The 72,089-nt window shown below is 43.6% G+C and overlaps 1 protein-coding gene across 1 annotated transcript; it reads left to right on the top strand.

The window, feature by feature from the left end:
* Positions 1 to 15,065: 15,065 nt before the first annotated feature.
* On the top strand, positions 15,066 to 43,909 carry LOC121879184 (serine/threonine-protein kinase pim-3-like). Its single transcript, XM_042385781.1, has 5 exons — positions 15,066 to 15,356; positions 22,741 to 23,183; positions 31,439 to 31,645; positions 31,822 to 31,990; positions 38,630 to 43,909. The coding sequence occupies exons 1-5, from the start codon at positions 15,266 to 15,268 to the stop codon at positions 39,115 to 39,117; spliced, it is 1,398 nt and encodes a 465-aa protein (XP_042241715.1). The 5' UTR covers positions 15,066 to 15,265; the 3' UTR covers positions 39,118 to 43,909.
* Positions 43,910 to 72,089: the final 28,180 nt, after the last annotated feature.

Genomic DNA, 72,089 nt, shown 5'->3' with positions numbered 1-72,089 from the left:
GTATTTCTTGGGCAGTACAGTATATAATATCACTGTTCCCTCCACCCCATACAACTGTCTATTAAATGTTGCTGCAATCACTGTTACACTGACGCACGCCTCTTGTTAAACACAGATACACGTTACCTCCTGCAGCCACTGGTAGAGTTGACCCACCGTGACCACAATGAACACAACTGAGAGGCAACGACCTGTAACGACCATTAACCAGGAGAGACAACAGTTAGCGAGCGCCATCCTTCTTATTCCAGCGTTACGTAAATCAGAATCGGGAAGAATTTCAGTTTCAAGTTTGGCTAATTGACCCGTATGGTTAACACAGCTCCATGTAAAAGTGTGTTAAGTACAGGAGAATCAAGAAATCTATGGTGATTTTAATTACTAGCAATAACTCTGACAATTTCCTTCTCGTCACTGGAGTCTTTTGAACTGATCGGTTACACTCACATGCTTACGTCGTATGTCTTTCGGGAATCAGATCCTCAATAAAAAAAACCTGAAGCTGATATTAATCTTGGTTATTTATCGTGGGTTTCATATCCAAAGTTGTCATTTACGTTATTGTGAACCTTTCCAAGTATATACTCTCTTTATACGAGTTGTTTACTAGAATCGTTTGTAACACCCATTCAAACATTTATTAGCTATAAACTCTTTGACCAAAACATTTCACCCAACAGTAAGTAAGTGTTCACTCCATCATCTTGCTCATAACTTCGTCCGCTCCAATGAACTAAAACAGATCACCGAGACGTGCCAGACTGTCAACCACCACTAAAATCAAACACATTTCTATGATAATTTATTCCGATTCACCGGAGCGTCAGGAGAATGTGGAGGTCACAGAGACCGGAGGTCACTGGCCACGAGCCTTAACAGAGGGTCCGACTAATTACCCAAATGTACCCAAATGTACCCGCAATGAAGTCAAATGTAGCCGCAATGAAGTCAAATGTAGCCGCAATGAAGTCAAATAATGGTCCTACATGAATAAATCGGACTGCCAATCACATCTCGGCTGGTATTTGGTGTCACAAAGTCACAAAAAATTGGTAAACTTAATGTAATCTGAGTTAATAGATCAAGTGCATGTACCTTACCTTACCTAACCTAACCTAACACAACTCAGATTAAATTAAGTTTACCAATTTTTTGTGACTTTATGACACCAAATAATAATCGAGAAGTGATTCACAGCCCGATTTACGCTTGTACGACCATCATTTGACTTCATTGCGGCTACATTTGGCTACATTTGGGTAATTACTCGCTCCCTAGGTACATGCACGCGATCTTTTAACTCAGATTAAAGTAAGTTTTCCAATTTTTTGTGACATTGTGACACCAAATACTAGTCGAGAAGTGATTAGCAGTCCGATTTATTCATGTAGGACCATTATTTGACTTCATTGCGGCTACATTTGGCTACATTTGGGTAATTAGTCGGACCGTTAACAGAAAGACACTTATTCAGGTTTCCTACACTCAAGGACGCCACTTTCACTAATAACTATGAAACACAACAATACACCCGCACCAGACGAGTGACTTGGTCTTACCCGCGGGGGTCAACTTTTGTTAACGACTGTCAGTGTACCAGTCAAAATAATCACAGCTTCCGCTCACCTTCCATCGGAGTAAATTATTCCATAGTTGAACCAGTAGTCTTATCGTCTTCGCCATGTGATCGACGACACCAGAGTTTGTTGTAAGTTTCAGAGATAAAAGTCGAAATGGACGGCAGGGTAGTTCACGAGTCGGCGAACACGTCAGATACAAATGTTAGTTATGGAAATTCCTTCTCACAACACAGGTTCTCAGCCTTACTGCATACCGTCACACTAACGCACACGATCAATCCATATTGTATACCAGTCTTAAGTAAGTTATATCCCACAACACTTCACTTTAGTCTTTTAACTGCAAGTCTTCATCAAACGCTCAACACACAGGTTTGTCTAGCCTTCCAAGGTGACGTCTTCACTCAATCTGAAGGTTCTGAAACAAATATTAATGGCTCAACCAATAAAGGAAAGTTAAGGGAATAACTGTGAATGCTGTATACTAAATATGGTTGCCAGGTACTTATTTATAACCCTGCTAACACCGCCATCTACCGAGTGAATTAACAACTACAATTCAAACCTATCGAGGACACTGCTAGAAACCTCAGTAATATAGAAATTTAAATATACGACACTTCACAACATAGATGAGGCATAAGGGATAAGGGATGAGGTGGAAGGAGGAAGTCACGGGGATTTTTTTTGTATAGTTGTTGATAGACTTTCCGTGAACTGCCGCTCTGTCTCCCTCTGTAGGGGAAACCTCAGTATAAACACAAATATATTTTGGCATCGTTCTGGTGGGTGACACCTGCCGGATATCACAACATCAGGTGATCCTCATCTGCTATTGTTTACCGCTTTGCCTGACTTCAGTAAGAAATCAGCTGATCGCCACAGTAAATCAGCTGATCGCCACAGTAAATCAGCTGATCGCCACAGTAAATCAGCTGGACTGTACACGGCAACATTTATTATGTACACAAGTAGTGCATTTACACACAATCAACTGTTGGTACACACAGCCTTAACTGGTGTTTGTTTTATATTAGGAAACACCATCACAGGCCAGGTAACACGTAAACACCGTCTCTCCAAATAAACAATGAACGAGTTTATCCTTGTTTTCAATTTCTTTATTAATTTAGTATTTATTATTTTGTATAATTTTCTATGTTATTTTGGCAAATTTTTGGAGATTTACGTTTAGTGTACCTTTATTATCTTTTTATTCTCCTCCTCCTCCCATCATGATTCATTATCTTTCTCCCTCTTCTATCTTCCCAAGTTTACCCTCCCTCTTTCTTCCATTTCACCCATCTTCTTCCTCTATCCTTCCCTTACCTTCCCTCCTCTTCTTACCTCCTTCTCTCCTTCCACTTTCTCTTCCTACCCTTATCTCTCCTTCTAACATCTCCCTTCTTTATCCCCCCACCTCCTCGTTCTCCCCCACCTCCTCGTTCTCCCCCACCTCCTCCTTCTCCCCCTTCCCCCATCTCCTCCTTCCCCCACCCCTTCCTTGCCATACCATTCCTCCGCGGGAGAGAGATAAACACACTCACAGGGGTGCCATGTGATCCCGTTCTGGTGCCAAGTCTCATGACGAGCGCCATCCAACCAGTGCCAAGTGTGGTGGGCGGATGACACACCAAGGGCCGGGCGATTTTGGGAGGGGAGGGAGGGGTGGCAATGAGATAGAGAGGCCAGGAGAAGGTGGAAGAGGTAGAATTGAATAGAAGATGGGAGGCAAGGAAAAGAAAGAGTGAGGTGGAATAGGGAGTTGAAGAAGTGGAATGGAATAGTGGCGGAGAATGGAATGGGATGGTGGATGGGAGAGGTGAGTACAGTAGGATAGTAAATGGAAGGGGAAGGATAGGTAAAGAGCAATAAACCAGTGGGAGAGGTAGAATGGGATAGTAATTGAAAGGGAAAGACGAGCTGAAGAGGAATAAGGGATGGGGAAAGGGAGTAAGAGAGGGTATGGATAGGAAAATAAATGGAGGAACAGTCAAGATATGAAAAAAAATGGGAAAGCAAATATAATGAGAGAAAGAGAGAGAAGGGGAGAAAGGACTGATGAATAACCAACATATAGAAGAAACTAAAATGGGAAACAAGAAGAAGGAAGGAAGGGGAGAAGGAAGAAAGGAGAAAAAATAATAAAAAAGAATAAATTAAAGAATAAATATTGGTAATAATTATAAGATGAGGGATATAAAGGTCAATCCACACACACATATACACACACACACACACACACACACACACACACACACACACACACACACACACACACACACACTGCCGTATTCTGTAGCTCTTAATCATCAGTTTTGGTTGAGGATGAATCATGGAAATAACATTGGTTGTCTCTGAGCTCATCTTTGTCCACTGTTACTACTGAGTTAATCCCTGGTGGTGTGCCAGGGCTCACACACACACACACACACACACACACACACACACACACACACACACACACACACACACATACACACACACACACACACACATCATTCTTCACGTATATCCTTTATTATTTCATATCATTTATCTTCTCTTGGTCTTTATTATATAACACTTGATGCCTAATGTCTTTAACTCACCCTTTCTTCCTTCCCTCTTCCTCCCTCCCCCTCCCTTCTTCCTTTCCCCACCCCCCTCCACCAAACCTCCTCTCTTCCCCTCTCCCCTTACGCCGCTCCTCCCTCTTCCTTATAAGTAACCATCCCCAATTTTGAGATGAGAAAAAAACATCAACTGATTTCTTGTTACGTTGCTTAAGAAACAAGAAAAAAAGCAAAACAAGGCAGAGGAGACGGTAGCCGGAAACCCATACACTGATTTAAGCAAGACACAGGAAGTTCCCGGAATAATATATATACCGTATATCTGTATATAATAAGAAGGTGGTCTCACTGCCTACTACAGTGCCAAGACCTTCACAACTTTATAATATATATTGTAGAAAAACATGTGATAAATCTGACTGTTCTTACTCTCACTTTCTCACTTTTCTTTCCTTTCTCTTTTTTTTCTTTTCTTTATGTATGATTCCGTGTGTGTGAGAGAGAGAGAGAGAGAGAGAGAGAGAGAGAGAGAGAGAGAGAGAGAGAGAGAGAGAGAGAGAGAGAGAGAGAGAGAGAGAGAGGGGGAGCAGCATCTCAACAAAAAATTCATATCCGTAGAGCCTGATAGAGAATTCCGGCTCTAAAACAACATTTTATGGAGGTTAAAGAGCACCGGGAGAAGACCTCGCCGAATTGGGTCAGGGGAGGCCACTGGCACACGCTATTTCAGGCCGTCTGGGGCTTTTGACATTGAATTCTTGGCGGCCGATGCTTTTACGGCCGTCCCTCCCTACCCCTCTCTCTCTGACACACACACACACACATATATCTATCCCCTGCCCCCCCCTCTCTCTCTCTCCCCCTCCCACCTCTCTATCTCTCTCTCTAGCCCTCTCTTCATCCCAACCTATCCCCTGTCTCCCTCTTTCTCACCCTGTCTCTCTTTCCTTCTCCCTCCCTCCCTTCCTAGTCCCTATCTCTCTTCCTCTCTCCCTCCCTCCCTATCCCCTGTCGCTCTCCCTTCTTTCTCAAATCCATCCCTCACCATCTCTCTACCGCTCCTCTCCTTTCCACCACTGACTCTCCCTATCACACCATCTTCCCACCCATCACCTACCTCTCTCCCTCACTCTACCCTCTTCTTACCTCCCTTCCATCACTCAGCCTTCCCATCAGCCCATCTCCCCACCCAAAACTTACTCCTCTTCACCTCCCTCCCCATCACCCACTCATCCACCTCCCCCCTAACACCCACCCATCCACCAACCCAGAACATCCACTTTCCCGACAACATGTCACCCCTCAAGGCACTGTGCCAAAGAGTCAGATGATGGTGCTTGACCCTCTCTCTGGCACTCTCTGGCACTCACGCAGAAGACAGACCTCTAGCAGTAGACTAACAGAGGTCGAGTCTACATTGAGTCACTCTGACCTTCACAAAAATAAGAAAAAGATGATATGACCTCCCCCAAAAAATTACCACAAACAGGTAAATTGATCCACCTTATATATTCACCTCATAAACAGAATCTCTTGACCAGAATTAGACAATCGAACAAGAATGCCATAGATAATAATTGTTGTCAGCAAAGAGATCTATACGCCACCATCCTGTACATTATATACTGTATATCAGCTTGGTAAATATGCGACTCAAAATTAAAAACAAATTACACAATGATCAGATAAGAATATACAGATTTATTTATTATATATCCAAGACTGTTAACACTTTTTTTACTTAACTCCTAAATGGTGAAACAAGAGTGTGAATTGTTTACAAAGCTCTCGTACTGACAGGTAATGACAGGTGTTCGTCAATAATTAAACTGTATTTTTCATAATTATAATTTGTTTTTGTCCTTCCTTCGTGTGTATGTTTCTTTTTACACACACACACACACACACACACACACACACACACACACACACACACACACACACACACACACACACACACACACACACACACACCTGGATCTGTAACCTTGAACATGACCCAACGCCTAAGTTAACCTTTCCTTGGCCAGCACCTAACAACCTGCTCGTCTCACTATTTAATTTGGGTTTTCTAAATATTTTGTCAACAGTCACGGGAGTTGGAACTGAGATTAATCCTTGACCTTTGACATGTTTGATTTATCTTCACCGAGACTGTGTTGTGTTTGAGAGAGAGAGAGAGAGAGAGAGAGAGAGAGAGAGAGAGAGAGAGAGAGAGAGAGAGAGAGAGAGAGAGAGAGAGAGAGAGAGAGAGGTACACCATTTTACACAATAATCATAAAAAAAAACGTTAAAAAAGATAGACCAGTTTATATACAACAACAGGTAAGATAAGAGAAAAAATAAGAAAGAAATCATTTATTCTTTTAGTGAAGATGATCCAAACATAGGTCAAGGTCTCCCACCCCCCAGGGTACAGGTAAAGGTGAAACACGACATCAATTACCAATTAACCCAGGTGTTTATACTATAATTCCCACTTACCTTTCCACGTTGTATGTTAATTGTATCAAGGTAATACTATTTATTTACATTATTTTTTTCAATGACGTATATCTTGGAGTAAATAAGCCTACGTGATGTGGTTAAAGGTAACATTAATCACCACAGAGACCAGCAGCTTGTACCACTAATAACCCTAATTATAACTCGTAAAAAAAAAAACATGTCTGTGTTGCGTCTGGTATATTATTATATTTTACGACCAAGAGAATATAATTTGTTCACATTTTATTTACATTAAGTCTATTATTTACTCAATTATTACGTTGTGTAGGGTTTATTTTGTTTATATTACGTCACCTATACACAAGAGGATACAGTCGTCTATACTCGGTGCTTTGTTTACATACGCATCGTCAAGGCTAACTAGTGACCTTTGGCTTTTCTTGTCTCGCCGTCACGGGATTCGCTCAGCCTCTTTTTTTTTTTTCTCCCATCGTGTAATGACAAATCGGTCTGCTATTTCCGGACAAGTTAGTATGACTCAGTACACGTTACGATCCTGCCAAAAGGGAAGTGACAATAGGCGGAAGAGGAGGAACGGACAGAGGAATAAGAAAAAAAATATGATAAACGACAAGGGTGCAATAGGAACTGGGGAAGATGTGGGAGGGAGGGAGGTGGTGTGGTATGGTGTGGTGATGAAGTGAGGGAGGAAGTGATGGAAAAGGTGGTGTGGTGGTGTGGGGAGGGAATGAAGGAGAAGAGAATAAAGTACAGAGAACATACATGAGTGACAAGGATGTAAATAGAGCGAAAAAGAGAAGGAGATACGATGGTAAAAGAGGAAATAAAATGAGCATAGAAAGGAAGGAAGGAAAAGGTGAATAAAGTAATGGATAATGTGAGATATAAAGGAAGAGAAGGACTGCGGGAGAAATAAAGTGAATAAATAGATATAAACTTATGTATAATACCTCTTATTGAACCCTAAAATCCTATTAACGTAAATAAATAATAAAAACACTTTATCCAACCCCAATGGCTCCCTAAAATAGTAAATAATATGTAAGTAGTAGTAGTAGTAGTAGTGGTAGTGGTAGTGGTAGTGGAAGTAGTATTAATATTAGTTAGTAGTAGTAGTAGTAGTAGTAGTAGTAGTAGTAGTAGTAGTAGTAGTAGTAGTAGTAGAAGTAGTATCTGTAATATACAACTAAGCAACGGGTGTCGTTTACATAAGACGACAGAGCGTGGTGGAGAGGATAAGGCAGGTGACGGGAGCGATGACCAGGTAGAAGAAATATACAGGTAATGACAGTCGCTACGGACGTTCCTCAGTGACAGGCCGTTGGGGGGGGGGGGGGTGGAATGTGGGCGTTGAGGGCGTATGGAGGGCGTGAGGCACAGTGAGGGGTGGATTGAGGGGAAATTCACATAGAGGGCGTGGTAGGGCGTGCAGAGGGCGTGAAGAGGGCATCGGGAGGAAGTATATCGGACTGCCAGAGGACGTTCTTAAAGATCAAAACAGTGAAGGAAGGACTGATGTGTTTATCGGTCATCTGAGACAAAGACCTCAAGGTTCACGGACTGATCCAGGTGCAAGAGAAAGACAACACCTGCTACTGTATTGATATATATGTTTCAATATACACACACACACACACACACACACACACACACACACACACACACACACACTCACCCAATCTTCTAATTTCTCCTTATCATTTTGGAAAGTTGGCAGCCACTCTTGACACAACAACATTGATATTCACTTTGTAGCTTCCTCTCATCACCACGCATTACATAAGGCTGACACATGTTGACAGTGTTTTTGGCAAGTAGACTCAGTCATGACGAAACACTGAAGGAATATTAAAAAACGTGTTATATCAGGGAATGTCATAACCACTGGGTGATAGTGCAGTGGGGAGAGGGGAGGGGAGGGACGGGAGGGAGAGAGGAGACATAAACAACAGGGGGGGGGGTAGGAGTCTGGATTTTAGAGGGAGGGGTAATTGAAGATAGAGAGGATGAGCCATAAACAGAGAGTGCCTTTTAAGTCTTTAAGAGTGTAACAAGGTTAGTAATTACATAAGGCCTCCAACAAGTAGAAATTGTAAGAGATATAACTCCCTATGATGATGATGATGATGATGATGATGGATGATGGAGGAGGAGGTGGTGGTGATGATGATAGGAGTGAGGAGGAGGTGGTATGATGATGGAGGGAGTGAGGGAGGAGATGGTATGATGATGGAGGGAGTGAGGGAGGAGATGGTATGATGATGAGTAGATGATGATAGAGGAGGGAGGAGGTGGTATGATGATAGAGGGAGTGAGGGAGGAGTTGGTATGGTATGGCGACAGAAGGAGAGAGGGAGGGAGGGAGGGAGGGAGAGGGGCAGGTAGGCAGGGGAGTGAGGTGTTCGGCGCCCGGCCAAAGTGTTACATCAGAGGGCCGAAGCTCCGAATAGACCATTGCACAGTAAACAACACCATTTATAACTGGTTAAAAGTTGTGAGTATAAACGGGGGGGGGGATGTAGGGAAGGGGATGCTGGGTTAGGTGGTAGGCAGGAGAGGGAGGGGTAGATAGGTTGGTTAAGGGAAAGATGGAAGGGGAAGCAGCTGAGTTACGGGAAGGGGAAGGGATGGAGGGCATAAAAAGAGAAAGGGGAAAGAAAAAAAAACTTGCTATTAAAACTGTGGTTAAATCATGGAGTTAATAATAGAGTTTATTAATAAAAAACAGTTTGTTATTTATGGAGAGAAAGAGAGAGAGATTATATATATGTATGTATGTATGTATATATATATATATATATATATATATATATATATATATATATATATATATATATATATATATATATATATATATATATGTGTGTGTGTGTGTGTGTGTGTATGTGTGTGTGTGTGTGTGTGTGTGTAACAAATAGACAAAACAAGTACGATCGACAGAAAAAAGTTAAAGATAAAAATAAATAGACGGAGAGGAAAGGAGAGGAGAAGAGAGGAGAGGAGAGGACAGGAAAGGAGAGGAGAGGAGAGGAGAAGAGAGGAAAAGAGAGGGAGGCAGGCAGGTGGTGAGGTGCTGGAGGCTCTTTGCAAACACACTCACGACAGATGAGTCAACAAACACAAGGAATAAGTCCCTCTCCAGCGTGGCGGCCAAGTGGGTGGAGGATTGTCAAGGTGGTGGTGGTGGCGGCGGCGGCTCCACGTACACACATTAACAACTTGAACACCAATAAAGTCCTTTTTTTAAGTAATCTTCCGCTCTTGTGGGGAGAAAGGGATTAAAATATGAACGCACCTACAGGTTAAAGTAATGTATCCCTGTGGTCCTGTGATCTACTAATTAAAAGTACCAGGTAAGGGAATTCGTAAGTGTTCCATTGTGTTACCTGAAACATTATGTAACATCTATTCGGAAATTTTTTAATGAAAAGTTATAAGTAGCGGCGAGAGGTAAAAAAAAGAGTTCATGATAAGTGATGTTAGATAATTTGTGTGTGTGTGTGTGTGTGTGTGTGTGTGTGTGTGTGTGTGTGTGTGTGTGTAGCCAAAGTAAAAAAGATGGTTTAGAGTTAATGTGGTATTGACACGTTCATTGGTTATTTCCAAGTTAAAAATAAATCCTAAAATGAGAAAATACTAAGCAATCGGAAATTTAAACACGTGGGATTTTTTTTTTTTGTAGCACTTGGGGGAAAAACATAAGTTGTGGTGGTAGATGTAGAAGGCATTAAAATAAGAACTGAGTGAAGAAAATACAGATTCTCAGTGTTAAATGTACCTAGATTGAGAAAAAAAAGGCTGATGAAATGTAATACAGTAAATGATTACGTAGTACAATTGTTTGAGTCATAAAATAGAGAAACTCGCTACAGCAACGAGAGAAAAATACTGGAAAATTATAGAATATAGAAAATAAAATACTTTGGTCATGTGATTAGGAATGAGGAAGAGATATTACTGGTTACCTTAGTGGTGTGGTTAGGTTAGGTTAGGTTAGGTTAGATTAGGTTTGGTTAGGTTAAGTTAGCGCTAGGGAGGTTAATTAGGGGAAATCAGCTGAAGAGCGATTCTTCAGGTTATCCGCTTTGATCTCGTCACTTAAAAACGATTATATAATAGTACAACATCATTTGTCATTCCATAATTCCACATACAAGATGGCCGCCTTTTGTTTACAAACAGAGACGGCACAGCGCCTCGGTCGGCTGGGTCTGGAAAACCCACGTTTACGCCCGCGTGAAGTTTGTGGCTGCCAGGTGGCCACTGCGACACAGGAAATAACCCGGGCCTGGTGGCCGCTCGTGCGTCCCCCCCTCCTTGCAACACTCACACCAACCTGCAGGAGGACAAGCTTATTCAGCCTCACGCTAGACATAAATATTTGGTCTAATTCCTGCTTTTAACGTAAAAGATTCCTTCCTGGTGTGTTCTCCAGTCTTACGGCTCAAGCTATTGTCTGTTTAACTTGTTGTATTCATACTGTTTGTTTAGTTAATAATTAGTACATCCTGGTGTTAAATGTTTTATTACGACTCCTTTGTTGTTTACCGATTTCCGTATTTGACTCATGATAAGGTGTGTTGACAGCCCTCGCGTGACGCTATAGCTCAGGACACCTAAGATAGTCTGCTTGAGTGAAAATAAGAAAATCCTAAAAAAAAATTTTAATATATTTTTCACTTTCTTATGAATATCAAACTTTCTCTGTGAGATGAAGTTGATTTAAAAATCTGTACAGTATTGTCTTCGTAGAGAAGAAACACCATAAAACAGCTGAAAATTATACTTTAGGGTCCGATGACTTACTCACTAGTGGTAGAATATAACATCGCTGTGCTATAGAGGCCGGGGTCATGTTGCCATAAACTAGAAGGTACATTAACCTTAAGGGTGGAGGGAGGAAGGGGGAGAGAAGGGGCCATATTATGTCACAGTAGACGACAACACAAGAATAAGTAGGGAGAGGGAGAGTCGGTTACACCACCGTATACAGTGTGGAGAGGAGAGCATGATAAGAAAAGCTGGGAGGATGTATTTCATCATGGGTCCAGCTAGGGGGGGTGAGGGTTTGTCACCATGGTTATTTCCCAGCACGGGGCGGGGCGGGGCAGGACGGGGCGGGGTGGGGCGGAAAGAAGACGGGTCAGGACAGGGGGGGAAAGGCCCAGCCAACAACTAGAGGTTGTCTGCCTGCCGCCACCACGGCGACTGTTAGCTCACTGCCTCCCTTCTAGCACCCAGTGGTTCTGAAACACACACACACACACACACACACACACACACACACACAGACTGAACTGCATCATGATTGTGTTGACTCGTTGATAGCATCAGTTTATGAGTGTCAATATATTACTCAGGCAATAATAACACTCATCCTCCACTCACTGCGTCGGTATCCTATATTTGTTTGTACTACGAGGGACGTCTGTGAGTTTGTGTGTGTCGCGCTTCACACTAGATAACACAATTGAATTTTAACCCTTGAGTACGATATCTTGACCCGCTGAAGTACGATGTCTTAACCCAGTGAGTACGTCCGTCCTTAACGGGTTACGTAAATGATTCCTTCACTTTTGAGGTCGATAGTTACTAAAGATGACTAAGTTAATAAAAAATTATATTTAAAACATACCTATATGTGTAAAACAAAAGTATGGTGTAAATACGATGACAGTGGCTTATGTGCATTTATTTACATGACCACACACACACACACACACACACAGAATAAAACAGTCTCAGTGAAGGTGTGGAAATTGCTAGGAGAGGTCACGTGTGTTATAGTGTGAGCGTGTTCTGGAGGTACAACAGGGGTTTACCGCCACCTGCCTCCACACACACACACACACACACACACACACACATACACTATGAATGACACTTCCTTACGTGAGTACTAATACCACCAGTTCATTCCACTGAATACTCCATGACACTCTCTCCCTTCCGTTTTGTGTGTGTGTGTGTGTGTGTGTGAACTTTTGCAGGAGTATCTTCATGCGTGTGTAAATTAGCATAAACACACACACACACACACACAAACTTCCTGTGCCGCCACAAAGTGAAGGTTGCCATGTTGAAGGTTACCCCGTCGCCACTGATTTGCCATCCACGGTTCGAAGGTAACTATGATGGCGACTACTGCGTTGTCTTGCCATGTTTTGAAGGTTGCTGCGTTACTCACTCCCTCTCGCTTGCCGCCACGTGTTGAAAGCTGACGTGTGACATGATTGTAAGCCGCTAAGTTGCCACGCAGTGAACACTATTTACTGCGTACCCGCCTATTACAATACAAGTGTCTTGCCAAATAGTGTGAGTGAAACTATTATGTGTACTTCCTGTGTGTAGATGATATGTATAACCGCATGTTAGTCACGAGGAATGTGTGTGTGTGTGTGTGTGTGTGTCTGTGTGTGTGTGTGTGTATAAATACATTTCTACCCGTAAACTAGATTAATAATACACCATCTTTGCGATACAGTCATCACATCGGCATGACTGACTGACTGTACCTGTATTTTATTCATTAATTAGTATTTATATTTATTAATTAACTTGCTGACTCTGATGTCTATATACCTGCAATGCTGTTGTTGGTTAATGGCATAAAATATACAACGAACTATAATAAATTTATACTTTTTTAGACTCTGAGGAGTGTTGTACCATGATAGACACCCATATACTGTACCGTACCGATAGAGAAGACAGATGTCAGGGAAATGGTAAAAGCTGTTATTTCTGCATTACACGGCTGATCCATACATTCGTAACTCAAACAAACGACGTCATTAACTGTATTCAGGGTTCGTATTAGGTGATTGGTGGCGGACAAATGAGCATTTATTTATACACAATCCCACACATTGTAATACTAAAACTATACTCGGGCAAGTTGCCGGATCACACAGTGCGCTGCCTTGTCAAGGTTGTAACTTGATCTCTGGACTCCCACAAAACATAGCAGCTGTAAGAGTTGTCACGGCGAGTAAATATACCGAGTGTGAACAACATAGCTCTGTCTGCTCCCGAGTTATGCCGCCAACTTACATAGGTTGTTATGTAAACAGACGGCATTGACCGACTACTTCTTTAACCCCGCCTGTGTGAGAATTAATAATAATAATAACAATGAAAATAATAATAAGAAATAATAATAACATTAATAATAATAATAATATCGATACGTATCAAAAATATTACTCTTTTAATTTATCTTATCCTTTTGCTTGACACACGGAAAGTAGGTCAGGTAAGGACGCCATTAACGACCCCCCTCCCTGGGGTAATTGGTGTAGTCCTTTTTAATTAAATTATTAATGCCTCTGTAACTTATGCAATGAAATGTTAACATAAATCTGATCCTTAAAGAATGAATAAAGTAAAATATGTTTAATAATATTTGAACAATACTGGATAATTTAAGTAACATAATTTCTTATCTTAAATAATAACCGGTATATATATGAGAGTGTGGCCACGTGTCTGGTAAGAGACATTAATTAACATTAAAATAACCTGCTGACGCGCCACAGTGAAGCTGGGTAACAGCCGCTGCAGTTCAAAACAAAACATAACTCAGTGACGCAACCCGGCCACCAGACCAGGTGGGCGTCAGGTGGTGTAATAGTCTACGGCAAAACTCGACACCTTTGACAATTGCATTGATCGAGTATTGATGTTTTAGAAATACAACTTTTTCCTCACAACTATAGCTGATGTCTCTCAGCTTCCTGGCCAGTATTAATAAGTGTCTGTTGTATTTATCTACAGGATATAAGCAACGACCTATCTACAAACATTGTTGAACGTTTATTTGCTTATATTCTCACGAACGTTACGACCGTTTGTCGCTCAAACTTCGAGATAAATATGGATTGCCAGAGCTGTTAATGCTGACGTCGTGGCATCTCCATGGCGCATGCGCGGCCCAGTATAGATGCCAGATTCTCCTTTGCGTCAGTTTCTGAGTAGAAACAATATGGTCGCTGTTCACGACTTCTTCAAATTGAAAGGAAGAAACCGTATTTTGATTAACATATATATTATGTTTCAGTGTATTATATATCGCCAGTTTTAAAGAGTGATGCAACCTGTACAGACGAGAACAAGCCAAGTCAGGTGGCATTGGATTTCATGAGACCTTCTCTCACCGCGCGGGCCAAACCTGTGACGTCATATAGCCTCTCAACCGCAGGACCAGGGACGTAAACATTACGCCCACGTGAGGAAGTAGTTCCCATAATGTTTTTTTCGCGAGAATGTAGGAACTGGAGGGCATGAAGTGTTAAATTTTGGCTGTTTTATTATAATGTAAGATTCTAAACAATAATATCACAAATTTATCCACTAAAAAGCGAGAATAGAAGATAAAAACAAGCTGTTCTCATTCCGGCAGTTGATCCGCGGGCTTTTCCTGCTGGCGCAACGATACAGTGAAAGGTTGTAAGTCGACTCCAAAACATTCAGTAGTAATCTAGACTTGGTGCAGTGAGGACGGGTATTGCATATTCTCGTCGCACCTTGTCAATGTAAACATACCCATATGGAGTATCCATTTCGGATTTACTTTAATCGGAAGGGTAGTACAGTGATACCCATTACCTTGGTTGTCTAAGGAGTGAAGCATCGCTCGTGGATAACTCAACGTTTATCAAAATGTTTATGCAGAGAGTGTTCAATGTCTTCTCTCAAAATTCAAACCTCCCGCTCCCAGTTGACAGGTCCAAACCGAAGCCAGTGCCTAACGGTAAGTCCTCCATTGATGTTTCCTTATTCCATCCTGTGTGTGACAGTTGTTCCAGAGTTCTCCATAATGATGTAGTGTTGAGTCAAGCAACAACCAGGAGATTACAGAAACATCATACTGAAATCAGAGCAGCAATTTATTTACAACGGAAGTGAGTGCCATTTACACAGTCAAGTGGAACATGTATAATTAATGTGTGATGAGTGCTTTCTAGACGTATGTAGTCAGTAGTGCTGTTAATATTAAGCCACATTATAGGAAGATATTTTTAAGGTTCCTCTGTAAACATGGAATCACAACCCACGAGAAATCGCTTGTGTTTGCTCAAGGACGAAACATATTTGGGTTCAAATTAAATAGGTCGTTGCGACATTGATGACAATAATGGTTGCCAGTCACCGCCCCTGTTGGCACAAGACCTCAGGGCCTAGGTGGATGTGTTATTTGCCTGCGAAAGGCTAATGAGCAGTATACTCACCAAGCCCCAAAAAACAATAAAATCAAGCGTTTAGACTCTGGGTGTACCCACGCAGACGCCAGCCAGTGAGACATTGATTGTTATATTGTAGGTCAGGAGGTCACATGTTAAATTTTGTTCGTTTGGAGAAGCGATGCATTGCTACGCGCAATGCCTACCTGGCTTATAACGAGTTGAGGAGTGAAGCAATTTTATCTCACTTGTATGAGGATTATGTCACAGGTTGGAACTTTTCCTGTCAGAGGTAATTCCTGCAGAATACAGAGAACCACAACAAACCAGACGACTGCAGAGTGGTCGAAGGTTGGGACGCCTTGTGGTCGTGCCTCTCAGAACAACGCAGTTTACCCCCTTCGTGTGACACAGTTGCTCCCCTGACAAAATAGGGTCAGTTGTTGACCTATTTTATCACAATGGAGTCTGAGGGACCTTATGGGGTGTTGGGTGTGTGTTGAGGGTGATGTGGTCAGTGATGACACAAGACAACTCTTAACTGCTCTCTAGTACAAATCTATACAAGTATTGGTGACGTCCACAGTAAGAACGTACTCCTGGGTCCCCATCAACAACTAGTCACCTTTATGTATCTAACTTCTAATACTATGTATCTAAATACTATGTACACGTACATGATTTGGTATTCCACTAGTTTAAAGAAAGTGGGATAGCTGTTTTATTTCGAGAGTCAAACCCACATTAACAGTCATTTTAGTTCTTACGAAACATTTATCGCTTCAGCCTCTTAAAGACGAGAGTAAATGGCCATCTCCCCCAGTTCTATCAAGAAAAACAGCTGAGTGTTTGTCACTCCAGTTTTCTCGATACACAAAGCTTAAACCTGCAGGTAACGCCAGTCTCTTCCTCTCCAAAGGAATAGGGAAAGTATTGCAACACCTCCACTTTGAGGAAAATGTAAATATTGCAGTAACAGCAACGCACTACTCCACCCCCTTATCCCCCTCCACACCTCACCCCAGTACTGATGCTACCCTCCCGCCCCCCAAGGATCCAGGTGACGTTGTAAGTATTGTTTGTAAACAACGTAGTATCAACTATTCACCCAAAAGAAGTAACCAAGATTTGTCCTCATGATTTGACTGTTTATGCTATTTGTCTTGGTATGATCTCCAGCTCTCCACCAGATCAAATATAAATAAACATTAACGATGCACAGGGAATCAGACGTCTTATTGTATTATGAGTGTTGTTGTGTAAGGCTAAAAGCACCTGATATGTACTGTATATACCACCTGGATTTAAGTTGAATGTTCGGTGTATCTAAAAGTGTGTTTACCAACCGACCGCCTGAATGGTCTGTCAAGTCTTACGGAGCAAAACAACGAGTAGGAAAGTTTGTTTACAGTGTCACCAGAGGATGACTACACGTAAGCTGTGCCCAGAGGGTTGACTAAGGTGGGTCGAGATGGTTAACAGTACAAATCTGAATATCTCTGGACTTATTGGACGAAGATGATTTGATAGGGAAACACGATTATACAGGTGTATTTATTTATTAACTCTTCCATTCATGATTCACCTGAACCCATGTTAGAAAGGTTATAGGGATATTTTTTTTTGTCTATTAATGTCAGGAATAAGAGCTACGCATGCCCTGTGTGTATTACACAACTATAAACATTTGCCATTGAGTAACTTATTTTATTATGCCCTCTATCTCTTGTTCACACCCCACCTCCCTCCAACCCCCCACCACTCATCCCCCAGTCTTCCCACCCCTCATTCCTTACGTCCACCCTCAGCGCCCCCGCCTTCGCTCTCTCTCTCGTTCCTTCCCTTACTTCCTTCCTTCTTTATCACTCGTTCCCTCCTCTTATCTCCTTTTCTTTATTCCCCCTGCGTCCCCTCAGTCTCTCCCCCGCCTCCTCCTTGAGGTGAAAGACATTACTAAGTGGCGGCTGGTGGGTGGCGGCAGCTCTTGCGTCGTAGTAGTGGTGGCTTGGCTCAGGTAGGGACTGGGTGGGGACGTCTGGTATTTAAATGGTTGAGGAACACCCTGACGGAGGTGAGAGTGTGGTAAGTAGAGGAACAACTTGACTGACGGGTGTGAGAGGTGGAGATTTAAGGGAAAGACCAAAACGCAAAATGATAATGTTATTGAGACAAGGATAAGAAGATGGAAAGGATAATTAATGGGGGTAAAGATATGGAAAAGAGTGACTGTAGAATGGACAGGAAGGAAGGGGAGGCTCTTTCACCCCTCACAAGTAACTACGCCATAAGTGCACGTTACTCGCCTAACTTACCCAGCAATTACTACTTGGTAATGTTTTCTAGTCTCTTGTATCTAAGAGGTGTGAGTGTTGCACAATATCCAGGAAAATGAAAGGTGGAAATGTTGACTGACCAATGGTGTTTACAGTCGCTGAAAGGGAAATGTGAGCCTGCGTGTGTATGTGTGCGCGTGCGTGTGTTTGTGCGGCGTGCGTGTGTGTGTGTAAACGAGTAGGGGAAGTGCGCACCTGACCTCCTGACCAATAAAGCTGATGGGGGAGGTTACCTAAGAGCGGAAGGGGAGGGAAGCGTATGAGAGGACGGTGAGGGGAGACTGTATTGGGGAGGTGACGGGGGCAATGAAACACAGAAGGGAAGAGAAACATAAATAGGGGTAAGAGACGAAGAAAATTTGAAAAAGGGCCACAGTGGGAGGAGGAAGAAGCGATGAGAATGAAGAAAGGAGAGATATGATCAAGGATGGAGAAAGAATAGGTGAGGGTAGGTAGATAGATAGGAGTGGTAAGCCTATGGGGCAAGGACAGGCTGGTGATATGACGCACCAACGGTTAGGGTGAGATGGTGGGCAGAATGCATTAGGCAAAGGGAGTGAAGTGTATATTGAGAAGGTGGAATGCACAGAGTTAGAGGGTGAAGGGGTGGAAGTGAGGGAAGCGGAGGGTACAGTGCCCATGGAGCCAAGGAATGTAGATGAGGTAACGGAATATAGATAGAAAGTAGAATGCACTCGTAGCTATGAATAATGCATATCTAATGAAGTTCAGGTTAATTATATTGTTGTTAGTCTCTTGCGAATGGCTTGAATGAGATTTGTTCTTCCTTCGCTAATTATTAAGTTCTCAGCGAGATGTTAAATTAAACCTTTCTTTATCTCACAACCTACTGTCGTTCCTGCCCCCTCCCCCCCTTCATAGTGTCAGTATTTTCCCTCTTCCACACTTACTCCTCCCTTCCCCACCCCCCCTCTCTCTCTCTCTCTCTCATTCCTCCCTTCCCCACCCCCTCTGTCTCTCTCCTTCCTCTCTTCCCCTCCGTCTCTCTCACCTCCCTTCCCTCCTCATCCGCTACGCCACTAATCTTCCTTAAAATGCCACTACCATCATCCTCCAACTTTACTTTACCACTACACCACAGAACCCACCTCAACAGCCCCCCCCCCCCCACCACCTAAACTATCCCCTCTCCCGCCATCGACCCCCACCCGGAAAACAAGCTGACCTGAATAGTATGGCTGGCTGGATGATACGTTCCCCCGTGGGCTCAGACGAGGTTTATAGTAACTATGTTATTTCCTCAGGCCGTGAGAGAGAGAATAGCACAAGAGTAATTGACAAGGAGGCTCAATTTCCCCCATTTTTTTCTTCCTTTATCTATGGTGCGGATTGTTATTTTATTGTAATGACAAGACAGTTGGATAGCGTCAAGACACAAGGAGGATTGGGGAGTGGATTGGAGGTGGGGAAGAGGAGGGTGAGTGGGTTGGAGAAAGGGAAGAAGAAGGGAGGTTAGGGACGCGAAAGCTATCCCAATGTGGTCTAGTGTTGGACGACGGACGTTTACGAGTTTACACACGGTTGTTGTCATTGGGTGTGGTTGTGTGTGTGTGGTTGTGTGTGTGTGTGTGTGTGTGTGTGTGTGTGTGTGTGTGTGTGTGTGTGTGTGTCTCCTGTCTGGCCTCACCACACACAACTTCCAATCCCTGTTACCCTTTTCCATCCTCACCTGTCGTCTCCCTCCTCATGACCTTCCTTCCCTGTACGCTCTCCTCGTCCTGCTCTTTATAGGAATGAATTGTCCCGAAAATCCCAAGACGATTTTCGGAAACAGGACGTCTCCCTCTAGACTCTAGAAAGACAGAAGTCCATGATCTCAAAAGCTTAGTTCTCTGGTACATGGACAGTACAGGTACAGTATATAAACGATGGGGTGTACAACCAAGGCAAGATGATTCCTTAGAACTTTTACTCCTGATGGTGCAGGAGGTGATGGTTGAGGCGAGAAGGGCTTTCACCCCCCTCCCTACCGTCGCTTCCCCCTCCTTTACCTCCCAACTCTCCACTGCTTCCTCCACCCTCCTTCCGCGGCTCACCTTGCGTCTGTCTGGCTCAGTAGTCTGCCTCTGTCCGAGATATATTGGCCAATTGGTTGGGGTAGACGGGTGGGCAGGGGCAGGGTGCCCTTGTTGCTATGTGGGGGCCAACGAGGAAAAAGTGGAGGGGAGATGCTCAGGTATATAATGACAGTATTAGGCACAGGTAGGTAGGTAGGTAGGTGTCTCCGGCGTGTGAGTGTGGTGGGTCAGGTCAGTAGTGTGGTGGTGGTGGTGTTGCTCTGCGGTAATACGGATAAGAATATATTTGGCGGGATTAGTGCAGATAAATATAAACTAATATACTGATAAATGACTTACGTAACCAATAAACACTACCCGACTACATATGAGGTTGTAGTCAGTGGTTATAAACGAGTCTAGCCACCAACACCTGTGCGCTAGGGAGCCTGCAGTGCCTTGGGCGAGTCTCCATATAGCAGCATAGTAGTCTCGAGTATAATCAATATTACACACCACGCGAGAGCCGGCCCAGAGCTGCTCCTAAGATGAGTATGTCGTTCAGTAACTGCATCCCTCATAACCCAGACAGTCATCTTTAATACTTGACTATGAGGAGCTTGAAGACGCTTGTAGGAACTCCCTCTTCACTTCGCTACGATCAGTAATAGTCGTGTGTGTGTGTGTGTGTGGGAGCTAAAGAGGGAAATATGAGTGAAGCCGGTGGAGTAAGAAGAGGAGAGAGTAAAACTTGAGTGGAGGGAGGTGGGGGGAGGGTAGGTATGGAGAATGAATTAGATGGAGTAAGACTGGGTGGTAACGAGTAAAGCCAAATGTGGGTTGAGGACTCCACTTATAAACACTCCATATATGTACACAAACCCAGCAGCCAGCGTGTAACAGATATCCTTGATATTAAGAACATCTGCCTCACTCACTTATTAATTTGGTACATAAAAACTCACGGAGAAGTTGTGCACGGAAACTAACCATTTTAAAACTTGGGAACTTGAGGGAAAATCAGCAAATCGAATTAGGAAGTGAGGAAAATTTCTTTTGAGGTGGAAGTGACGTGTTAGGATAGCTTACACACACACACACACAAATATATACACGGCAGTACAAAGATACAAAAACAAATAAGGTCGAGTGAATAATTATGCCAGCAACTACGTGTTGTGACGCTCTGTGAGACACTCGCTTTCATTTACCTCATTCACCAGCGCAGGTAACGAGCAGGAGCCAGGTGGAGGTGGTGGAGTATGTGTGGATAGTGGACCTGTGTGGAAGGATTGATAAAGATTGATATAGATAAGGTTTAGGCAAGAGATTCAGGTGACGTGGATGTAGGTGACAGCTATTTGTGTGTGTGTGACGAACAGCCGCAGGAGGGAATGTTTACATTGGAGAAGAGAGGAGGAGGAAGAGGTGTGGTGGGTGTGAGGGCCACCAGCCTCGGGAAACTGGGTCAGCAGAATTCACCAGTGCAGAAGGTTCTTGTCGACTCTGGCTCAGTGGAGTGGGTCACCCTCGCTAAATGTCGCTCGCTAGTAAAGGGCTCCTTCTCACATTTGTGATTAAATGTTAAACATGAATTCCTCCCTCCCTGTAGTGACGACATGGTTGTGCTACACCAAGGTTATCGTCACCAGTGGCTCCCTGTTTTAACCTGTGATGATGAAGGACGTTTCCATCCACTGAAGTAAACAGTAATATACAAAAACGAATTAATTATCATTCTTTTAAAGGGATGCGACACGAAAACAATCTCCAAGTTTTTAACCAGCGTGAATAAAAAGCCCGTTTGAAATACAAGTACTGTACTATCATGGGTGTTTTTCACCACAATGAGTTACTACGAACTTCTCACGAAAATTAATACAACGAAGTAATCCGGAACCACGTTGGTTTAGTTAACGTGATAATTAGACAGATGGTGTGGTAGGGGGACCAGGTAGTGTGGTAGGGGGACCAGGTGGTGTGGTAGGGAAGGCAGGTGATGTGGTAGGGGGCCGGGTAGGCAGGTGAAGGGGGATGCCAGCCCAACCTAACTCGAAAGTAGGACACGCAAGCATCAGCTGATCGCGGCACCGCCAGCCTATTGCGTCGCGGAATGAATGCCGTACACTCTCGGCAACTCATTAAAAACCCAAACTCGTATTTCGAAATGGTGATTCTTATAGGCCTGTGAAAGGGAGGGAGATGACTGTCAAACCGAGAGTATCAGATGAGTGAGTGAGCCAGCAGGAGGAGGTCCCATCCCGCCTACAACGCTTCCCGTCACTCTGTATTGATCTATTACTACAGTCTCGATAGCCCCCCCCACTCTCTCTCTCTCTCTCTCTCCACAATCTCATTGTGTCGGGGTTATTACAAATGGTTACGTTTCTTGGTAAACCTGCTGACCACTTGACTCTTGTGGAAGTATGTAGCTACGAATCGCCTTTTGGTTATGAAAGTTTATGTTGTGTGGCAAATCTGTTAACTCCTCCTTACTTATCTCACGTGTGTTTAGGGCTTTAAATTCTTCTTTTACTTCACGTTGTAAATATATTTTTTTTTAAATGAGAATGATCTAATTATTGTGTTTTTCTCTTTCACAGTTGGTCGGGATCAACACAGCCCCAGCAGCCACAACACCACCAGTCACACCATCAGTACCACAACCGGTCACCACACCACCCATCACCACCACCTTATCACCACCACTCCTAACCACTCTCCCACCACCTCCACCACGACGCACCTGTGTCGCCACAACAGTCCCTTCTCCACCTCCAGGCCCCCCAGTCACTCCCCCTGCGGTGGAGGAGGCAATGGGCGAGGTTGTGGACCAGGTGGAGGAGGGGGAGGAAGAGGAGGTGGAGGTCCGGACAGAGAAATTCTTTACCGTCTAGATAAAACGGTGGACGAAAGGGGTAAAGTGGTCTCCAAGGTGTTGGGCAAGGGCGGCTTTGGCACCGTGTACGCCGGCACCAGGGTGAAGGACGGAGCGCCCGTAGCCATCAAGCTCATAGCCAAGAACCGAGTGCCCGCCTGGGGTGTGGTAAGTGTTGATGATCTTGTTGTTTATGTTGTTATAGACAGCTCTTACCTGTATTCACCACCACCTTTCTTAATTACCTCTCACTCATCTTTATGTTTAGGTATGACTTAGACCCAGACAATCAAAACTCTTTTAAACATTCCCTCAGCTTTTAGACTAATTTTCCTAAACCTCAGGCAAAGTCGAGTGTTCAAAAACTGAGGTGAAGAGCATACAACATAACACACAGTTTCCTACAACAACAACATTACAGTATCCAGAAACAAGTGTGTACTGTATACGTACTATCCACTACGACACTTAAATTAAAATATTCTCCCTGGCATACATAGAGGCAGCTACTGTTAATGTGGTGGTGTTGCGTCCTCTCAATGGAGACAGACGGAAACCTTATGACGAGAGAAGTAATTGGCACTGTTAGGTGGTGTCACTGACCCCGGTGGTCGGGCACAAGAGGGAGAGACGTAGGCAATAACAATAATCAGGCCACAACCCTGAGGAGAACAAAATGAAACGTGTAAAACAAAATTCTTCACATAAAATCTTGAAAACTGTAGCCATACGTTGTGTAAACTGGTTTAACTTGTTACTTTGAATTGCTTAAATTGCCCGAGGTACAAAGTCCTTACGAAGACCTAAAGGCTAAAAAGTTCAATACTATTCTGTGGGCAAAAAATAAAAGAAGGAAAAAACTCCTGAATCTTGTGGCAGCGTGTAACAAATTTACAACTGAAAGACATGTAGCCTACAACTAAGACAAACACTGTAACGTCTAACTGTATCGTATGAGTTATAGGATACATCCATAAGGTACTTAAACTGTAACTTGGAGAGAGATCCTCACAATCCTCTGGAAAGTAGGCCACAACCTTGGATGTGCTCTATAACGCGGGAAATATAAGCCTAGACTAGACCTAACACGCCACGCTCACCGAGGCGGAGGTCGTAGAAGGGGGAGTTGGGTAAAGAGGGGAAGGGGACAGGAGGAAGGGGCGCAGGGAATGGGATATTGAGGAAAGATAGAGTGTAGGAAGAAGAAGGAAGAAGTGAGATTAGACTTTAAGGAATTCTTACTCGACTCGGAAACATATATATCAAAGTATATGTTCAAAGTATGTTCGACTCTTCCATAGGTTCGGTGTTAGAAACCCTTTAATTTGATTAGCGACGTTGTAAAGCCTTTAATATGGGTTGTAATGCCGTGGAATCCTATTACGGCTGCCATACCATATAGCCGTGTCACCTGTTCACCTGAAACCCCTGAATTACGTAATAGTCAGTATTCGTATTCAGTCATTCTGCAAATCAAAATGAGAACAAAAGCCCGAGTGTGACTAAAATGCCTTGCAGACGTAAACAAACATCCAGTCCATGGCACCAGGTTGTTTTCCCTCGACGATGACTTTCGCTTTGAAAGAGAAAGTAATAAGAGTTTCTTGCCGGAGATCCAGTTCCGGCCTCCTCCCTCCTCCACCTTCTCTCTCTCCCCAACACTGTTAAGCTACGATTTTTTTTTACATCGACGTCCTGGAGGCCATTAGTTCCTCCCTGCCAGTGACCTCGACGCAGGTAAAGGCAGGTGAGTAGGGGGAGGCAGGTGTAGTGCTTGATGCACCTGCTCGGCATAGACGGCATGGGGCTGATCTTGCGTCATGCGGACATTGACAACGTGGCTCAGCTGACGCCTCGCTCCTCCTCCCTGTGTTTCACCGCCATAGATCCGTCAATCTCGGCTTATTATGTAACTCCGTGACTCTAGACGTACAAGGAATAGCTGTTCTGGTGATTATGTTACAACCACGACGATCATTGCGTATCAAAACGGGGGGAAAACGGTGATAGTGTGTATGTGTGTGTGTGTGTGTGTAGGTATCGTACATGTGGCAGCTGTGCTCGGCCGCCTTGAGCAAGGTATGCCGAGGCCAACCCCGCTATACCAACGCACCTTTAAGAAATCTAGGGCGGGAAATTCTAGCGGTATATCTCTATCACTCGATGGGATCACCTTGAGAACATTAGAACAGTTTAATGAAGAACAAAAAAAAAAGATGGAACCCCCAAGTGTTAAAGATGAGCGGAGGCGTAGCAGCGTAGAACAGTTTTTGTTATGGCGCTGTGGTGGACGGTGTAAGGCACTCGTTACTAGGTTATGTATGGGATTGTACCTTTAAGGTCATCTGCGCTCTCCTAACTTGGTGCGCCGCCTGTTGACCACTTGGGTGTGTTGTGAGTCTTTTAATCTGTCGTCGTGCGATATTAAACATGTTTCTCCTCTTTCCCCCCATCCTTCTCTTATTCTTTCATTCGTTTACTTCCTCACATTTCCTCCACTCTTTGCCTTTGTTTCTGTCTCCTGTGCATTTCCCCGTTCTTCGTCTTCACCTACCTCACTTTCTTTTATTATTGTAGTGCATTCTCTCTTTCTTTTCTTTGCCTTGTGTAATATCTAGGCAATGGATGGTGTGCAGGTGCTCCGCAGTACGGATGTGGCCATCCTGGGGCGAGGATTTCAACAGCTTTCTAGGTGTATTTGTGTGTGTGACTCGGCCCGAATACCAGAACACTCCTGAAGGCGTCTTACACGAAGGTTCCCTCACCACACTCCTTCGGAAGGCTGGGAATCTTCCGGGGTAGGTGCTTAGAGGCCGGAATAACAACCCCACACCTGTCCTCGTACACCTGCAGAAGGTGAAGAAAACGAGAGGGCGAATAACAGCGTGTTACCTGTGTGTGACGTCGTCTGGTTTGCGTTCAACATTCCACGTAACGGCAGGGGAGACGTGTGTGTGTGTGTGCAGGGGTTGTTACGCTGTCTTGGGGGGTCTAGACAACTTCATTTTCATGCTGTAGCTCGTGAATGTCCAGTCTCGACGAGTGTCTCCTACTAGTTTACCTTGACGCTGACAGGTGCAAACACGATGAGTGGTTGGTTGGTTACAGAGGTAAGTAACAAAGTCGAGGAACTGGTTGTGTTGCGTCGTGTAGGTTTACCAACGGGGCACCACTTTTTTTTTTTTTTACAATGAGCGTAGACAGTACACCTGAATTAGTGTTTGGTTATTTTTTATACAAGTGTTAGCCACAAAATTATCGCAACTCCTACAAGACCTTGAGTAAGTTTTTCACTCAGTTTGGCTTTTAAAGATTCTTCACATAAGCGACACGTGGAAGACCTACACTTAGCTCCGGGGACCTCCAGCTGCCTCGCTCCCATACCCTCAAGGATGCGCCAGTTGTATTCGACTCTTAACAGCATGAGTACAACGTATTGTATTCTCAAAGTGAATGAGAGGGAGGGAGTCACCTGTGCTCTTGTATCCAGGCTGACATTTACCAGAATTACCTCAGAAATAGAGTAATCACACGAGTACTCGGCTGGTTAGGACATAAAACCCTCAAGGAGGGTAACTCATCTTCCTCAAGAGGTTCACCGCCGATCTTAAGTGGCTAGATCATCACATTCGAGAGTTAGTGTTGTTGTACTTCAGGTGGTCGTACTCGAGGAATAATGTTAACTCACTCCTGGCTGTGGGTCGTTGTACTCAAGATTAATATCATCGTACTCGAGGCGTTAAGTCTCCCTGGAGGCGTCGGGTCGTCGCACTCGAGGGATTAGTCTGGCTGGCACCTGACGTAAACCAGATGGTGACGGCTGCGGCAGGTGGCGGAGACGACGGCAGCTCTACCAGCAGGTGATCGTCGTGCGGGTAGTGATGGGTGGCGTCGTGCTTCAGGGCCTGCTGCTGCTGTTGTAGCCTCCTCCTCCCTCCTGCCGCTGCTGCTGTTACTCCCACTCCTGCTGTCATTCCTTCCTTGCACCTGTTCTAAATATAAACGTCGTAACGCGTGGCTGGTTCTGGTGTGGACAGATGGCCAGAGGTGGACCTCATTTTGGAGAGAGAGAGAGAGAGAGAGAGAGAGAGAGAGAGAGAGAGAGAGAGAGAATAGTCATAGTAAGCTGGGTGGCGACATAGAGGAGACTACACAAGCCAATTAGTTTGTTAGAGTGTAAGGGAAAGTTGTTGTTGTGGTGACATCATTATGCTGATCCCGAGAAGTTGGTGTTGATGTTTTTTTTTCTCCACTGCCTCGCTCAGGGGACGACGCGACAGGGGCGTTTGTTTACAATCTGTTGGTGTCAGGGCGATTATGACGCTTCTCCTCGCCTAGCAACGACCTCCTTTTTTTATACCATATCCAGTCACCACCGCTTCCTCTTTCTCCACCACTAGCACTCTTAACTCCTCCTCCTTCTAGTTATTGTTCTTCTTCCTGTTTCTCCTCGGCTTCCTATTCCCTTTTTTTTTTCTCCCCCGTTGTCTTCTCTTCTACAGTATCACTCCTGTCTCTTCCCCTTACTACATTTCTCTCCTCCATCACCATTACCACCTTCCTCCTCGTCATCTTCCTCCATCGTTCACTGCCTCTAGTTACAACTGCTGCTTTTCTCCCCATTCCTCCACCATCATTACCATCCTCCTAACTCTCCTCTTCCTCTTCTTTCTCAGCCACTACCTCTCCTCCTCTTCCTCCGATACATCTGCCAGCGGTTAAGTCCGTCACGCACGTTTTACTCCCCGCTAAGTGCGCAGCCAACGAATCACCTGATGTGCGTTCACCCGGCACTCTCGTTCATCCGACACACGTTTATTCGGCACTCGTTCGTCCGGCACTCTCGTTCATCCGACACACGTTCCTTCGGCACTCGTTCGTCCGGCACAGGGGGGGGGGGGGTTAGGAGCTTAAGGTTAGTGACGTCTCTCATCTCGGCAGTGTCTTCTGATGAAATTATCTCCTTATACAAGTAGATTCACGCCATCACTGCTTATTAAACGCGTTCGCTCTATCTGTTCATCTGTACGGTCCGGTCATTCCACCTGTGTTCATTATTCGGTTAATTTCATTACTGGGAACAGGTAGATATATACATAGCAGTAGACAGGTAAAAGTAGCTACTTGTACTTCGGGTACACTCTACTCACGCTACAGGTATTTGGCAGGTGCAGGTTATTCGCTATATTTAGTCACCGTACCGTTGCGTGTACCCGTTATATCAGGTGCGTGAGTGACTACAGGGCGTACGTGTGTATAGTAGCTCGTGCGTGCATGGGCGTGGCGTGCGTCAGTTTGTGGTGGTTTCGTATATCTGTTACGCATGATTGTTGAAGCAGGAAAGGTGGAGGTAAGAAAATAGTAATGTTATTAATATTACGAAGTAGAAATGTTACTAACACACACACACTGTTGACCCCTGTTTAAAAAAAAATCGCTCTTAATTACAAAACTATAAAAGTTTGCTTAACAAACTTGACAACGTCGTCTTAACTTTATTTCCCACTTAATGACTTCAAGATTCCTAAAAATGAAAATCACAAACTTTCATGATTAATATTAATCTTTATCGTTAAAGACATATTTCTCGCTCTATTTTTTTTAACGATGCTTATTACCATTATGTAAGGGTGCGGAGGACGAGTTGATACAATACTCGCCTAATGCTTTAACTGTCGCTCGTTCGCACCCCCCAATTCTCGTAGCTGTTGATGGGTATGTAACTCCTCACTGCCCCTAAGAGGAATGGGTAAGAAGGAAGGGAAATGAAGATGATATTTACAGTTAGTGATGGTGACAGGTGGGTGCAGGTGTATTGGTGGTGGAGGACAGGTAAGCAGATAACCTGGGTGTTAAGAAGCCTACTCGCAGAATGTCACACGCTGGGGAATTTTAGATATGATAAGCCTAGAGGGAGTCACACATACGCGTTCTATAACTTGATCGTGACGCACTCGGGGGAGGAATGAGAGAGAGTGTGCATGCGTGTGTGTGTGTGTGTGTGTGTGTGTGTGTGTGTGTGTGTACGTACCACCGAGACCAGCTAAAGTCTTTGAGTCAATTAAAAAAAAAAAAACTTAGTACACAGTGGCTACCTTCCTTCTCGGGGTTACTAGTGTCGCCAACAACATGAGGTTTACGAGATGTTTCATTGGCTGCGTGGCATGGAGGGCATTAATTGGCTCTCTTCTCGCTGTGATGATGAAATTTCAGGTTAACACTTGTCTAGATACGGAAGTCTATTAGTGCCACTGAATGAGACGCCCACACTATTACGTAAGTCTCCTCTTTATGGACGCTGAACATCTGTTGAGGGATGTGATAGTTACGAGGCGACATATTACTTGTTTCATAATTTACGTTAAAACCAAATCGTTAATTTTTTTTATCTCCTTTAAAGCAAATACGAATTTAAGTCATACCAAAATAGCGTCTCCTTTCCTGTAATTTTCACTGTATAATTTGTCTTTGCGTTACAAATTACAGCATCAGGACAACAGCAACCAAATTCTCAAGTTAGTTCCTTTAAAGTACTATGAAAGCTTAGAGAAATAGACTACAACCTGATCTTATTATTCCTTACCAACAAAGCTCTTAACTGATACTAATACCACAACATATGGCTGGCTAATGAGTTATTCCACGGTGTTTTTATTATGGAAAATCTGTATTAAATATTCATATCAACTAGTTAAGACGTATTGTAACTATTACTTTAAATTACGTATCAAATTACCCAATGACCTAACCTCATATATGTGGTTGGGTTATGAGGTACACAGGTCAATCAGTACTTTAGTGTGACCTTAGAAATGTGTGTGTCTGTGGGGGTGTAGGTGTTCGGGAAAGGTCAGTTATGAGACCCCCTGAGCTAATGATAAAGTGACGTAACATCTACCTAATGGATAAAATTAAGTCGACCTTGAACCTGGGCTGAAAGTTAAGCTTATTTGTGTATTCCTTTAAGGTAGACAATTTTTTTTTTTTGAAATTTATTTTTATTCATTTTATTCTATTATTTTTTTATTGATTCTGTGATTTTATTTTCTATTTTTCTTTTGGATTTTTTTTGCGTCAGTTTATCTCGGGGGTTGATTTGGTATCTATGTATGTATGTATGTATGTATGTATGTATGTATGTATGTATGTGTAGTGAAGGAGTACTGCAGGTTCAACAGCCATCAGTGCATACGTACACACTTACCAAACTAATGAAATAGAAAACAATAATGAAGATGACAGATGAAAGAATCTTAAACTTTCACTGCGGCAAACCTTCGAACTCAAGATGCCAGAGAAGATAATATGTCACCTTCATTTAAAAGACTGATAGACGTGCCTTTTAACCGCAGTTATTTAAATTAGTGATCGATTGTTAGTGCATACATAAAAGAGACGAGGCAAGCCGAGAATGACGTCGTTGGCGAAGTATTAATGGGACCCTCAAGCCTTCAAGGATGTTTGTAAACGAATTGTCATCATAATCATCTTCTGAGTTTGTTTTCATAATGGATCATAGCGCAAAGAGGCAAGAGTTGACTGATCTACCGCACTCTATAGTCTGTCCTTCTACCAACTTATCTGTCTCTGTCTATATCCCTGTTTCTCTGTTTATATCCCCGTTTCTGTCAATAATTCTGTTTCTCTGTCTATATCCCTGTTTCTCCGTCAATAATTCTGTTTCTCTGTTAATATTCCACTGTCTATATCTCTATTTCTTCCAATCACTGAGCATTCGAAATACAACAAAACTTTTAAGCTGGCTGGAGCAACACAAGGAACACACGTTGATGACATTCACCTATCTGTCGTTTGGCTGTGAAGGTTCCCTAGTTGTTTACACCGCCACTTGATCGTTCTGTCATGTAATACGGGAAAAAGACGGCGTGCAACATGAAAAGTCGATTAAGCAAATTCACTGATGTTTACGTAAAGAAATTTGTGCAATTGACAGTCAAGAATGTAAATAGAAAGTTATTTGATGACACGTGAGAGGATAGAAATCATGATACATCACTATTTTTTATATATATACTAAATAAATTGAAGGATTCTGACTGCAGTGCTATAGGGTTTAATAATCTGGGCTATTTAACTGTAGGATATCTGTTGACATAATTAACTAGCCTTAGCTGTTGAGAACCTTGAAACGTTTGATGTTAGTTGACGTAATCGATTTGTTTTTGAAAATATAGATCGGTGAGGGTTTTTTTTTAACATATACACAACATTGTTTATATACTCAACCAGGTTTACAAATGTGGTAATGGACGTATCTTACACACAGTAATCAACTAAGTTTTCACACATACATACCAAGCCTGCCACTATTCACCTCATCAGCCAGGTTCACAAATATCTATATACATGAGACGATTTTGTTTACCTATTCATTAACCAAGTGTTCTCTCTCTTTCCGACAGGTAAACGGGGAGCGAGTGCCTATGGAGGTGGCACTGCTCCTGAGGGTGGCACATATCCCACAGGTGGTGCGCCTTCTCGACTGGTTAGAGAGGGACGACTCCTTCCTTCTGATCCTAGAACGGCCTGATCCTTGCAAGGACCTGTATGATTACGTCACCGAACGGGGTCCCCTACCTGAACAAGAAGCTCGGGACCTCATGATACAGGTGTGTTTAAGAAAAGATCATCAGTACAGTATATGAGCACCAGCAACTAATCATGAGTAAGCAATAACTTGACTCAAAAGGTGATCATGCATTAATCAAGGTCATGATGAACTAAACAACAGGTAACAAGGAACAAGTCACTAACAGCTGTATATTTTTTTCATTATTTTCCATAGGTGGTGACGATGGTCTTGTCTTGCCACATGGCCGGGGTGATCCATCGGGACATTAAAGACGAGAATCTCCTCGTCACCACAGATAAACACGGGAGAGTCGCCCTTAAGCTCATAGACTTTGGCTCCGGGGCGTTCTTCGTCAGGGATAAAGTCTACACGGATTTTGAGGGTGAGTGTTGACGTTTTTCTAAAGTTTTGTATTGTCTGAGAGTTACAAGATGTGTTGTATTGGAGTTCAGATGTCGTTCAGGTTAGTTTAGGATATCTTAACTACATATCTGATTCATGGTCGTTGGAGATCCTTCAAGGTAATGTTGGGTCTGTGAGGCCAATAGGTTTGGTTATAATTGTTGTTGTAATGTAACACTGCAACCATTTTTACAAGCAAGGGGAGAAATGACATCGGTGAGTTACCATTGGAATAGGTAGTGCGACCAATTGTTATTTTACATATTAACAATCACTGGAACAGACACAGTGTGACCAACACATTACAACCAATAATCCCAGCAGTATTGCCAACTCCCGGTGTTCATAACTCGGGTACGCTAGAAACACTTGGAAACGCTTCTGGCAAAATTGTGTTTAAGACTCCACCATTACTACATGCTTGTGAGTGTGTGTTTGCTCCCAGGCGTTACTTAGTGTGCTTGTCTTTATTCTTTTGCTTGAGACTGCTTGTTGCGGACGCCGGATCATTCTGGCGTCAAGCTTAGCGAAGTGTCAGTGTGTGTGTGTGTGTGTGTGTGTACACGTACGTGCTGCGCGTGTTTGACAATACAAAAAAGAGTTCATAGTTGTATTTAAAATGCCTTTTGTATTTTTTTTTTGTGTGGGGGGGGGGGGGGGCTCTTGATTTTTCACCTGCCATAGATCGGTCGAGTGCGTTGGGTATTTTTTTCCTTGGTGAGTCATTTAGCTACAACTTCCGCCCTCTGGTGTGTGTGTGTGTTATTGCTGTAGCTGTTGCTGTTGTCCCAGCTCCTCCGGAAGTTATTATTATCATTAACAACCGTCACCACCACCACTACAACCACTCATACTTCCATCACTAGCCTTGCCACCACCACCATCATCTTGTTACTATGCGACAACTGACTTGGGGGGGGGTTAAGTCGGGCAATGACGTCATACCTGTCGTAATCGAGTTCGGTACCAGAATTTTGTCTTCAGTAGTTGACATCAGCAACTTACATTTTTTCCTTCCAAATTTACTTGTCTCTCTTGGGTTTTCTTCAATGTTTTTCTTCATGTTATAACCTGTAAGACTCCGTTTATTGGCACGATTCTCTACGTGGCGGGTGTGGGATATATAAACATTTGATGATGTCTACTTGTATATGCTTGTGTGTTAAAGATGGGTCTTAGATACAGGTACAGCAAGGTAAGGGAGGGAGGGAAGAAGAGGGTGGTTTGCATGTGTATCTAGTGTGATAACTCACATCCATGTATACTGGTTTATCACACACACACACACATCGTTAGGTCACCGTGTTTGGGGAGAAAGTATGTGACTGGGGAAGTGGTCAGACTGGGGAACCGCCGGCCCTAACTGAACCACTTACTTCGGTCAGCAACAGATTCGACTGAATAACACCTGTCAGTTTACTCAGTCGTCGATAGAGATGAGAGAAAAGACGTAAAATAGTACAAACACTTATAAATAATTTGATGTTAGTACCAGAGATTATTGTATAGTCTTTGCAGTGTGTGTGTGTGTGTGTGTGTGTATATATAAGTTCCTCATTCCATTGTTCTTTCGGGCACTCGCATATGATAACAAGCTTATAAAATTCCCTGTGTTATAAAAATGTGAAGTTGAATAACCGAATAACCACAGTGCGTTTTTGTGTGTACATGTGATCAATATTGTTTTGGTGGTGTTGTGAACCTGTTACTAGATGTGTGTGTGTATGTTTGTGTGCTTGTGTATTGTACTTCTGTCTGCGAAGGAGAGAGCGATTGGGATAAACTCCTTTCTGGGGGTGATTTTGAGATTAAGCAATGGTGATCTTTGTCAGCCTCCTTGAAACACACACACACACACACACACACACACACACCCACACACACACACACACTAACACCCACACACACACACACATGTCTGCTAAGTTTGGCCTGGAGTCGCTCACACTATTATCATCACTTGGGCTCACTTCTCAAGGCGTTCATTAACATTTATATTAATAGTACTCACTGCCTTGACTTCCACTCTTGGTATATGACGCAGTAAGTTTGGTTGTGATATATTATGTTCACTGCGGGTGGTTATGGTTATATATAGTGAGACGGGGGACGAGGAGCTTCACCCGTCAGTGGTAAGGTGGTCTCTCTCTCTCTCTCTCTCTCTATCTCTCTCTTTCTCTCTCTCTCTCTCTCTCTCAAAATTGTAAGAGTTACATGGTGTGTTGGCTGGCGGAGCTGTGTGTGTGTGTGTGTGTGTAGTTGTATACTTCTCATCCTTCACACTTCCTCAAATTCCCTCTCTCTCACCCCCTACCCCCCCCCCGTAAGGGGGGGGGGGAGGTAATGCCTAAGGAAGCCGAACAGGCGAACTTACAGACAGCAAAGACAAGTAGAGCGTGAAGGGACTGGCGGTGGTTACTGGTTATTGATGGGTTCCCGCACACACACACACACACACACACACACACACACACACTGTTCTTATCTGCTTCTTCGTAATTTTTCTTGTAACTCTTTATGCTTATTTTCTTATTTCCTTTTCTTCTTGGTATTCTTCCTTCTCCCTCATATTCTCTTTTTTTTCTGTTTTATGTTGGTCATTTTCATTTTAGTCTCATTCTTCTTCCTCTTCCGCCTCCTCTTTTTTTCCTCTCTGTTTCTCTCTCCCTCTCCTCCTTTTTATTCCTCATCTTCTTTCTCCTCCATCTCTTGTTTCTTCCTCTTTTTCCTCTGGCCGTTCTTTCTCCTCCTCTTCCGCTTCTCTCCCTCCTCTTCCTCGTCAGATTTCTGTCTCCACATAATCGTGCTTCAGTAAGACGGGCGTAAATGCGTAAGAGTGTTGTGACTTATGGCGTAAGTCGCTTGAGATAGTGGAGAGGATTTCATCAGCTCTTCTTAAGTGGTAAAGAGGATCTCACTCAAGGCACCAGGTCCTCTTTAAAGTCGTAATGAGAAAGAAGAGGTATTAAAATAGAAGAAGACGAAGAAGGAAGAGGAGGAGGGGGAGGTAAAAGAAAGACTTAGATAACGGTAGAAAAGGAACTGGAGATGGAAGAGAGAGAGAGAGAGATGATTTTTAGGGGGTAGATAGGTAGAGAAAGGGGAAAGGGTTGGGAAGCCAAATTAGTCCAATTAAACCCCTTTTGCCATTTAAAATCTCAACCCGTAGAGTTAGTTTGTTTATCTTTTGCCTCTGGGATGATTTTGTGGAATTTGTGACGTAAGACTTCCCCATTTTCTATTATTTTTCCTATTTACTATTTAGCATTATTTTTCCTATTTTCTCTTAAGACTTCTTATTATTTTCCTATTTTCTCGTAAGACTTCCCATTTTTTCTGTTTTCTTCATAATGTTTATCTCTCTCTCTCTCTCTCTCTCTCTACCACACTCGAACTGTAGTTATGTAATGTGCGAGTAAGTGATAGTACTGAGCGGGATAGAAGAACAAGTAAAGAATAAAGAAACAAATCGAATTCCTACGCCCAGATAAACAAACACACACACACACACACACACACACACACACACTCAGTGAGTCAGAGAAAAACCTGTTTTAGTCTTTCATGATATGTTTGTTTACGGATGTTTGTTTGTTTCCTTGTTTGATCCTGTTTGTGTGTGTGTGTTTGGAAAATGTAACTGTCATTTGTTATGGGATAGTTGTAAATTTTCGTGGAGAGAGAGAGAGAGAGAGAGAGAGAGAGAGAGTGCTGTATATTTGGTTCATAATTATTAAAGGACAAATTGAATGTGTTTTTCTGAGTTTATAATAACGTTCTTAACCCAGCTGGTGATTATAACTTATAGAGAGGAAAGACCAGCAATGATTTTATGTTATTGAATGTGAACTCGTGTGTGTGTGTGTGTGTGTGTGTAATTGAGTGAGATGTGTAGCATTAGGTGATGATGGTTAGAAAAGTCCTCGATTATATACAGAATACACTCAGGCTTAAGATTACGTGCTGTGTATTAATGTGACCGATTTCATTTAGGGTTAGATGGTATTGAAAAGACATCTCATTTGGATGTGGAGTTGAATAGCCTTTGGGTAACTTTCAGTAGGTTTAGACTATATTAAATAGGCTTCTGTAGTATGTCTTGGTGTGATCAGATTATTTATGGGCTACGTTGTCTTTTGGGGGGTAGGAGGGGGGTTTATATCCCCCCCCCCCCTCCTCGGGCTACTTTAATCTTCCTTACGTCTAGGGGCCTCCACTAATTGCTAAGGTAGGCTCCACAACCGGAAGTAATCACAGAGAGTAGCTGTACTCTCTCTCCTTCGTACCCACCCCGCTTTCCACCTTTCCCCCAATTCTTTCCCTGTTTCATCTTCTCTATTTTATACACTTACATTTTCCTTCTAAATTTATTTTCCCTCTTCCCATCTACCATCCCTCCTCCCCATTTAATGTTCCACTGCCTCTTATTTTTCTCCCATCCCCTTTCTTTATTCAGATAGCGCATTTCTTTATCTACTTCTTTCCTTCCACATTCTCGTGTTCCATCTTCGAGTCTCGTGTGTATTGACATTTCCACACCTATAATGTTATACAATTACGTTTGGGAATTTATAAAGTACAAGAAAAAATCACATATTTCAAGAATCACCAAATTGTGGTGAAAAAACAAAACAAACAAAAGTAAACGATCGTAACTATAATCACAGCTGTTTAGTGTTAGTGCCACTGCCGCCGCTCAGATGCCATCGTCGACCTACTTGCCGCAGCGGCATTTCATGTGACGCACCACCTGGCGGCAAGGTGCGGCGGCGTTGGTTGTTGTGATGAGCTGGCGGGTTGTGGTGAGTTAGGGAGGGTGTGGTGTGTATGTGTGTATAGTGTTGGTGATGATGTTTATGGTTGGACTGAACTAACACACAAAATAAATCCCTTTGCTGTATAAAAAAGAAGAAGGTCTAAGGAGGGATTAGTATCTACATCTTGGCTGGCTGAGGCGGCAACAGCTGTGTTGCTGTGTCAGATGCCCACCACCACAGGCTCATGGCACTGCTCCTGCTGCCCTTCATAGTCCTCCGCGCCACGAATCCAGGGCAAGGTGAACGTGGTTGTGTGTGGCACCGTAGGACTTGGCGGTGAGGGAGGACGGAGGAGGTAGTGAGGGTGGTGGTGAGGGAGGACGGAGGAGGTAGTGAGGGTGGCGGTGAGGGAGGTCGGAGGAGGTAGTGAGGGAGGACGGAGGAGGAGGGAGGGTGGTGGTGAGGGAGGACGGTGGAGGAGTGAGGGTGGCGGTGAGGGAGGACGGAGGAGGTAGTGAGGGTGGTGGTGAGGGAGGACGGAGGAGGTAGTGAGGGTGGCGGTGAGGGAGGTGAGGAGGTAGTGAGGGTGGTGGTGGTGAGGGAGGACGGAGGAGAGGAGGGTGGTGGACGGAGGAGGTAGGAGAGGGAGGACGGAGGAGGTAGTGAGGGTGGTGAGGGTGGCGGTGAGGGAGGACGGAGGAGGTAGTGAGGGTGGCGGTGAGGGAGGACGGAGGAGGTAGTGAGGGTGGTGGTGAGGGAGGATGGAGGAGGTAGTGAGGATGGTGGTGAGGGAGGAGATAGTAGAGTTGATGGTGAAGCTTAAGTGACTGGGTGGTGGTGGTGGGGAAAGTGATGTTGGAGAAGGTAGGAAAAGAACATTTGGTTGTGATGGCACTAGCGGCGAGAAGTTTTCCTCTCACTGTCGATTCCAAGATTTATTTATATAGTTATGATTTGCCAGGTGTAATTAGTAGACAGGTGAGTGAGTGAGAGAGGGAGGAAAGAGTGCGAGTGTAATGCTCTTCCAATCTCGCCTCTGTCCCTCCCACCTCTCTTCCCCTCCTCTGATCTCTCCTTCCTCTCTCTTCGCTCTCCTTCCTCTCTCCCTCCCACCTCTCTTCCCCTCCTCCTCGCTCTCCTTCCTCTCTCCATCCACCATTATTTTTTGTCGATGGTTACAGGAATATCCATTTTTTTTCGCTCTAGGGCGGTGGTGGAGGGCGGTGGTGGAGGGTGGGTGGCGGAGGGTGGGTGGTAGAGGGTGGGTGGTGGAGGGTGGGTGGCGGTCTTCCTGTTGATAGTGTAAGATTGGGGGTACCTGGCAGGAGGAACTATGGCGACTGATAGAAACTTGTTGCAACATTTATCTCAAGGCAGTATCACATTTCCGTCTCCGTTCATATTGTTTGTGAAGTAACAAGGCAAAAATTATTCTTTCTTATCTTATAAACTTGCTCGGGTTTATAGCGTCGAGTCTGAATTTGAGAGAGAGAGAGAGAGAGAGAGACCCTTCAGTGATTCATACAAGGACACAGCTGCTGATTAAGAATTCGTGGTCTATAGTGGGGAATCCCCGAGGACCACCAAGAGGGGATCTCTCGTCATGAATAATTCTTGTCTAAAACTTGTTCTGACACGTCCATGGCTTGTAAATTTTGGGGTGTGGGAGATTTAATTTAATCTCTTCTTGTGGACAGGTTACTGAGGGATGGCTCTCAGTTTATTTATTTTTATTTGTTTTGTATGATGTTGTGAAGGATGAACATGTGTGTGTGTGTGTGTCATGCTTTTTTCTTACTTGGCTGTAAGCAAATAAGCGATTATGTGTGTGGAAAATTAACCATTTGTTTTCTCTTCTGCAGGAACAAAGGTGTACTCCCCTCCAGAGTGGATCATACACAACCAGTACCAGGGGGTCCCGGCCACTGTGTGGTCCTTAGGCATCCTGCTGTACGACTTGGTGTTCGGGGACATCCCCTTCGAGTACGAGGAACAGATCGTGTCGGCCAGGCTACAGTTCCGGCTGCCAGTCTCCGATGAGTGCCAGAGACTCATTCGGTGGTGCCTGCAGGTGCAGCCGGGTGACCGTCCCTCCTTGGAGCAAATTCTACAGCATCCGTGGTTCATGCTCCGGTCCAAGGACGCTCTTACACGGTCTATCTCCACCCGCAGCGCCCCCGCCGCCACGCCTTCCTCTCTGGCCGCCCACAGCGCCACCTCGCCCGTAGGCTCTCTGGGGTCAGTCGGGTCCTCGCACAGCTCTGGGTCTCTCCCGCCCACTCCTCGGCCGCAGGATAGACTCGAGTTTAGCTCCACGTCCTCCCAAGGCAGTCATGCAACGACGTTGTGACGCCAGCGACGGCTAACCGCTACTACCTAGTTCACGCCCGTGCCCTCATGAACCACGTCGCCACCGTTACCCGCGACCAACATCCCCGTCAAGAGATGAAAAATTTGGCGTGGGTGGCAATGGGTGCCCAGGAGAGGGCACCTGTGACCAAACCAGGGCGTGGAGGTGAGTGAGGGCACGGCTTAGTACCCAGCATCAGTGCCCAACTACCAAAGCCCTGTCGTCGTCATCGTAGTGAGTCATCTTGTATATAGCTTCATCACCCATCACCCTCTTCACCTGCATCATTGTCCTCCCGGGATTTGTTTATAAATCAGTTTCCCCATCGTGGCCTCTCAGTCGCCATAAGGACAACTACATTCTTATTTTTTAGTCATATTTATACTGTGTCCCTCTGTAGTGCATTTAGAGACGACTATGGTTTCTCCGTGAGGCACCGCCACACTCACTATTGTGATGACCAGTGAACACATCCTGGTGAAGATATCGCCTCAGCGACAGGTCAGGCGAGGTCATATTTCCTTAAAATTTGCAAAGGGAAAAAGTCTGACCTTAAGTTACTTGTCGATGACCTCTGACCCCTCAGCACTCTGGTAACTCTTTAGTGCTAGTTCCTCTGCTGCTCCTCACCCCTTTGTCTCCCCAGTGACACGGCCTTTCCTCTCTGTCTTACCTTACATCCTGAGTATTTCGAACCTCCCCTCCCCTACGTCATCCTGAACGTCGCACACGCTATTACTACCACATAGGCTACACCAGGAGCCTTCCTTGATGGTAGAGTCTTTGTGCACAACTGAGACTCTCCCAGAGGATCGGCGACCCATCCACTCAAGCCAACAGTCTTCTTCTTCCTCTTCTCTCACCTACTTACGTCCATGTCCTCCTACTTCTCCTCAGTTCCTTGTGTCCCCTTGTTCCACTTGCCTTCCTTCAGCCCTTACATTCCAGAGATGAACTTCTAGTACCCATAATTTGTTGGGTGTACATATTAATTTTAGTCGCATTGCCTGCTTTTTGTAGAATATGGAACTTTTATTTATTATATTTATTGATCGGCTAAGCCTCATTGGTGACCGGGAGATGTACTAGATATGGGAAGGACGAGAAATTATATTTTTGTTCACACATTCTTCTTTTTGCTTTTATTTTTGTAACTGATAATTCAACTTCCCAAATCTACTAAGCCGGCACGATAATCTTATCCATTGGTGCTATAAATAATCCGCTGAACATATTATTGATAATGTATTCGATATTTCGAAGTGATCTTTTCTTAGGCTCTGCGAGTCATGGAATTATCGTATAGAATACTATTTTTCCCCCTTTTTCTGTTTTATGTCGCCGTGAATGATATTTATCATTACACGTCTCTTTTCCCTCTATTGGTACATTTTTGTTTATAGAGGAAATGCTGACGTCAGCAATATGGTCTCTGTAAGTGTTTATCGTGCGCTGGGGGAAGGGGTCGCTCACGGCTCCTCAGATTAACATTTTGAACATTTGTGTATCGCCTTTCATCGGCGATATGTGTTCATCAAAATGAAAATTTGCTCTTCAAGGTTCGAGTAATATTAATCAAAATAATCCTAAAGCCTAGCAGAGATACACCAGTGTAATGCATATTGCAGTATTAAAGTACCAAGGAGAGAGAGTGACCATCACGCCGTGGACGCCTTGTGCCTCCCGCTCCACCTCCAAAAGGATATTTCCTTCGCATATAATACATTCTAAGTCAACCTTTAGCCTCGCTGTGCGCCCGCCAGGTGCATCAGTATATCGTATTTATGTTGTAATATAAAACAGTGCATAAAATTGGAACTTATTGTTGGGTATACACTAATGTATACGTCCAACTTGTCAAGTTCTTCAAGTAAACTTCTTATTTCCAGTATGGTTATCGCATTGAAGGTAATGCCTCGTTCCTCTTTCCTTAACGACCCTCTAAAACAATTCTCTTCTACACGAGTTCCTGTGCTGTATAAAGCTTCTTGTTTATTATTTTTACTAAGGCAGCTATGTATTGCGACGAGACCAAAGAAGTCTGCACCTATGTTAGTCTCTGACCTAGAGGTCATTTTACCATTGTGTCAACAATGTTACAAATACGTCTACGGCCACGGCACTAAACAAGGGTCACTCTGGGAATAATCTTGTCCAATGATTGTGTTGCTTCTCGAGTGTCATAAGAACACATGAACAATTTGTAGGTTGGTAACGAATTATGGTGATCCGCTTAAGTCATGGTGTAGGTAGTGAGCCGCGTGATCCTGTAGACTGTACCTGTAGCTCGTCCACGCTGTAGCACGGCAGCCAAAAAATTTTATTGTTAAATGTAATAAACTGTTTAATTAACATGACGAGGGGATGATTCTCTGGAAAGATCTGATGCTTTATTGAGTGCGTTTATTTTTTCGTGTTTTTCCAAGGATCTTAACCACCTGCCTCGTATATACGCCGACAGCACAGCCAGCTTTACAGGCACGTAGTGTGTCGTTTAGGGGAGGGTTAAGGGGAAGTGACCCTTAAAACCCCCTAATAGACCTTGCCTTTTCGAGATAGAATAAGTAAAAAAAAATAAACGAGTTCTGGGTGAGCTCTCTCAAGAGTGCCTCACGCCAGCCACGATGACTGCGGTGACTTTGTGATAGCACACAATTAACCGATAGACCCACACTAATAACACTAGTATGTTTCTCAAGGTTATAGAGTTCTGTGTTGCAGCTTTTTCCTTTATTATTTTTCCCTTAGTAATGCAGGCTGACTTCACTCGCTTCTCCTAGATGATACACAGTTATAAAGCAAGACAGACAACGTCAAGGCTTGCAAATTTATTTTATTTTATTTATTTTTTTTTTTTTATTAATTAAGACTGAAGGCATTCTGTTCCTTACTCCAAACCTATTTCAGAAATCTCTCACCTACATTACAACAATAATCCTCCCCTGCTTCTCATGTTAAAGGGAAAAATTCAGAAGCAACTGATGAAACAATGCAAGTCAAGTCTGTATAGGATCATTTTCTCTCTTGTATGTGGGGGACGACACACCTTTAAATACATGGTAGGTCTTACAAGCATTATCCAGGCTCTTACGCTTGGAATCATTAAGGAATTTTTCCACGCATGGCTTTCAGTGATCATTCGTTCTTAGGGGAATTACGACCACATAACCCGAGCCAGTTGTCGTACCATACGCGTCTGAGGCCCCTTGCTAGTTTATTGGTGTGTGTTATATAACAAACTTTTCAAAAAAAAATGTGATGGCTAATGAAGAAGGTAGTGTTTGTAATGGCGCGATGATCCGTGTATTTAAACAGTTGTCTAGTCTCCACATGTCGTGTTTGTCCCCAAGACCTGGCAGAGAAGTGTATCAAGCTTGTTCTTGAGTATTTATACAGGAAAAACAATGTAGTGTTATAAATGAGTATAATAGAGGTGTGCCGCTAACTTTATCCGACCTGTATATCACCTGTAATGTTATCAAATATAATCAGAGACCGGATGTGTAGCCACCTGTAATTTTCTTTGAACCTAAGTGTGTAATCATTGCCAAAAAAGTTGAATATGGAAGATATACTATACTAATATATATATATATATATATATATATATATATATATATATATATATATATATATATATATATATATATATATATATATATATATATATATACATATATATATATACAATATGATAATGATACCCGGTGTTAAATCTATCACGAGATGTTAAAAAAAATTTCTACTCATTTCTCGATGCAGATCTGATTTGCTTCTAAGATCAATGATATACATTTTGTAAAGGAATGTTTTGCGAACTGAAATAAAAATTAAACGATATCAAGCAATCATATCAAAGTTCCTTTTCCACAGTGGTTAAGTACAGGTCAGACTATGGGAGCAACAGCTAGGGGTCATATTGCCACAGGGTGTATGAAGAGTGTCCACCTAATGAGCATCTCTCTAATGTGATCTATCTTCCCAACACCACGTTCCACATACTTCACATCAACATTTTTATTTATGTGAGATTTTCCCGAATTATTGCTTTCATTTTATTGATTTTTTTATTGTCAATGAATTGCTTATATATTCAGTGACGAGAGAAAGAGAGAGAGAGCAATATACAGACCCCTGAGCCTTGTAGCATCCGTGTGTGATGAATATTTATGTATGATTAATAATATTATCCAAGAGTTCTGAGTAGTGTGAGTACCACAGTATTACAGTGACCAGCTTAGTGACTCTGACACGTATATTCACATAACGAGTAAAATCTCATTTTCTCTTATGTAAATTACATTATATTCTAGTGACATGTAAATGTTTTATTGTGTTCCTATTTAACATGTATATTTAAGATGTGTTTTTTTTTTATATATCTTAAACGTAAGTGGTTTTTTTTATGTCAAAACTCGTGAAATGAACTTCTGTTGAGGTAGTCTTAGCAGCGTCAGAGGCACTAACCCCGTCACACATACTCAGTGATATTATCAATGAGACTGGTGAGGTAGCGATCTGTACTGCCGACACGTCTATCTACTGTACTGTGTTATAGTATGTCGGGGACCACAACACCATGGCGGCAGTAGGAGAAAAAAACAATCTACAAGGTCTGATAATATGACTGACCGACTCTGATTTATCCATTGTTTAGAACTCTTGTATTTTATTTATTGATGGAGTATAAATAATATGCCTGAAAATAAAAACCGTGTTTGTAAGAAAAATATTTTTGTAAAAAATATTGAAAATTCATGTGTAATGATTAAATTTTTAAGTTTGAAGCTAATATTGTGTCTTTTTACCAACCCTTATTACTTTGAGATAGTTAGGTAAAGAAAACACGGCGTATGAAATAATGGCGATAAAACACCATGTATAAAACACATATTGATGATGTTATAGATGAAACAAGGTGACATACAAATAAATATTAAAGATAAGATGTATATAATAATGATAATACCTGAACAAAATTAACAACACACATACAGAAAAAATAATAATATATAAACTTAGAAAAAAAATTAATATGTTGATTATAAAATTAGCATACACAAAAAAAGATTAATAATGAGAAAATGAAATCAAACAAAGTCAAAGGACAAAGATAAATGAAAAAAACAGGAATAAAATAAGATATTACCCTTAACTAAACATAACAGAAGGAGTCATAATGAAGCAAATAAACAAATAATGTAAATAAATGTTAAAGAAAGATGATTATAAAATTAAGCAAAACAGATACTTATAATAAAAAATAAAACAATGCTAGTAAGAAGTTCAACAATGAAAATGTGGAATATAAACGAAACCTTATGGAAAAACAGTAATCTGAAACAACAACAATTATAATAAACAGATCAAAACTGATATTTTATTCCTCAAGCATTAATTTTGTTCAATTTAAAAATAACTAAAGCCCAACAAACAGATCAAAACTGAATATAAGAAACCAAAGAACTCATGACCAACGTGATGTAAACATGTAAATAAAAGCAAGTTTCCTAACATCAACTTAACCTCTAAGTCCACAGGTAAGGACCGTCTAAGAGAGGTAGGTTATTAGACTACTGGCGTCCCCATTGACAGGTAAAGCAACTATTAACGGCATTATGTAAGACTTAAAGGACCTGTTAACGGAGATTATAAAGGTACAATAAATTAAAGGAAATACTAGAAGCAGATTTGAAACCGACTGGAGATTCTTCCACTTCCCTTCCTTGCCTTCTCCACCAACCTCTCCTCCACTTCTTCTATATCCCCTCCCTTCACCTCCACTTCCCCGTTTCCTTCTCTTCCCACATAATATCTCTCCTCATCATTATCACCCCCTCTTCTACCTCTTCCATTCCCCAAACTTTTCGTCTCTCTCTCTCTCTCCACCAATCTCTTTCCCCTATACTTCTCAAAACTCTTCCTCTCCCTCATTCCAAACTCTTTCTCTCCCTCCTCCCCTCTTTCCTGACGCCTCCTCCCCCTTACTTCACCCCCACCCCCCACCAAGGAGTTAACAATAGCTAGGCTTAAAAAAAAAAAAAAACCCTCTTCAGTACTGCCACTACGGCCCATTGTATACTTGCTATCACCTCCCCCTCTCCTCTCCCTCCCCTACCTCTCCTCTCCCCTTCCTCTCCCACACTCTCTCTATATTCCCCACCATCTCTGCCTTCGCTATAACCCAAACTCGTGGGTCTGTGTCTCATAACTCAGCCCCTTGTATGCGTTATCTTTAAGGTAATTAGGCTCAAATTTCTCTCGGTGTAGAGTTGAATTTTTTTTTTTTAATTATTTCCCTCTCGCGTTCACCCTGTTTTTTATCACCTCCTCGTAATTCCCATCTGTGTTTATTATCTCTCTCTCTCTCTCTCTCTCTTATTTCCGTTATTAATTTGATTTTACCCCAGGCTTCGGATCTTTTGGTTAATTAATCTCTATTTTTATTCTTTCTTCTTTCAGTTTTCGTGATTCTCAGCTTTCGTTATTCTCAGCTTTCGTTATTCTCAGCTTTCGTTATTCTCAGCTTTCGTTATTCTCAGCTTTCGTTATTCTCAGTTTTCGTTATTCTCAGCTTTCGTTATTCTCAGCTTTCGTTATTCTCAGTTTTCGTTACTCTCAGCTTTCGTTATTCTCAGCTTTCGTTATTCTCAGCATAAGGTGATTCATCTCTCAGCTCTGTGTAGTCGACATATGGTAGACCTCAATAAAACAAATAATAACATTACCGTAAATAACTGAATGGTATCGTTAACTCGGATATATTATTGTAAGTTCACGCACCATATGTCTGCCGTGTCGTAAACTGATCCCACGTGTCTTAATCTCACCACATGTCACCATAGTAGCATTGGGTTCACTATCAAATCGTTATTATGATCGTGTTGTTGGTTCAGCCTACAGTAGGGTGTCTTAAGCTTACACGAGAGGAAGAAAAGTTTAGAAAATAGTTGTTAATCATTTGAGAATTAACACAGTCGATTTATTTCAAGGGAAGAGACAGACTATCTTTCCACTCACTCCTCTTTTCCCCTCCTTTCCCTCCCCCTATTCCATTAGCCTCCCCTCCCCTCCTCTGTCGTCCCCATTATTTCCCCTCCCATAGTCCTCCCTTCCTTACTGTCTCCCCATTCATTCCATATCCCTTTAATCTACCCGCTCCCTCTGCCTTGTAATCTCACATTCCTCACTTCTCTTTTATCCCTCATTTTCTATAACTCCTCCTCTTCACTATCTTCCATTCATCAACCCATAACCCTCCTCTCTCTCCTCACTGTAATGCTGTACACACCTGCATGATTGTATTTAATAAGTCTTGGCCGTGTTTGTATTCACTTTATATAAGTACACTACCCCTAATTTTCCCCTCTCTCCCCTCATCTAACCCCTTCTCTCCCCTCAACTGTCCCCTTCTCTCCCCTCATCTAACCCCTTCTCTCCCCTCATCTATCCCCTTCTCTCCCCTCATCTATCCCCTGAAGGTAGGGTAATCTCTCTCATTCTCTTCCCTCACTTACTGTAACACATTACCATGATAGATAAACAATTATAATAACTTCACCTATTGTATTCGTTGACGTTATGATGATGTTATTGCTGCGCCTCAACCACTAATGCCTTCAATAGCATAACAAGACTAGTTATCACACTAGTCCATAATAATGAGAGATCAAACTCCTATTTATAACTATTTATCCATATATGTGATTAATTGAATAAAGAATAAATAAAGTACATAAGTAATTAAATAGCCAAAACAAGTGGTGAAAATAGATAGATGAATATTTTACTTCAGGTTTTTTTTTTTCAGCATCAGCCCAGGGAAGTGGGTGAGGTGAGGTGGGGTGAGGTGGGAGGGGGGGGTTAGGTGGGTGGGTTAGGTGGGTGGGTGGGTGTGATAGGTGGGGTATATTTACAGTGTGCGGCCTCAGACAAACCCACAATCAGCTCCCCCGCCGCTGACTCGACCCGAAATGATCAAGTATCTGGCGTCGTAGCAAACAGGACCTGAATCCTCAATGACTTCCACACTATTTATTTATTTGTTTAAAGTAACTGGAGATGTGAAAACTTAGCTACCTGATTTTCTTCATTAATTGGTCTTAGGGTCTCTCAAACGCTTGCATATCTAATTACCTTGATCAAACCACGATACAAACACAATCGTCAAACTGGCGTCGAAATTGCTTTGAGATTCTACTATAAATTATGAACGTAATGGAGAAAAAATAATTGACTTGTGAGCCTCATTTAATCCAGCCGCAAATCTTTCTTTTACAGACTGGTCATCGACGTGGACAAGCGTGTTACTAATCACGTGTATTCTAACAAGTCACCCAGCTGTCTAACTTGAAGATTCCAGCTGCTGTCCACGAAGTCACCCAGCTGTCATATATAATCCCAGGTGTTGCTGATCACTAATGGAGGAGAGAGAGAGAGAGAGAGACAGACAGAGAGAGAGAGAGAGAGAGAGAGAGAGAGAGAGAGAGAGAGAGAGAGAGAGAGAGAGAGAGAGAGAGAGAGAGAGAGAGAGAGAGAGAGAGACGTATACGTGTGTGTGTGTGTGTAGTGAGTCTCGGTCTACTGAGGACGATGGACAGGAGAGTGAAGGGTGAGGGCAGGTGTGGAAAAAGTGTGGCACTCAAGGGTGGCACTGAAGAGTTGGTCGAGTGCCTTATCTTGTTTTCGCTATTCATGACTTTATTTTCCTCTCTGTTTCTTTACGTTTTTTTTCATTTATGGTGTATACATTCTAGTGTTCGTGTGTGTGTATTGTACCGTGTATGTACTTTAATTCTCGTTGTTCTGTGTACGTTACTGTAGTTGTATTGCCTGTGTGTATGTATAAAGGTGGTGCTCCCTGCACGCGCACACACACACACACACACACACACACACACACACACACACACACACACACACACACACACACACACACACACACACACACACGTAACACACACATTTATTGAACAGTCTCCAAACTGGGCCACCAACAACCACACGTCACCATCAACCATACCAAGACCATGGTTATGCGCATCAACCTCCTCCGACATTGTCCCACTTCCTTCCATTACTTCCTAGGTCCCAACACACTCCAGGTTGTAGATTCCACTAAGCTCCTCGGCGTCACCATAGACAACAAACTAAGTTGGAAACCACATGTCAGTGAAGTTGTCAAATCCTCCAGTTTCCGTCTCCACCTCCTCGGCCGACTCAAGTCCCTCGAAGTTCCTGCACCCGAGCTCCTCAGTGTTTACTCAACATTCATACTTCCCAAGCTCACCTATGCCTTCCCTACCTGGTCTTCCTCCCCAAATGCCACACAACGTAAACACCTAGAAAAAGTGCAAAAGAGAGCATGCAAGATTATTCTCTCCCCTTCCTACTCCACATATCAAGAAGCGCTGAACACACTGACCCTCTCGGCTCTCAATGACCATCACCACGACCTCATCTGCAAATTTGGTGAGAATCTTCTGCACCATCCTCGACACCGGCTCCTACTACCACCTGAGATCCCTCGCCCGAGAATTGCTGTTCGACACCACAACCGCATCCAGCCCATACGAGCACGAACTGATCGCTATAAGAACAGCCCAGTCACAACCATTGTAAAAATTATCAATAACTTGTAATCAACCAGTGTATTCACTCCCAGTCAATCTTACTTTTTGCACTGTCACTATGTTGATATGCCCTGTAGTTTGAGCTTCTCCCCACCTAGTTATTATATATCATATTTGTATCACTCATATTACCTTTATATTATTTGTAAATCAAGAGGCCCATTCCCCAATTATGTAACTGTATATTTTCAGCCCTCCGGCTGCCATGCTCTTTCAATAAACCGTTAATTATTATTATTATTATTATTATTATTATTATTATTATTACACACACACACACACACAGTTGCAGAGTTCAGTATAATCAACATAACTGGCCGTCAGAATTCGCTCTTAAATACCTGATATACAAATCCTTCACCAGGCAGAGAGTGTACCACGGACCTGGTGTGTAGTAGTGTGGTGGTGGGTGTACGAGTGTTGTTGTCGAGGTGGTGTTTACAGTGTGTGTTTACCGAGTGTTGTTCTGGACGAAGGCGCCTTGTCTGTTTATGTCCAGGTCTTCCTCTTTTTTTGAGGGGGTGAGGGTGAGGGGGAGGAGGAGGGGGAGAGGGATGGGAGGGGGTATTAGGGGGTATTATCCCTAGGTTGTTTAAGCAGGTGAGTCAGGAGAGAAGCTTCAACTTAGAGAATCTTATTAATGCCAGGGATATTTTCTCTCTCTCTCTCTCTCTCTCTCTCTCTCTCTCTCTCTCTCTCTACGTGTTGCCATTTTTATCACAGTTCCAGGGGCCATGAAACCCTGGCAGTGCTCACACTCTGACAGGGAGGCAGGGAGGGACTCAGTTGTCATTCAGCATTAACCTTGGTGATTACACAACGCTAAGACCATGGCGTCGCAGCAAGTGGAGAATCAGGGTGGATGGGTGTAAGTGTCCTCGTGGGTACCGGAGGTGGGTATGTGTAATGTGTGCTTCACTGCCTCGCCCGCCGTGTACAATAACCAGCTGGAGTTGTTTAGTGGAAGATCATTCACTACTGGTTCAGCCATAATGAGTCTGTGATATACGATTGTTACAAAATATAGCAATAGTGAATAATAACAACAACAACAACAGTGTAATAAAACAGTAATTGAATGTCTACGATGCGAAAAACAACAACAACAAACCTAGAAAGGAAATTTTTTGATGATTCAGAATATAAGGAAAAAACTCCCAGACTATACTAATAACAGATCCCACTGATGACTGATTAAATGATTGTGTAAGTGGCAAAGAAAGTCATCAAATGAAAGCCACGTGTGTGTTTGAGGCTGTTTCTTCACCCTCCCTCCAGCCCAGCCCACCCTAACCCACCCCACCCCACCAGATACACACGCCGTAGTTTGTGATGTTTTCAGTGCTCCTTGTATCATATCCGCTTTTCGGGGGTGTTTGTTTTGGTTGAAATTCTTGTGTGTTTGAAGAAGGACTCGTGTAGTGTACCTGACTCTGATTTCATATTAGTGTAGTCAAGGCAGTGTACAGTACATTTTAATGTTTGTGTTTAATGACAATATTCACTTACTGTGGCGTATTTACAGTAGCCTACGTATTTTTAAGAAAGCACTTATTGACGCTACCCTACACATATCACCGGTCTTTGAGCACCTGTATATATCAATGACGCAGTTATGTTGATCTTCATACAAGTTAGAAGTGAATATCTATCATCTGCACCAACATAACATAACCTAACCTAACCTAACCTAACCTAACCTAACCTAACCTAACAACGTACACGTGCCAATCACCTAAGTCTCACACCTCATAATACGTGGACACCTGACCTGGCTTCACCTGAGCATAATGACGTAATGATGCTGATGTGCAAACCTGTTCGGGAATCACCTCATACACTGTAGGTAATTACCGACAATTACCCGCCTTGATATTAAACATTGGATTTATTTTTCCTTTTAAGCATCGAGTCTAGAAATGTTAACAGCAACCTTGTCTCTTACTGATACTTGTTTTCATGTTAAATGTTACGATATTACAAGAATTGGCATAAAATCTATCTATCTATCTATCTATCTATCTATCTATCTATCTATCAATCCAATTACCCACCCACCCACCCACCCAAAAACATTAGTATTACATAATAGACATTTTCATTTCACAACACACAATGAATCACTTCCCACCTCATTATAAATCAAAAAATCTCTCTGCTCAATCACACCAAAACCATCACTCCAAGTATAAGTATTCTTTGGAACCCACTAGAATCCTACGCCTCAATCAGCTCTTATTGACTAAACTCTGGGTACACGTGCACTCAACAGCTGAGACAAGTGTAAACAGAAGCGCGGAGTGTGGCCAGAGTGTGTGGAATACACCATAGTTGCTTTGAAAGTTTTGCAAGATGTGTGTGAGTGGGAGGATGTGTGTGTGTGTGTGTGTGTGTGTGTGTGTGTGTGTGTGTGTGTGTGTGTGTGTGTGTGTGTGTGTGTGTGTGTGTGTGTGGTGAAAGGTGTGTATTTGTGGTAGAATGTATGTAGTTGTGGTAGAATATATGTAGTTGTGGTAGAATGTATGTAGTAGTGGTAGAATGTATACAGTTGTGGTAGAATGTATACAGTTGCGGTAGAATGTATATAGTTGCGGTGGAATGTATGTGTTGTGGTAGAATGTATGTAGTTGTAGTGATAGAATGTATGTAGTTGTGGTAGAATGTATGTAGTTGTGGTAGAATGTATGTAGTTGCGGTAGAATGTATGTAGTTGTGGTAGAATGTATGTAGTTGTGGTAGAATGTATGTAGTTGTGGTAGAATGTATGTAGTTGTGGTAGAATGTATGTAGTTGTGGTAGAATGTATGTAGTTGTGGTAGAATGTATACAGTTGTGGTAGAATGTATGTAGTTGTGGTAGAATGTATGTAGTTGTGGTAGAATGTATACAGTTGCGGTAGAATGTATACAGTTGTGGAAGAATGTATACAGTTGTGGTAGAATGTATGTAGTTGTGGTAGAATGTATACAGTTGCGGTAGAATGTATGTAGTTGTGGAAGAATGTATACAGTTGCGGTAGAATGTATGTAGTTGTGGTAGAATGTATACAGTTGTGGAAGAATGTATGTAGTTGTGGTAGAATGTAATGTAGTTGTGGTAGAATGTATGTAGTTGTGGTAGAATGTATGTAGTTGTGGTAGAATGTATGTAGTTGTGGTAGAATGTATACAGTTGTGGTAGAATGTATACAGTTGTGGTAGAATGTATACAGTTGTGGTAGAATGTATGTAGTTGTGGTAGAATGTATACAGTTGTGGTAGAATATATGTAGTTGTGGTAGAATGTATACAGTTGTGGTAGAATGTATACAGTTGTGGTAGAATGTACTATACCAAGGACTATCACCATGGGGTATGTTTTGAATTTTTTGGGCTAAAGGTTTGAGTATGCTATGGATTTTGTTCTATGATGATGATTGACTCGTTCCGGCAACTCGTTTACTCGTCGAGTGAGTGAGTGAGTGAGTAAGACGCCCTCGACTCACGTGTTGCTGAGAAAGAGTGAAACTTATCGTTGCTAACCTGTTGACTGTGATGACGTTCTCAACAGTTCCATCGAGGCTTCTTCATATTCTCTCAATGTATGTATGTATGAACCTCTTATTCTCTCTATCTACCTCCATGTGCTCCTGCACGTGTTGGTGAGGTCGCCTCGCCTGGCCCCCCGCGCTGAGTGTGCTGTAAAACGTGCTTAAACGCGTCACAATCTTGTTGACGTCAAGGCTACCACCACCTTTGTTGTGTTGCTCTTGCATTATTATTTTTTTCTATGTTCGCGAAATAGTTTTTTTTTTTTTGCTCTTTATCAGCGTTTCTTTTTTTTAATTTCGTGGGTATTTTAATATATATATTGAGCACACACACACACACACACACACACACACACACACACACACACACGTTTACATACTGACATGAATGCAAACAACAATGAGATTACATACATACATACATACATACTGTACATACATACCAAGAGTACATGAAACAGAGCATGTGTCAGATGCTACCGCCCGTTGGTCACGTAGTGCATTGGGCAGCCAAGCGTTCATCTGCTAATTATACTGTTGGGACGTGAGGCTTCGATCTTCTTAATTTCTATTTCTCTCTCTCCCTTCTATCCCTCTTTTATTATTTTATCCCCTTTATTTTCTCTCTTTATCTCCCTTCTCTTTATGATCCCATCTCCTTGCTCTCTTTCTTTCTATCACTCTATCGCCATTTCTCTCTCACTTATTTCTCCACGTGATATCGCTGGACACGCAGGACATTGCATCTGAGTTGAACGTCCGCCCCCTCCAACCTGCTCACGACCCCAAGCCCGGTAACAACCAATGGACTGATAGCGAAGGTCATGCGTACAATGGACAGGTTCTGCTGTGGGGTACCAAAATATCTTCTTGAGCCTAATCTTGTCATGTCACTTTATCTATGTCGCAAAGGTTACAGTCTATTTTATCAGGTGTAAAGTATCTCAATTTGACTACCTTGGTATATCACTTGGAAATTTTAACTAATACTACAACTATGATTTAATTAATTTACATCTGGTATTTCTTTAATCTTTTTCATGGCTGTCAGGTGCATTTTTAACCTGCCTTTTCGTTCGTAAAAATTTATGTCAATATTTAGGTGTAGAGTTTATGCCCTCGTCATTATTTTCACCAAGAATTGTTTACATCATGAGTAGTGTTGTTTGTATCGGCTGTATACTGGAGTGTTGTTTATGGCTGCTGTGTACTATACCCATGAGCCAACCACCGATTCACATCATTAGGTATGAACACACACACACACACACACACACACACACACACACACACACACACACACACACACACACACACACACACACACACACACACACACACACACACGATGAAGTATTCCAAATAATAAAAAACTCAACAATTAATGACGTCAATTAGTATTTAAAACGTCAGCGTTAATTAACTATCGAACCATAACATACTGTACACCTCAACGACCAGAACCAAATACGTAATAAACTACTATATCACGTGACGTCATCTTTACCATAACCTGACACGTAATCTAAAATGGTGAAGCAAACACAAAAATACACATTAAAATTATCAATTATTTTCGAAAACGATACATTCCCACAAATTATCAAAACAAATTATCAAAACAAATTATCAAAAGTATTTACGTAATTATTGTACAGGGCTTATGAACTTACTCTCAAGGAACAATTGATTAAAACATTATGAATTTTTTGAAGGAGCAGCAATTATCTGACCCTGACTCGTGGTGATGACAAAGGAGACTAAACTCAGTCACAGTAGTGGTGGTGTTGATGGTCCAGCTCACACTACCATATATTGAGGTAGATATGTCTTTAATATCCTAATTAGTCTCCCCATAAGCCTTAGTCTCCCATAAGGCTTAGTCTCCCCATAATCCTTGGTCTCCCCATAAGCCTTAGTCTCCCCATAAGCCTTAGTCTCCCCATAATCCTTCGTCTCCCCATAATCCTTAGTCTCCCCATAATCCTTAGTCTCCCCATAAGCCTTAGTCTCCCCATAATGCCGTGGCTTTGAGGACTTACATTATCTATTTGTCTTGATGTTTTTGTCACTCACCTGTCCACTGAGTCTAATGAACACCTGAGTGTGATAATTTAACGCTGAATACGATGAGTCTAATAGTCTTGACACCCTGGCAACAGAAGGTCTAACACAGGAGCCTACACAACCCGGGGAAGATTTATGAGTATGATAGTGTGAGTCTACCTCTGTGTATATCTATAAGTAATTGAGCATACCTGTGAGTACACCTTTTATTATACCTGAGAGTCTGATACAACACAGTAACATACTCCAGTCGTCCGCCTGCCCCGTCACTCAGGGCCCACACAGACCATCACTAATGAACTTGTCGACTCTAATGACGTAATTAATCCTCCTAATTAGTGTAAAGAATCAACATCAAGATCGGTTTACGATTCGGTAGGTGGACTAAAATTTCCTTTTCTATTACAGATGATAATTTAATCTATTTATATACTTCACTGCCCTTCTGTGGGGTGGATGTAGAAGGAGAGGGGAGATGAAGAAGGGGAGGGGAGGGGGTGATGTGGGGAGCGCTGCAAGACAGGTGTGGAAATAGACAGGGGAGGAAATGAATGAATTAATAATTTAGAGTATCTTAATATATGCAGATGAACTGGAGGAGGAGGAGGGCAGGAGGGAGGGAAGGTTGTGTCAGCTGGGGACATAAGCGAGATGCAGGAAGCGAGGAAGGTGTTGGCTGAAGGAAGAGAGGGAAGAGGAGGAAGGGGAGGGAATCTAGAAAGAAGAGAAGAAGGAGGATGGAGCCATCTACATTCTACAGGAAGGACGAAGAGGGTAGTCGGAGAGAGAGAGGGAGGGAGGAGGGAGGGAGGGAGGGAGGGAGGGAGGGAGGGAGGGAGGGGGAGGGAGGGAGGGAGGGAGGGAGGAGGGATGGAGGGAGGGAGGGAGGGAGGGAGGGAGGAAGGGAGGGAGGGATGGATGGAGGGAGGAGGGAGGGAGGGAGGAGGAGGAGGAGGAGGGATGGAGGGAGGGAGGAGGAGGGAGGAGGAAGAGGTAATGGATAACTATTGATGACGGAGGATTAGTGATAGAACGGGGAGGAAAGGAGATGGGAGATGTCACTTGAGAGGGAGGTAAGGTGGGAGGAAGAGGAAGGGATCGCCTGGATGGGAGGGGAGGAGGTTCACCTGAGACTTACGAAAAGGGGATAGGTCACCTGGGAAGGAGGGTGATAGAAGGAGAGTTCACCGGGGAGGAAGGAGGGAGGAAGAGAGGAGGAAGGAGGGATAAGGAGGCGGTGCAGGGCATGAGTCACGCTCCTACAGCGTCACCAGAACCTGTCGTAACCACATTTTTCCCATAGAGGAGACTCTGATGAGCTGCGGGCGAGGGGGTGGGGTGAGAGGGACAGAGGAGGGAGGGGAGAAATGAAGGGAAAAAGGGGTTGAGGAAGAGGGAATGAGGAAGGGGTAGGAACGGGAGAGAGGAGGCAGAGGGAGTTGTTGGTAGTAAGAGGATCACCAGAAGGGAGCAAGAGTGGTAGCAGGAGGGTCAGCAGGGGGGAGAAGGGGTAGTAGCAGGAGGGTCAGCAGGGGGACAGAAGGGGTAGTAGCAGGAGGGTCAGCAGGGGACAGAAGGGTAGTAGCAGGAGGTCAGCAGGAGGAACAGAGGGTAGTAGCAGGAGGGTCAGCAGGGGGGACAGAAGGGGTAGTAGCAGGAGGGTCAGCAGGGGGACAGAAGGGTAGTAGCAAAAGGGTCAGCAGGGGGACAGAAGGGTAGAGCAGAAGGGTCAGTAGGGGACAGAAGGGGTAGTAGCAGGAGGGTCAGCAGGGGAGAACAGAAGGGGTAGTAGCAGGAGGGTCAGCAGGGGACAGAAGGGGTAGTAGCAGGAGGGTCAGCAGGGGACAGAAGGTAGTAGCAGGAGGGTCAGCAGGGGACAGAAGGGTAGTAGCAGGAGGGTCAGCAGGGGGGAACAGAAGGGAGTAGCAGGAGGGTCAGCAGGGGAACAGAAGGGGTAGTAGCAGGAGGGTCAGCAGGGGGGAACAGAAGGGGTAGTAGCAGGAGGGTCAGCAGGGGAACAGAAGGGGTAGTAGCAGGAGGGTCAGCAGGGGACAGAAGGTAGTAGCAGGAGGGTCAGCAGGGGGAAGGTAGTAGCAGAAGGGTCAGTAGGGGGACAGAAGGGGTAGTAGCAGGAGGGTCAGCAGGGGGGTAACAGAAGGGGTAGTAGCAGGAGGGTCAGCAGGGGGACAGAAGGGGTAGTAGCAGGAGGGTCAGCAGGGGAACAGAAGGGTAGTAGCAGGAGGGTCAGCAGGGGGGACAGAAGGGTAGTAGCAGGGGTCAGTAGGGGACAGAAGGGAGTAGCAGGAGGGTCAGCAGGGGAGAACAGAAGGGGAGTAGCAGGAGGGTCAGCAGGGGACAGAAGGGAGTAGCAGGAGGGTCAGCAGGGGAACAGAAGGGTAGTAGCAGGAGGGTCAGCAGGGGAAACAGAAGTAGGGTAGCAGGAGGGTCAGCAGGGGACAGAAGGGTAGTAGCAGGAGGGTCAGCAGGGGGACAGAAGGGTAGTAGCAGAAGGGTCAGTAGGGGACAGAAGGGTAGTAGCAGGAGGGTCAGCAGGGGGTAACAGAAGGGGTAGTAGCAGGAGGGGTCAGCAGGGGGACAGAAGGGTCGTAGCAGGAGGGTCAGCAGGGGAAACAGAAGGGGTAGTAGCAGGAGGGTCAGCAGGGGGGAACAGAAGGGGGTAGTAGCAGGAGGGTCAACAGGGGAACAGAAGGGTAGTAGCAAGGAGGGTCAGCAGGGTGGACAGTAGTAGTAGCAGGAGGGTCAGCAGGGGGTACAGAAGGTAGCAGAAGGGTCAGCAGGGGGGAACAGAAGGGGTAGTAGCAGGAGGGTCAGCAGGGGACAGAAGGGTAGTAGCAGGAGGGTCAGCAGCAGGGGGACAGAAGGGGTAGTAGTAGCAGGAGGGTCAGTAGGGGAAAGAAGGGGTAGTAGCAGGAGGGTCAGCAGGGGGACAGAAGGGGTAGTAGCAGGAGGGTCAGTAGGGGAACAGAAGGTAGCAGGAGAGGGTCAGCAGGGGACAGAAGGGGTAGTAGCAGGAGGGTCATAGGGGGACAGAAGGGTGAAGTAGCAGAGGGTCAGCAGGGGACAGAAGGGGTAGTAGCAGGAGGGCAGGGGGGAACAGAAGGGGTAGTAGCAGGAGGGTCAGCAGGGGGACAGAAGGGAGTAGCAAGAGGGTCAGCAGGGGGACAGAAGGGGTAGTAGCAGGAGGGTCAGCAGGGGGACAGAAGGGAGTAGGAGGGTCAGCAGGGGGGGACAGAAGGGTAGTAGCAGGAGGGTCAGCAGGGGGGACAGAAGGGTAGTAGCAGGAGGGTCAACAGGGGGACAGAAGGGGTAGTAGCAGGATCAGCAGGGGGACAGAAGGGGTAGTAGCAGGAGGGGTCAGAGGGGGGGACAGAAGGTAGTAGCAGGAGGGTCAGCAGGGGGACAGAAGGGTAGTAGCAGGAGGGTCAAAGGGGGAACAGAAGGTAGTAGCAGGAGGGTCAGCGGGGACAGAAGGTGTAGTAGCAGGAGGGTCAGCAGGGGGACAGAAGGTAGTAGCAGGAGGGTCAGCAGGGGACACAGAAGGGAGTAGCAAAAAGGGTCAGCAGGGGGACAGAAGGGTAGTAGCAGGAGGACAGAAGGTAGTAGCAGGAGGGTCAGCAGGGGACAGAAGGGGTAGTAGCAGAGGTCAGCAGGGGGGACAGAAGGGAGTAGCATGAGGACAGAAGGTAGCAGGAGGGTCAGCAGGGGGACAGAAGGGGTAGTAGCAGGAGGGTCAGCAGGGGACAGAAGGCAGAAGCAGGAGGGTCAGCAGGGGACAGAAGGGGTAGTAGCAAGAGGGTCAGCAGGGGGACAAGAAGGGTAGTAGCAGGAGGGTCAGCAGGGGAACAGAAGGGAGTAGCAGGAGGGTCAGCAGGGGGAAACATAAGGTTCAGCAGTAGCTCGAGGGTCACCTCCTGATGCTCGCTAAGAAGTCTATGAAAACTCTACTGCATTGCACAAGATGGGATTTCTAAATATATTGCTGACTAACAGGTGTGTGTGTGTGTGTGTGTGTGTGTGTGTGTGTGTGTGTGTGTGTGTGTGTGTGTGTGTGTGTGTGTGTGTGTGTGTGTGTGTGTGTGTGTGTAAATTGACCTATCCTTCACTAGCCACTCTCACCATACGCAACACTTACAGGTGGTAAACTACGGGAAGATGGTTTTACATTACCAGGTATGGGCAGGTGGCTGGCTAATCAGTGATCTACTGAATACAACACCTGACAGCCATTTTGCTGAACACAAGTAAACTACAGGATGTAAAAATTCCACATAAAAGACGTCATCCGGCGGGTGAAAAAAATCTCTATATATATATATAAATATATAAAGAAATCAGAAGGTCAGTCACTTAATCTGTCAGTCACGTCTTTTAGTCAAATAGCTGACTGTCTCATAAAAACCTTTTACGTAAACATGGAGATATATTTTATCACGTGATTTTACTTTCGTCGTCATTATCTATTTGATGACGGTCAGTGTTACCCTCATGTGACAGCAGACTGTACTAACAATCACAGTTTAAGTAAATAGTTCAGTAAGATCTATTGTTTCTCTCCTCTTGTCCCGTGACACATATAAAAAGGTTCCAATGCTCCACCAAACCTGCCAGTGTCCGTAAGTAATTAAACTGACAAATCCTGTATAACACCTTCAGTGCTTAATTTGTGTTCCTGTATCATTTGTGCTAAACTTTTATTATAAATCTTATTGTCGAGATCAAAGAGAATATTGTGATGCGTTATAATACATTTCCAGCCAGCGTCAACAAACACGTGCGCCAATGCAGGTGATTCTAACTGAACACTTTACTGAGATTCTTCGTCAGAGTGGACACGCCCTTTACTGTACTGTACCTCCACCCTCGCTCAGGAGTGGGGGTGAGGCAACCACTGACAATTGTATTATGATTTTCAAAAGCAACACTTAAGTTAAAAAGACAGCAAATCATCCAATTAATATACACCACTAAAATTTGTTGTTTGGGAACTCTAACGTTGCTTCTTTACACAATATATCAACCAAAGAGAGAAAATAAACAAAGTAACATCACGACGAATGTAATATATTTATGCCACAACTTCTGCAGGAGATAAACATCGGTGATCTTCAGAACCTTTGATGTTATATCTCTCTAGATCAATAAATATATTCAGCGAGAACCATTAAGCAGCTCATTGCATTTAGTAAAATTTCTCCTGAGTGTCGCTGAAAACACCATTTGTTAAGAGAGTTTATTCACAAAACCTCTATTTTAAACATAATTCCAGGAATGCGCCAGTTTTCTCCTCTACTATGCATGGCTGAAAATAACTGTCGTCTTTAGTACTCACGGGAACAGACTGTAGGCAGAATAAAGCCCATTATCTTATGGAGGAAGTCACGAGTGATTAATAGGTTTTCCTGAAAGAAGAGATTGATGCTTATCGTCTAAATCCAGGAATTAATCTGTGTCGCGCCACCTGACCCAGACGACAGGTGATGCGGATGAATAATTTATACTTTGCTAAATATATCATACAGGCGGGAGAGATCAGACGTCAACGTGTTTCCTGCGTAGTCACACATAGCTAGAGGAGTATACGTGCCGGGTCGCAGGTATGTTCAAGGTGCTTACAGGTGAGTGAGCGGTCGTCCGTTTGCTCGTCGAACCTATTATACTTACAACCTTCTTCCCTTCATGTACACCTCCACCCTCCCTCCACCAACACAACACACCTCCAACCTCCCTCCACCAACACAACACACCTCCAACCTCCCTCCACCAACACAACACACCTTCACCCTCCCTCCACCAACACAACACACCTCCACCCTCCCTCCACCAACACAACACACCTTCACCCTCCCTCCACCAACACAACACACCTCCACCCTCCCTCCACCAACACAACACACCTCCAACCTCCCTCCACCAACACTACACATCCCCACTATCTTTCCTACAACATTCTAAGGGACATTATATAACATCTCCTCGAGTGTCAGAGGCATCCATCGTGTCTGTCTTAACGCTGGAACCTTTCAACATCTTTTCCACCCTTTCTCCTAACATAAAAACAATACCAAATCCTAACACTGCACCCCCCTCCCCTCCTCCATCCCCTTAATAATGCAGACCTATTCTTTATCTCACTTTAAAAGAAATATTAACCTTACCTCTCTCCCTGCTGGGCTAAGTCATCACTGTCACAAACCTATTCACTCGTCTCATCTTGTTTTGAAAGCCACCATCTTCACCTCCACCACATTATTACCTGCTCATAGCGGACCAGTCGTGTGTGTCGTGTTTTTCCTCCCTGTCTGTTTTCGAAGGTTGCAATAACGCGGAGGATATGGTAGGGAGGGAGTGGGAAGGGCTGAGTGAAGGTGAGGAATAGGAGGAGGGTGAGAGATGATTGACGAGCTGTGGGGATGAGATGACTGACTGACTTGGGATAGAGGAGAGGTGCCAGTAGAAGAGAAGAAGGAATAGGAAAAATCAGTTGAGAGAAATAAAGAGTGAGAGGGAATTAGGCGATACTGAAAGAATGATAATAATGATATTTGGATCACATGAAAATCAGCTACAAGCTTATTTACATCTTAAAATTGATCACAACCTAACCTAACCCAGCGTAGGGCGTTTAACTATCAGGTGAAACAAGAATATATATACATATATATATATATATATATATATATATATATATATGCCGCCATGTAAGATAAACTAGAAGAGAGAGAGAAGAGAGGGATAGCCACAAAAGAAAACTAGACGAGAGAGAGAGAGAGAGAGAGAGAGAGAGAGAGAGAGAGAGAGAGAGAGAGAGAGAGAGAGAGAGAGAGAGAGAGAGAGAGAGAGAGAGAGAGAGAGAGAGAGAGAGAGAGAGAGAGAGAGAGAGAGAGAGAGAGAGAGGCATAGTGTTGACAACGTGTTTGCTGACGTGTTTAATATGAAACAGATGGGCCTCGCCTCGGCAGCAATTGGGCTGAGATTGCTCTCACAGTAGTCTACCGATTCTTGCAGGAGAAACAACACGCTGGTCGAACCCTAGATCCTAGAACGTGAGTGTGATCGTGAACTAGTAAAGCCTCTAAATAAAAACTCTAAATAACTTTAATAAGTATATTTATGTACTGTAATTTGATCATATTATACAAATTGTCTCCTGATGTATCAACAGATGTAACATGTGAGTTATATTTAAGATGTTAACAGGCTAGGTACTGTATATTGATTGTATTATTCATACTATGTGTCCTGAGATAACAGTATTTGTTACATGAATTGTTCTTTAACAGGTTTTGACCGAATTATATGGTAAGAGTCAACGTTGAGAGTTTATTTCTCCAGCAACAAACCAATAGCGCTCCTATGAGCGTTAATATATACTGTATATATATATATATATATATATATATATATATATATATATATATATATATATATATATATATATATATATATATATATCAAAAGTGTGCAATCCTTTAAATTCCAAAAGTTTAAGCTGTAGTTAAGGTAGTCGGGGTCGTTAGTACAGGAAGTCACAGAAGACAGTAAGGTATAATCCAACAGATAATTGAGCTGATTGACCAAGTAAACCCCGACATTAATACCAAATACATAACTATATTTAACACAGTGCTTTACTTAATGAACCAATTAAAAAAAGTCGACCATGTGTGGCACGTAGCAACTAATGGTGGTGACAAACTGGTATTGGTGGTGATAGTGAGTACTGGTGATGGTATTGGTAAATTTGATCTTGAATGTTGCCTCAGGAAACAGCTAATTTATTGTGCACGCTATACTCAACCTGTAAGCGGTAGCGCAAAAACACGAACAAAAAACAGTCTAGGTCACAAAGGGTGTATAACAAACCCCAGTGGTCAGAATATTATGGTATTAAACGTTACAGAGTATTTCCAATACATTGTGTGTTTAGGTCTGTACGTAGGAGTTAACTTGTTCACACCTGGATGAGGAACATTCTGCCAGTGTGTGGCCATATGTTCGCATATTCACACTCTGCGCTTGTCTGCTTGCGTCAAATTCATTAACAAGTTCATTCATGATTGCAGTTTTAAAGGTTCTTTTGACATCTCTGGATTGTATTAAAAAGTGGCTTTGTTAGACGCGAGTTTGGCGAGGACTTCAACCCTGTCATGTTCTTTGAGGCCTATATGAGAGGGGATTCACAACAGTTTGATCTTGACACCCCGGTCAACAAGGTACGCATATTTGTGTGTGGCTTCAGAGACAAGTGCGTGACAACTTGAGTTGCAGGTGTCAAGTGCAATTAGTGAGGATAGAGAATGCGTGACGATGAGACTGTCAATAACAGTGTTTTCAATAAATTTAATGACTGTGAGTATGGCAACTAATTCAGTTTGTAGAGTGGATGCCCAGCTGTTAACGCTAACTCCTTTCTCAATTGTGTTGGATAAGGATTTTGCGCAATTAATCGTTTCGGCGGGTAGGTCGGTATTGTGATATCACAGAGGTTCTTTAACAGATAATTTTGAGCTGCAAGTTGAGCTCTGATTTGTTTTATTTCAGTTGTCATATTAATCTCTTCATTTTGTGCGCGTTTACGGGGTGTGTTGGCAGCGACCTGTTGTGTCACTACGTCTGTGTTGCCCCATGCTGATCTAGTGTTGACTACTGGTGGTGATCTTAGAGCCTTGGTGGGGGTGAGGGTGGTGGTGATGGTAGTGGACCATGGAGGTGATGGTGGCGGTGATAGTGATGGTGAGGGCGGTGGTTGTGGTGGTAGGTAGTTGTGGTGGCGGGTGGTTGTGGTGGTGGGTGGTTGAGGTGGTGGGTAGTTGTGGGCAGTGGTGGTGGTGGGTGGTGGTGGTGTCGATGCAGCAGCAGATACCAGACCACAGGCACGCGAGTCCTGGCTACCTGACCCCGGCCCTGGCAAGGTGAACTTTGTAGTGTCGCCAAGGGGAACATCATCATAGCGTTGCCAGGGTGAAGTCCACAGCAGTAGCCGGATTCACCAGCAATAATCTCCAGGGAAAACTTCACAGCGGTCGCGTCACCCGGGTCTGACTTACCGCAGGACAACACAGTGTACTGATGCGTGACAGTGCAGTGTGTACACTGTACAGTGTGTTGCGTTGATGCATCGTATGATGAATATCATCAGCTTAACTTTGAATTACATTTAAGTTATAAAGTATATATTAATCATATTAATTCGTGAGGAGATTATATGCATACTAAACAGGACAAGATCAAAGTATTAAACATAAGGCAGCACACCTTCATCAAGGAAGGTAGTCATCACCACAGGGGTGATTATGGAGCCGAGTCGTCAAAACTAACACAAATATTAAGTATAATTGGATAAACAAAGAGAGAGGAAGATGTCATAATTCCCCATCCATTATTCATAAAAATATCAATTCACCATCACTGAAAACATAAGTTCGACCATAAATAATAACACATTGACGCCGACTTTTCCCTCATTAAAATACGACGAAGAGATGTACAAATAATTTTATTTCACAATTTTTACAGCCATACGATCAACATTCTCCACACGTAATATACTGTATGATGTTCAGAATCTCGAAGCTCCAACAATAAAATTTAATGTTTAATTCACTACCTCATAAAGAGAGTTAGATGACACACTTATAATATCCTCAGGGTTTCCTTTACACTTTAATTTGAATGTGTATGATATGCGTAATATTCTTTTGTACTTAGGGAATATTGTATTTGTCGTGTGTTCTTTAATACGACTAAAAAGTGTTAAAGAGTTTGATTAGAATTATGAATTTTCTACTTTAGCCTAGACTTTCCTGCTGTTTTACCCACCGTGAATGACTCGTGATCACCTATAGAGGAAATGTTATTACGACCATCAGACACCTGAGACTGTGTACGTGATACCACCATGAGACAGAGATAGGACGTTCATGAGGTGGTGGACAAGCACACGGAGAAAGTGCGTTCGTGGACGAGTCTGCGTCTGAGTTCCAGCTTAAGGTAAGGAATGCTCGCCTATGTAACTCCTGAGTTCGCTCTTCAGTTCGCGTCTGAGATGGCGCTAATTCTTGTCTCAGTTCACTGGGTACAAACGTAGAAGGCGCAGCTGCAGGAAGCCACTCATCATAACTAGTACCGGATAGGCCGCCTGTATCCCTCTAATAAGCTGGTAGTGCTCCTCTGTGTGTGTGTGTGTCTGTATGCCTGGCCTCCTGCCCACCTTCCACTACACCCTCCATCTCCTCCCATACATCTGCGCAATGGCCCGACTCTGTGTCGTGTGCATTTTTTCCTCCCTTACTGATTACATCTTCCATCTAGCTCCACCTGCACGTTTAGGCCCACCGGGAGGACTTTGTTATTCAGATGCATTCCCGGAGTACCGCAAGGAGGAGGGTCTCTTTAGCCTACACTCTTTTGTCTGGGGTTAAGAGTTGTGAGGTCTCCATCTTTCCCTTTTTCATACTCGTCTTCCTATTTGCGTGCCTCACTTCGTCTGCCAAATGGAATTCCTGTCATCTAGTTTCACCCCTCTGCCACTCCCCATCTCCCTACACACGCCTGCCATAACCCCTTCTCCTCTTAAAGGCCACGGTGATGTGGAATGAACAAATGCAGGTCATATGCATTATTCACACTTTTCTACATTCCTGAAGGGAGAGCAAGGATGGCAGAGATGAACCGAGCGACAACAGACGGGCCCATATATGGATGGTATGTGAGATTACCCATAATTTTAAGGGTCTTGTAGTTGTTTCTTTTTTTGGAGGTGGGAGACGAGAGATGTGTGTGTGTGTGTGTGTGTGTGTGTGTGTGTGTGTGTGTGTGTGTGTGTGTGTGTGTGTGTGTGTGTGTGTGTGTGTGTGTGTGCTATTGTTATTGCTAATGTTATGGGTTGTTGTTGTCATTGCTGTTGTTATGGTTATTGCTATTACTGCTCCCATAGTTGTGGCTGTTTTAATTGACATCTTTATTATTGTTAATGTTTTCTTATATCTATTCTTAACTACGTTGTCAAAAGAAACCAAACACTGATGATGTTATGTTTTGAAACTAAGGTATCTGTTCTCCAGCACAAAAAAGAGAAAATACCATAACACTGAGGAGCATAAACGCGTCTGGTATGCGTTAAAGAAGTTATTTAACAGATAACAGATACTAACACTAAAGAGCGAGGGGGGGGTGTAATCTGAACCCTCTTATACTCCAAGGAATAGTTTGAGGTCGGTGGCCTCTAAAGAATTCAACTCCATGCAGATGTGATTTGTGATTTGGATAACTTTTTGGCGGGAACGAATACAGGATTACCAACCTTAAATGTTTATAAATAATGTTGATTTCAACGCTCAAAAGTAAACAAAGACAACGAACTAACCCATATTAAGCGGAAATTCTTGCATAAACAACCTACTGTAGTTCCAAAATTTCGCGGGGTTTTATGTTCCACGGCCTTTCCCGCTAAAAAAAAAAATAGTTACAAGATGGGCGGGAAAAAATACGCTCTGAATGCTCCTCCACAGACCCAAACGGAGACGAGATGGCTATCAACCACGCGCCTTTGTGTATTTTTCTCTCTCCCTGACCTCTTTTGGAAGCAGCAACAGATGTTATCCTTGATATTCTCGATATATTTCACTCTCTTAAGCTATGCCAGGTGACAAGATAGCCCATACACAAGAGCTTGTGGCGGAGACTTCTGATTCAAGGTGGCGGGAGGTATTAGTGTGTGTGTGTGTGTGTGTGTGTGTGTGTGTGTGTGTGTGTGTGTGTGTGTGTGTGTGTGTGTGTGTGTGTGTGTGTGTGTGTGTGTGTGTGTGTGTGTGTGTGTTTCCCAACAAAATACCCTCAAGACTCATAACTAAATAATTGTTAAACACTAAATAAAAAAAACATGCATATATTCGGCCGCCGATCCTTCAGTCAGACGCATGTACATTTGTTCCCGCAAGTTTAACAATTATTGAAACTTTAAACAGAAACTCGGGGGATAAGTTTCAAATAAAGGATATTCCTGTTTCCGTCTTGAAGGTGAAGGTTTGGGTTTGATATATTAGACGTATTTATATATATATATATATATATATATATATATATATATATATATATATATATATATATATATATATATATATATATATATGCAAGTAAATCACTGTAGTTGCGCGTGATCCAGGTATATGCTGATAACACAAGGAAAGACGAAAACACAGAGTTCCCAAGCGCTTTCGTGTAATTCACATCTTCAGGGGTGAGTACAGACCGAGAAGATGTGAATTACAGCGCGAAATCTTTCGTATTTTCTTTACATATATTATCCCAGGTGAATAGAGAAGAATGGTAATTAGCCCAGACCACACCTGTACCTGCCGAGGCCTTCAACACCCTTACATATATCTTCCCAAGGTCATCATAACTTGTTTTATAATCTCTTGGGATTTTCTTAACCGTAATTTTTATATGATTTACTATCTTATCAAATACTTCATTCTTTAGTCATGTATTCCCTATCATCTTTCTCTATAATTTTTATATTTACTATCGTCTCATAAGATGCTAATAATAGTTATAGTATTTCCTAGTAATTTTATACACTCGTAGACACGTATATAACCTTCCTTTAGTTCTTTAATACACAGCTATATAATTATACACTGTTATACAAGACGGTACTATATCATAAATATTAACTCTGGCTGAAAGAAAAGGTCATCAATAAACTAGAAACTCCAAAGAGATAAACGTATATTGATGTCTAGCTGAAATACGCCACTAACCGAGATTCGAACCCAGATAACATAAACACAACCGAATCATCCATAAACAAGGTTCGAATCCCTATAAGAGGCGATTTTAGTTTTACCAGATGTTCGTGAAGTGACCTAGAATATTGACCTGACCTCATAAGTCCTCGATGAAACTGATAAAGGTTGTCTAATTAGTATGAAATATTTGACGTCAGAGGTGAGGTCAATATATACATATACAGGTATGTGTTTGTTTTCTCCGAATATGATAAATATGATATGATAATTATGACTTAATGATGGCTTACTAACCTCGTATGTTAATCGAGAGTTGAATCCTGTTTGTTGTTTTTTCTCCAGGGATTAGCCCACCCAGGCACAGGTCACTGACCTACATCGGGGTCTGGAGGGCAAAAATGTAATAATAATAATAATAATAATAATAATAATAATAATAATAATAATAATAATAATAATAGAAAAGAACCATAAATAAATACAAAAAAGATCAAAAGTGAGAAACAATATATGTATGTTGTGTTGTCAATAGAAAGAGAAACAATTGAGACCCTGCAATTGTGTGTAAATGAGGCAGAAAGTCAGATCAGCAACCTGGGACTTGGTCACAATTTTCGTGATGCCATATGGCAGCAGGGTCTACCATTAGACAATACATTATGCTTCCAATATCTTCCCAGGCGGTAGTACCTCCCTGTTTGGTAGCTGCCTATCTATCTACTACCTGTTCCTCATTTACCTAGTTTAATTAAAATGCTGTCACCACGGAGGCAATTAATTAATGTACACCTGTATGTTGTTGTTGTTGTTGTTGTTGGTGGTGGTGGTGGTGGTTGGGGGCGGTGATGGTGGTGGCGGTGGTGGTGGTAGTGGTGCTGGTGTCTATATGTTGTTGAAAGAATACGATGTTCTCTCTCCGGGAGAAACAGCACACTGTCATTGCCCCCAACACACACACACACACACATTCCTCAACTGTCTGGATAAGACAGACAGACAGACAGACAAACAGATGCTCGTCGACCACCACCACCACACCACGTCTTACACACTTCTTCGGGTCATTAAACCTTAAAAGTGAACTCTAACTGCTCAACCCAAAAGCTGTAATGACATCTGGCCACAGTCAGGTACAGCCCACGTGTGAATTTTGCGGTTCTGGTGTGTGTGTGTGTGTGTGTGTGTGTGTGTGTGTGTGTGTGTGTGTGTGTGTGTGTGTGTGTGTGTGTGTGTGTGTGTGTGTGTGTGTGTTTTATGTATTATTAATTTCTATCACCAGGGGAGGAAAGGCTGCGTTTGCTCATCTTGCTATCTTATCTATAACATGATGTCGTCGTCTCAAGAGCTACAAATGAGAACACGTGGCCTTGAGACATACAGACCACACAGAGAGACATACAAGCAGACAGATAGATATACATGCAGACCGATAGACCGTAGCATACAATCAAACGTTGATGAAGAAGACGTAAAGACTCTGATGTTGGGTTGAGACTAAGAAACAAGACTCAATAATCAGCTACAGAGGTACGGCTCGTGGACTGGTGAGGCTCAGCGGTGGTAAACCTACGAGTATTATACACTACCCCTACCACCCCCACACTACCCCCCTCCCCCACTATACACTACCCCTACCACCCCACACTACCCTCTCCCCCCACTACACACTACCCCTACCACCCCACACTACCCTCCCCCACCTATACACTACCCCTACACACCCCCACACTACCCACCCTACCCCCCACTACACACCCCCTCCCCACTATACACCACCCCTACCCCTCCCCCACCACCCCCTACACCCCACCACACTACTCCCCCACTATACACTACCCCCCACCACCCTCCCTCCACTATACACCACCCCCACCACCCCACATTTACCCCCCACACCACCCCCCCCCACTACACACCCCACCACCCCACACCCCCCCCCACTATACACCACCCCTACCCACCCACCCCCCCACTACACCCCCCCCCACCCCACATTTATCCCCTACACTACCCCCACCCCCCACTACCCCTACCCCCACTCCCTCCCTACCCCTACCACCCCACACTACCCCCTCCACTATACACTACCCCTACCACCATTTACCCCACACTACCCTCCCCACTATACACTACCCCTACCACCCACACTACCCCTCCCCCCACTACACACACCCCACCACCACCACCCCTCCCTCCACCATACCCCTACCCCCCACACCCCACACCACCCTCCCCCACACACCCCCTACCACCCCACACCCCCCCTCCACTATACACTACCCCACCACCCCCACATTTACCCCCACACACCCCCCCACCCCCTACCCCCCACACCCCCTCCCTCCACTATACACTACCCCACCACCCCACACCCCACCCCCCCCCACACACCCCCACCCCCCTCCCACACACCCCACACACCCCCCCACTATACACTACCCCACCACCCCACACCCCCACCACCCCTCATACACACCCCACCCCCACACTACCCCCTCCCCCCATACACCACCCCTACCACCCCACACACTCCCCCCCTCCCTACCACCCCACCCCCTCCCCCACACCACCCCCCTGCCCCCACTATACACTACCCCTACCACCTCGCACTACCCTCTCCCCCACTATACACTACCCCCTCCCCCACTACACACTACCCCCTCCACCACCTATTAATAGCGTGTACCTCCTTGACCCTGTCCCAGCGCACCACCGCCTCACCTCCCACAATGATCCCGTCGTTTACTCTTCGTGATCAGACTGCAGTTTCTCACAGACGTATACACAGTCAAGTCTGGACCTGAGGCATTGTTACTGTTCGCTCTCTAGCTTTTTATTTCAGCTTATTGACATAGTCTGCTAAGGTGAAATAATAATAATAATAATAATAATAATAATAATAATAATAATAATAATAATAATAATAATAATAATAATAATAATAATAATACAAATACTACTACTACTACTATTACTACTACTACTACGACTACTACTATTTTTTCCTACTCTCTAAGTAAAACCATTTTTACATATTCAAAAGCAACTATGAGGAGATTAAGAGAAAAAGAACATTATCGCTTGTACAGCAGACGTACTCTTTGGGTATAAGTTAGGAGGTGAAAGGAATGCATTGGCTACACTGGTGGAGGTGTGTGTGTGTGTGTGTGGTAGTGTCAGGACCGCGTACCTGCCGGGTTAGGTCGTGGGAACATCCCGTGCGTGCGTATGTTGGTTCCAGGGGCGCTCTTATTTACATACGCTTTTATTACCAGGGAAAGTTGCAATAAGTAACTCATATTTTTTGAGGGGTATTTACTTATAGAAAAGATAAGTTAGATAAATATTCAAGTTATTTTTAATGTGTGTGAGGAGGTTACATTAGTTAAGACTTTCACAATTTTCTAATTTTGCCATTTGTGTGTGTTGATGGCAGGTTGTGGCTCATAAACGCTGAGTTACATCTAGTTTTCGTGTGTATCTCATTAGGTTAAATTCGTCAGATTACTGCAGCACTACACGATAAAGCCACGCGTGCCACCTAACCCACTAACCATCAAGAGACGACCGGGCAAGCATTGAGCAGAACAAGATGCCAAGCAAAATTCCAGAGAAGTGTGTGTGTGTGTGTATTATCGCCACTAGCCTGTCCGATACAGTACCGATTATTGCTAGTTAAATGGATAATGAAATCGGATACACAGGTAATGGTATAAATTCGTTTCAAAGGTTAGTTAAACTATGTAATTATAGCTATTATTAACCTCTTGTATTGTACCTGATGTTCCTGTGTTGTTGTATTGGGAACTAACTTTTAAGATATTATTATTATTATTATTATTAGAAGTAGTAGTAGTAGGATATTTAATTTTAAGGTAATAAAATGGCGGCGAAGGTGTGGCTATTGGGGGAGGATGGAGGCCACGTTTTAAAAAAAAAGTAGTAGTAGTAGTAGTAGTAGTAGTATTGTTGTTGTTGTTGTTGTGCACACTGAGAGACTATGTGTATAAGAACAACCAAACTCAGATTATTCATGAGGACGGATGGGCAAGGTGATGGCGCCGTCAACTCTACATACAAGCGGAGTTTGTCTTACACCCTGAAGAAGAGAGGAGTAATTTGCGGATGATAGGGAGGCGTCTATAGGCCATACACTCCCGCACCTGCAGCGTGTATACTAGGTGTGAAAGACGGGTGCAGGGGGAGACAGGTGAAGTGGTGAGAGGTGTGAGTGACGAAAGATTAGAAGATGATGAAGGACGATGACGATGAGGAGGGAGGGCTGGAGGAGGAGGAGGAAGAGGAAGAAGATAATGATGACGATGAGGGAGGGAAAAATGAGAGGAAGAAGGAGGAGGCAGACGATGAGGACGAAAACGAAAAGAGGTGTGTGTGTGTGTGTGTGTGTGTGTGTGTGTGTGTGTGTGTGTGTGTGTGTGTGTGTGTGTGTGTGTGTGTGTGTGTGTTGTTGATGACAGATTGAGGGTACCAAAGTAGATGGTCCGGGTTTTGGGAGTGGCGGTGGTGAAAAGGTTGAAGCTTCACATCAACACTCATCAACACATTCCCAGGTGGTGATGAGATGCGGGCAATACTGACTCACTGATGGATGTTGAGGGAAGTGAGGATGGATGGATGTGTGCGCCCTATAACGTGATTAAACAGCAGTAGTCCGTGTGAAGGAGAATAAGGCTGTGTGTGTGTGTGTGTGTGTGTGTGTGTGTGTGTGTGTGAAAGTGTTCTCGCTTGTGTAAGACAAACTATGATTGTGTTCTGGAAGCCTCAGGTGCTACAAGACACACGTAGATGTTACTTCAATGGTGTCCTCTCTCTCTCTCTCTCTCTCTCTCTCTCTCTCTCTCTCTCTCTCTCTCTCTCTCTCCACACGCACACACAAATCACACCGCACATGTTCCGATCGCCCAAAAAAAAGCATTTTGCAACCAAGACAGACGGACATCACTTTGGTTT

This window comes from Homarus americanus, unplaced genomic scaffold, assembly GCF_018991925.1.
Source record: "Homarus americanus isolate GMGI-L3 unplaced genomic scaffold, GMGI_Hamer_2.0 scaffold18044, whole genome shotgun sequence".
NCBI lineage: Eukaryota > Metazoa > Arthropoda > Malacostraca > Decapoda > Nephropidae > Homarus > Homarus americanus.
The sequence above is the reverse complement of the archived record's forward strand: the minus strand, read 5'-3'. Positions and strand labels throughout refer to the sequence as shown.

Coding starts and splice junctions, on each gene's coding strand:
- LOC121879184 (XM_042385781.1), top strand. CDS start 15,266: ATGTTTATGCAGAGAGTGTTCAATGTCTTCTCTCAAAATTCAAACCTC. Junction 15,357..22,740: donor ACCGAAGCCAGTGCCTAACG/GTAAGTCCTCCA, acceptor TCTCTTTCACAG/TTGGTCGGGATCAACACAGC. Junction 31,991..38,629: donor AGTCTACACGGATTTTGAGG/GTGAGTGTTGAC, acceptor TCTCTTCTGCAG/GAACAAAGGTGTACTCCCCT.